General features: G+C 39.9%; 3 protein-coding genes across 3 annotated transcripts; 2 read left to right on the top strand and 1 right to left on the bottom strand.

The window, feature by feature from the left end:
* The first annotated feature begins 8,720 nt into the window (after positions 1 to 8,720).
* LOC148031816 (uncharacterized) lies at positions 8,721 to 25,133 on the top strand. Its single transcript, XM_087685490.1, has 3 exons — positions 8,721 to 8,932; positions 24,500 to 24,782; positions 24,901 to 25,133. Exons 1-3 carry the CDS (start codon positions 8,765 to 8,767, stop codon positions 24,930 to 24,932), a joined length of 483 nt encoding a protein of 160 aa, XP_087541616.1. The 5' UTR covers positions 8,721 to 8,764; the 3' UTR covers positions 24,933 to 25,133.
* On the top strand, positions 14,963 to 19,230 carry LOC148031817 (uncharacterized). The gene has a single exon (XM_087685488.1). It carries the CDS (start codon positions 17,453 to 17,455, stop codon positions 18,857 to 18,859), a length of 1,407 nt encoding a protein of 468 aa, XP_087541614.1. The 5' UTR covers positions 14,963 to 17,452; the 3' UTR covers positions 18,860 to 19,230.
* A 76-nt stretch (positions 25,134 to 25,209) lies between the features above and the next one.
* On the bottom strand, positions 25,210 to 45,707 carry LOC148031818 (pentatricopeptide repeat-containing protein At3g09040, mitochondrial-like). Its single transcript, XM_087685491.1, is given in 3 exon segments — positions 25,210 to 27,477; positions 27,479 to 30,344; positions 42,931 to 45,707. Coding segments are annotated over 3 exon segments (5,085 nt in total). The 5' UTR covers positions 45,072 to 45,707; the 3' UTR covers positions 25,210 to 27,399.
* Positions 45,708 to 72,089: the final 26,382 nt, after the last annotated feature.

Raw genomic sequence — 72,089 nt, forward strand, 5'->3', positions numbered from 1 at the left:
TACAATGTTTGGAAAAGGATACCATTGTTTTGTGGATTGATTAGATAATGTCCTAAATGCTTTTGCATTAAACTAATTGTGGGATGTGAATTAGATGATTATTCCAAGTGTTTGTGTTTGATGATAAAAGCATGGTAGGGGTCTGTAATGACAAGTTGCCATGAGAATAAAGGAATGTTCTTCTTGGAAGGTGATATTAGGCTGATTGCCTTGATCGTGCTTGGTTCTTAATTGGATTAATTAATGAAGGATATTTTGTGCGGGTGGATCATCTCCAAGGTCACGCCGCATTTCAACCCGAGAGGGCACTGCTCAATTCACAGGGGCCGAAGGTCGAGTGCTGAAAAGGCCAACCACGGAAAGTGTGTCTCGCTCCTAGGTCGCTTGGGGATAGTGGAGCTTTGGACACCCCTTGCCGAGTCCGGAACAGAGTTGGAGATTGTCGTGAGCGCAACATCTATGGTGTTGGAAGATCCTATTCTAGATAATGGATAGAAATTATGGTGCCATGTGATTTGGACCAGATACTTCTATTGGACAAAAGGGATACATAATTTCTCCTGTATGGGCAGAAGACAAAGATTAACTAGAAAATAAGCTAAGGAACTTGTTTTTCAAAAGGACTGCTTGTTTTGTTTGTATGTCGGTGTTGTAAATTACGCACACGAACCATGTTCCCTAAAAGGCCTAATTAAGGAAGTTGATTTTGAATGACATACATAAATGTTATAGGACCTAATTAGGAAACTAAAGCTATCAAGTGAAGGGGTGGACAGAATCCCAATGGGTCTATCCTACGGCAGGGTGGTCCCAGAGAACTAGGAGGCTTCTCACAAGGTTTTACCATCATTGACCTTTAGGTTTTATTAAGTCATGACCTGATTCATGTCGTTTTAGGGGACCGGGATGGGACTATGCCCTATGGGTAGAGAGGTTGAGCAACACATCCCTCATTTCCCATTCTCCTTGAACCAAGTGTGACATGGGTTTGCTTCGGATTGGATATCTCTGCGTAAAGTAGGATGTCCAAAACCCGATGCTAGAATGCTGTCAAGAGACTTGACCCCTAGGAACCCAAATCTCAGGTCGATCCTAGTGGGTTCGGCTACAAACATTCTGTTGCGAGGCGGACTCAGGAGACCCTAGGTGACAAACCCCAGAACATTCCATGGGAGTGACGGGCAGCGACGCTTAGACTCGCTTCTCGATGGACCACTAAGACATGCATGGATAGCCGATAGGTGGTCACCTTACATTTCTCTCCTTTTGGAAAAATCACTCTTCACTCTGGTGCATATAAGTATGGGTAGATGGTTTTACTACATTGACATGGGCAATGTCATCTATATTAGGATGACTAGCCTTGCATATTGGAATGTCTACATCTAAACCATGCTCTTTCTTCAACTATTGTACCATCCTTAGTCTTTTGAACTCAGTTACATATCACCTCATAAGCATGATATTATCATACCATTCTACCTTTCTAGGCACACGATCTCCTAGTATAGAGGCTCCTGAGATGAAAAGAATACAAAGGAAATCATAAATTTAACAATAATAATTATTTCATATCTAAAATGGAAAATTTTCAATTCAATATCAATTTACAAAATTATATCACATATATATGTAGCAGCCCCATCGCAACCCACATGAACATCATTAAATGCAGTGATATCAACATGGCCTCTTGTTGATGCTCACAAGGCTTCACCCTTAGTCTTGAAGGTAACTTCATTTGATCTTTATTTGGAGCATGTGCATGGCATCACTATGAGATATTCACTTAATATAACTACATCTTTACATAGACAAGTAACCACACAAACAATTTGTTATTTATAAATTCAAACATTTAAAACATGTGTTCATTGTATTGGCACCATATTAGACAAGTTTATGTCCAACAAACATGGCCATAAACTAGGTTTGTGTAATAATATAGCCTCATGTACCAAATCTAGGCTACGTAGTAAACTACACACATGCATTAAATTAGGTCCATGGATTAAAGCATCCCCTCATTTCACATTTAGGCTTTCTCAACTCCTTGCTTTGCTTTTTATCAATTGAATTACAACAGTGATTATTATTTGAATTAAAGAGATCAAAGATTAAATGTAATAGGACTACTTACTTTAGTACCATTTTTACAAGCAATTGGAGGAGTTGAGAGACACGGCCTTTAACAATTTGGATACATAAGCTCCCATCTTCTGCTACTACTAGCCAAAGAGGTTAGACAATAGAAGGGTACTTTCTATACAAATATTTATTCCTAAATTGTTATCTTCTCTTGCTAGGGAAAGAGATTAAGTAAGAAAAGACTAACATTTGTATAAAATATTGTGGCTACAAATGAGGTCAAGAGACATGATTGCCTTTACTAATTGGTTTCCAAATCAATGTTGCTCTTTGAGAAATAACTCTAGTAGCCATCTCTATACACAGCTTGCTTGTAGACATGCAATGCAAAGATTTTGAGGATTTTTCTCTTACGCACTCCCATGCACAACATTCACAAAGCTTCTTCTAACAACTCTTTTTCAAATAAACAATACTTACTTTTCAAACTTTAAATATTTAATTTTTCTTAAATTTATGATTCTAATTGTGTTGACCCTTATGTTACAATATTGTAGATATGGCATGATAGTTTATTCTTTAGCTACCCAAGTGCAAAGAAATTGAGCACTTGTTCCTAATTACTTCAACTCAAAAGGAGAGAAATACAATGGGTGTGAAAAGGCATGTAAAGTTGTATAGACTTGGCCTCAAATTTTAGCTACCCAAATTGAAAGAAGTTGAGGACTTGTTCTCAATTACCTATAGCATCTCCTATGATCATTGTGGCTTACTCTACTCACTTCGTGAGTTTACTCTTCTCATTATCATGAGACAATAATCCTTATGGTGATGGTATAACCTCTATGATTCCTATGATAATGATACAACCTCGACAATGATGAGTGTGTTCATCATGCAAGAGCAATCCCTATGGATATGGTTCAATCCAAGTGATCCCTAGGGAAATAGGAGAGGGAGAGAGACAGACACAAAGAGACAGAGAGACATGCAAGAGAGATCCTTGGGTATGGTTCCAAATGACAATGATGGTGTGAGAGAGAAAGAACTGTAGAGAATTTTGAATTATTTCACACTTGAGTCACACACAGAGAGAGAGAGAGAGAGAGAGAGAGAGAGAGAGAGAGAGAGAGAGAGAGAGAGAGAGAGAGAGAGAGAGAGAGAGAGAGAGAGAGAGAGAGAGAGAGAGAGAGAGAGAGAGAGAGAGAGAGAGAGAGAGAGAGAGAGAGTGTGTGTGTGTGTGTGTGTGTGTGAATGTGTTGGCTAATTGTGGTGCCCCCTTTTCTAACTAATTGGTAGTCTCCAAGCAGCCTAGTTTACCTATTTGACCGAGTTTACAAGTTTGGCATCATTTACTTATTTGGCAAGATGCAGTCACTTGTTTCCTCGTGTCTTCTTGACCCTCAATCCTCACTTTCAACATTGTTCGCGGCTCATGTAATACAATATTGAGGCAAACATAGATCATAAGCACACAATGCCTAGTATGTAGAATAGATTACAGAAAAAAAGATTATATGTTTGAGTTATTCTCTCGTTCCCTCCTTGTATAGTTTTAGAGGTGGGTCCATAGTCCTTAAATAAGGAACATATGTTGGCATTTGGTCCATCATCACCTCACCCTCTCTCTCGAGTCTTCCTCAATCCCCTAATTGCAATTACGTCAATTACAGACTTATATGGACGAGCCAAGGTTGCATGGGTGTCAATTTTATTTGTCATTTGCAAGAGAAAAGAAACAACTATCTACAAGACACATTTTCATCCAGCTTGGCCATCCCATCCATGATTTCAAAAAATGCATTAAATGTGCATTAGCAATGATTGAACTAGTGACCATCTGAATGTGAGACAATTGTGCTTTTAACTCAACAATCACTTTACAACATGTAATCTATACTTTCTCTTATTTTTGAATGTTCCAAACCACTTACCAACCTAACATAAATCTTAAATGGAACATATCCCAAGGATCCTCACTTTAAAAGGTGATTTAATTGAAAAATGAAATTATTTTAAGAATCTATATTTCTATAATCTCGCTTATTTTTTAATGTTCCAAGCCATTGAACATACCTAGCATAAATATTATGTTCTCGCTTATTTTTTAATGTTCCAAGCCATTGAACATACCTAGCATAAATATTTCTATAATCTCGCTTATTTTTTAATGTTCCAAGCCATTGAACATACCTAGCATAAATATTATGTGGCACATATCCCAAGGATCCTCACTTTAAACAACACTTTTAATTGAAAAAAATATTTTAAGAAAGAGAGGTTTGGCTTCTTTTCTCCATCCCTTGCTAAATTGGTCATCTAATTTCTCACCTAAGATACATTCATGGGCCATACATATAGTACATTCAATGTGTCTCTCTCTCTTCCCACCAAGTTGTGCTAACTAGAATGAAACCTTCTCTTTTTGTGTGTGTGTGTGTGTGTGTGTGTAGGAGGCCATTATGTTACTTTCTCTCCCCTTTCCACTAGCGAGATGCTATGGATGTAATACTTGTTTAAAGCCAAGGGTGGCTATGGTGGAAGGATGAGGAGATCATGACTTTCCCTTTCTCCTCACCTCTATTACTATTGTAGCCATAGAAATGGCTTCTCCTACTTTTCTAATTGCACCTCCTATCTTATTTGTCGAGAACTCCTCACTCTCCACTACTAGAGCTGACTCTAGGCTTCAACAACACCTATTGTCTCTCCTCTACCTATCCTCCCCCAAATCCCTCCTCTCCCTTCCTCCTAATCCCTCCCTAGTCCCAACCCAGTCACAACCCCTAGTCCTTGGCTTGGTGGCCTACACATGCCCCATGACTACTAGTTCAAGGGTGCTAGTGTTGCCCTCATCTAGGCTTGGGACAATTAACTCAACCAAGGCAACCTCAAGATATCATTGATGGGACCCTTCCCAATTGACCTTCCTCGAGTGCCAATATGATCTTTTGGGTACCTTGCCCAATCACTGCCTACACTATGTGGGGCCATGCCCAATCACAATCACAATCTTATTGGTACCCTGCCCAATCACAGCCTACACTACATGGGGCCATGCGCATCAATTACAACAAACAACAATCTCTCAAAGATCATTTTTATCGATTCAATCTTGATAGGGCTACCCTTAAATTGCCTTCATGAAGTGATAGGCAATGATCAATCATGATGATATTTTGAAACGCTCTCATAGTTGAAGACATTGTCTTGCAATAAAACATCAAATCTCACAAAGGTGCATACATAAATGCAAAACATATGAAACATAAAAGCTAGCTCATAAATGAAAGGAGCCAGATGAATCAATAGATGGTCCCTTGCAGAAAAATTGTAACTACTTAGTTATCTTAATAAGCTTTCTTAGCCTGGATCAATGTTGTGATGTTCTCACACTCTTAGCAATGGGCCCAAGCACTTGTAGCTCCTTGCACTCAGTATCTCCATCACTATTGACATATGTATATGGATCATGTAGACCATGAATATGTTAATTGAAATATGTAGACCATGAATCTGTTAATTGAAATATGTAGACCATGAATATGTTAATTGAAATTTGGTTTCCATGTTACATAATTGATCGCTGTATACTAATGATGATTTGTGTAATTGTAGCAATAGGTTCACGCATTATCGCAAAGGTCAATGTGGTGAACTTCATTCTCGAGTATAAGGTGGCATTCGGCAAAAGGGTTCATGATAGCAATCAACATGAGCAACCTCTGCAACTAAGATACCCACGAGCCCCCCTTGATGAGCATCATCTCCTTCTCAAGCATTGCTATGGTAATATACACTACCATTCTTTCATTATGAGCCATTCATTCTCCCTCTCTCTCTCTCTCTCTCTCTCTCTCTCTCTCTCTCTCAACACCATATTGGGGAATATGGGAATTTTCCACAAGTTTGGGACACATGGTCAAATCTTTGGATTTGTCATAACTTGAACACTATAACTTCAAATCAAGTGCTCCATAGCTCAATAGATTCCATTTTTCAAGGGCTTTCCAATGATAGTCACATCATATGGTTTTGAGAAACTTATGGGCATGTTATCCGGGTGCCACCTCTTTAGTATTCAAAAAATGGGAATTGGGAGATTCCCAAACTCACTAATATTGTGTTTCTCTATCTCTCTCTCTCTCTCTCTCTCTCTCACACACACACACACACACACACACCACTCTTATCATGGTTTAATGTTACAATGTCATTTATATGCAATAGTGCTATTTTTAAAAATGATAAGTAACCTAGAAATCTTAAATTATCTTAGAAAGAAAGACATACCTAGATATAAGTTGAGTATATAAAAAACTTGGATATAAGAAAAAGTGCTTACACTTGTTGAAAGCTCATCCCATATCGTTCAACCTACATTCATATATTCATAAGATATTGAGAAAGTTGATTAATGTTATAGAATATGCTCCAAAGAAACACATTAATAACATAAATTCATATGATAGTACCACCAAAAATATGTTTGCTTGTCTTTACACCTCATCTCCACATCTCAATTGCATCTAAGAAATCAAAATCTCACAGAGAAGGACCTTCTATTGATTCTCTCATTAGAGACTCAACGGTCCTTACATTCAAGTGATTCTGTAACTTGGATTTGATTAGATTTTGTTTGCCAATGCCTCTCTCACAAGAGGGTGTACTACATCATTGCAATAATGCAATATTAGTCAAAGTCAACAACATAAGATATTTTTCTCTCATTGTGGAGTTCCTAGCTATGGCAACCCAAGTGTCCTTTAAGTTCCATTCTTGCCACTCAAATGGAGCTTGAGGCTTGAAGTATTGATATTCACTTTTTGTTTCGTATTTTCTAACTAATGGGTCATATGTTCCACCACTAGAACTTATCTTTTCTTCACCATAAAAATCGACTAATCTCTCTATTTCTACATTTCCAAAGTCTCTAAAAGCTTCCTTTTTTTGGAAATGAGCATGGTGTAACTGGACTTGAGTCTTGTGGTCAATTGGACTTAAGAGTCTTGAACCAAATGGTCTATTGCATGGTGATCATTATAGGAGCATTAAAATCTCAAGAAAGATTGATGGATCAAATTTACATGCATGCATTAGAAAACCATTGTCCTTTCTTTTTTCAAGGAAGCTTCTAGAGACTTTGGAAATGCAAAAGTAAAGAAATTATTCGAATTTTATGGTGAGGAAAAGATTAGTTTTAGTGGTGAAACATATGATCCATTAGTTAGAAAATACAAAACAAAAAGACTTCAAGCTTCAAGCCCCATCTGAGTGGCATGAATGGAGCTTTAAAAACACTTGGGTCACCATAGCTAGGAACTCTACAATGAGAGAGAAATATCCTATGTTGTTGACATCGGCTCATATTGCATTATTGCAATGTTGCAGTGCAACCTCTTATTTGTGAGAGCAGCTTAAGCAAACAAAATCTAATCAAATCCAAGCTACGGAATCACTTGAATGTAAAGACCATTGAGTCTCTAATGAAAGTAACAATAGAAAAGTCCTTCTCTATACGAGATTTTGATTTATCCGATGCAATTGAGATGTGGAGACGAGGTGCAAGTACAAGCGGACATCTTTTTGGTGATACTATCAAGTGAATTTATGTTGTTAATGTGTTTCTTTGGAGTATGTTTTATGATCTTAATCAACTTTCTCAATATCTTATGAATGTATGAGTGTAGGTTGAATGATATGGGATGAGCTATTGACAAGTATAAGCACTTCTTCTTATATCCAAGTCTTTATATACTCAACTTATATCCGGGTATGTCCTTTTAAAATAATTTAATATTTTTAGATTACTTATTATCATTTTTAAAAAGACCACTATTGCATATGGCCAATGATGATACTATCTTGATCTTTGGTATATGGCCTATGCTAAAGCAAAGATGAAAATAGATAGACTCTACATATCTATATGGTATTGATTGTCCTCTCTTTATTCTTTCTTGCTTGTATAATAGATAAATATAGAGATGTATTGACTATTGTATATTTTTTCCTATTTTATGTGAGTGCTTTTGTATATAAATATATAAGTCTCTGCACATATTGGTTATCTTTTTATGTATGATTTTGCTACATATTGCGATTGCATGATTTTGTTATGCATTATCTTATGTATATCAATAGTATCATGCTTGTCTCTTATATATTACTTCATTTATGTACATATATGTATATAAGTAAACAAATCCTTGCACATGTGTGTGTAGACTTTTGTATGTATATTCGTATTGTATGTAGACTTTTCATGTTGTTTCACCTTGTGTAATCTATCATGTTGTACATTATATGTGCTCCTATGTATATTACTTTATGTTGTATAAAGTTATTATATTTTTCTCTTTTTAAAGGCAATAGAGTCCCAATTCATTCTTAGGCCAAATTCTTACATATTATGTGAGTTATACATACTTTCAAATTACGTATAATTTGTATAATTTTTTTATAATATGTGTATACAAATTACTTATAATTTGTATAGTTTTCTTATAATATGTGTAATTATGCAAGGTTAACTTTACAAGGTTATTGAAAAAAACTGCTATGGCTCTCGACATTGTCTTGTGAAAAAGGAACGATATAAACATTAGCCTTTTAAAACCGGCCATCTTCAAGAAAAGACGACGTGGAAGAAAGCAAGCAGGCACAGACCCAGCTCATGTGTCCATGGCATCTCTCCCAGCTGTTGGGCCATAAAGGCCTGCGGTGGAGGCAGTGGCGGGGTGAGTGCATGGCACTGCTGTGCGTAAGAGTAGTTGCCACAGAAACGATGTGGAGCTGGTGTGGGAAGCAGCAAGGTCTCTTGCACATTCCTTCTCTACATCAGGTAAACTTTGTCTTCTACCATCTCGCTCTTCTTCTCTAGCAGGTGCTTCGTCTTTTTAGTAGCTGGAGACAGTCAAAAAGGAAGGGAAGAAAGGGCTATTATTGGTGGAGGCAGAGGTGAGGGCCAAGACGCCACCATAGCCTGCTGTTGGATGTTGCTCCATTTGATTCATCCACTGCAGCCATGTGACAATTGGGGCTCGGATTTTTTTGGCCTAATCAAACCAGTTGCTACTAAGACTTAGGATATATACGTTCTTATGGCCATTGCTTATTGCACTAAATAGGTGGAGGCTTGGCCTCTCAAGGACCAGATAACCAATTCAATCATAGCCCACTTATTGAAGGATACCATAAAGCGATGTGGCTCTTGGGTGGAACTTCTTATTAATCAAGACACTCATTTTATCAATAAGGTGTTTCACTGGCTTAACATCCTTTTTTATTATCATTCACAATAGATCTCACATTTCTGTCTGCAAGCCTATGGATTCGCCAAATCAACCAGCAAAACTTCGTGTAAGATCCTCATCAAATTGGTGGAGTCTCGTCGAAAGCATTGGGATGTCAAGACTCTGGAGGTCCATTATGTGGCCTATCAAACATCTTTCAATGTGGTCATTGGCTCTTTTTATGTCGACTTTCAAATTGAAAGTCATAACTCCTCGAGAGTTCCTAGTTTCGAGCATGCATTGGGTGGTGCAGAAAAGATTGTTATCCTAAGAGTCCCTTCCATTCTAGATGGAGGAGTTGGATAAATTGAATGAAGAGCAGCTCTAGAGTTCTTACCTGTTAACTAAAGCTCAACATCGATAGAAGAAGAAAGCCAACTGACTAGCAACTCTTTGAACATTATGAGATCGTGCTCATTTTCAACACTTGGATGGAAGCTCGTTGGCGAACTAAAATTCTAATTGGAATGAGCTTCTTTAGATATTCCGGAAAGTTGGATCTAGCACTTTTTGTTTGATAGATCTGTAGGGTTGGTTGGTTGCTACATACTGCCAATGGGTTCCAAGCCAATCCTACACTATTTCGGATTGCAGTGTCCCTTTTCAATCTAGAATGAAGATATGAAGTCTAGTCAATGGTTCTGAAATCAACTTTGCTAGTTGATGCAGAACACAAGTTGGAGGTGATTTTGATGGCAATGCGGATCCTTGATCTCGATTCAATTTTTTCAGTTTTACATCACCGGAAGAAGTAACATCATTCCATGCTACTAAGTGTCTTCGACATCATTTCTTTTCCCTTTTGTCGAGGTACATCATGGGTAAAACCTAAGGGTGGCTTCTCATGTGGTGTGTACCCTAATGTTAGATTTATTAAGCATGGTGTGGACTGTTAAGCTAAGAAAGCATTACATGTTGATTAGCCACTCAAAATAGCCCCAAAATAGGCTTAGCTATTAAATTTACCAAAATTTTCATTTTAAAAAATGTTTCTAGAGAATGTCTATGTCCCGTAAGGCAAACCCTAATGTGGGAGAACCTAGCCATCAATAAATAGACTAGTTGTCCGCCACTCAGTCTCAATCTCATTTCTGCAGCTTGCAGGTGCCTTCTCACTACTATCCACACCCCGTATACGAAGGATATCTCAATCGGAGCTACTACCCACCATCACTATCTATTACCATCTGACATCTATCATCAAGCCGTCTTCTACTGTTTCAGAGCCTTCTACCAGTCAATAACTACTGTCCAGGAGGCTAGAACAGCCTGCATTTCCTGCTTCCACACTGTCTGCTGCTATCATACCACCTGTCCGTTTGTCGCCCTATCGCCATGTCAGCCCTTCATCTGTGTTTCATTGAATTTTTCATTCACTTGTTCTACTACATCAAAATCTACATTTTCTTAGCTTCTACATCCATACAGCTACCAAATCATCAGTGTATCTATGCTTTGTTGTTTTGCATCATTTGTTACCCATATGTCATTGGTTCAGCCATCACAAGCTATGTTTGCTACTGCCAAACACATTGAACTGTTTGCTATGTTTTGGATCCGTTACAGTAAACTCTTTCACTTATACTCTCTATCCTCGTCCTTAAGACAGGAGTTCGGGGATCAATTTTCACTTTGCATTATGTGTGTGATGTATTGAGTATTGTACATATTTATTCATTGTTCAAATTTTATTATTTTATCCGTTCATTATCTTTATGTTAACCCTAACCTTGACTATGTTTCTTTATCAGTCTGTACACATTTGTCATATGATTATATTTGTATTCCATAGACGAGTATTTCTTTACATAGTATTAGAGCTAGCTACGCTCTAAAGGAACCTAGGCTCTTGATTGAAAAGCTCAATCTTTAAAAATAGGAACTACAAAGGGAAGATGACATCGAACACTTTCACACCTACTCTGTTTTCGACGGAGCCTTTGTTGAGAACTAAGCAGAAGTGGCTTCCACAAGCAACTCTGCAATGTTTTGAAATGGTCGAAGATCCTTCTAACTATATTGGAGAGACACATCCTTATCCTATTATAGATGAAGAGCCACAAAATTGATCACACGTCACACAACCAAGAAGAGTACATAGCTTGACAGAAAGATAGCAATTCAATATCAGCTACTCAATGAAGGTATATATGACTCATTTCCTTTAGATATTATGCATAACTTTGATGATGTTGGAGGATCATTGAAACCTCCATGCACTACAAACCAATATGTTGGTACTAGGTAAAAAGCATATATTTCAAAATTGTAGTTGCCCAAGGTACAAGCAAGGTGCCGCCATGCAGGCACTATTCTCCCTCTCGATCTTGTTTTCTAACTCATTCGCACGATTATGGCTCCCAATTGTTGGTAGTGGATACATTTCATTCTATTGCTAGTTTCATTGCTACTCTAACAGTTTCATTCTATTGCTGCTTGACAATTTCGGTGTAATAGTGTCTTGAGGCTAGACTCTCATAGTCTACTTCCAAATTTTTTTAAATGTGAGATTTATATTGATTTCAATAAGATATTTACATCCCCCATAATGGGGTAAGCTGTGACTTCTGCTCTTTTAAAGAGTTTAAACACAGGTTTCAAAGCCTCATCCTTCTTAGCCATCTTTCTAACCAAAACGGCAACATCAACAAAGATGCTATTATAGAGACTAACAAGAGGGACATACATCTATTTAGCATGACCAAACAAGAAGATTCCATAGGTTAAGAAGTGTGGAGCCTCTTAGGGCATTCTGGACTTTTTCAGAAACCTCGTTGAGGTTGCCTCTATCACCAAGCAGCATTTGTTTCCATCCAACCAAAGGATGCAGCTTTAGCTCTTCCATCCTTTTCTTAACCTTCTTCCATAAAGCTTGAGTCTCCTAATAGTCCCAAAACATGTGCTTAGTTGTTTCTTATTTCCTTTTGTAAAAAACATGTATAGGGAAAGCGGGGCTAAACTTGGATAGTCGATCCTTAGTTTCCATCTTGTTAGTTGCAACTCTCAATAGTAAGATGTTAACCCTATGGGATAGAGTGGCCCTCCACACCTTCTTGGGGCCCTTCTTCTATGTCCTAAATCCCCCTCCTTTGGGTCATCCTTTCGCCAAGACTCCATGGTCCTCAGTAACCATCTTGCATTAGGCTCTCTCAATTTTGCCCTACCTTTGTACTTAGTGGCTTGCCATGTGCATTGCTCAAGTACTTTAGAAAGGTCTATTTGGTCATGTTAGGGGAGGTGGACTGTAACCAGCCTTTCTCCTTGGATAGGGTAGTAAATAACCTGATGAAAGACTATTTACAGAAATTAACAAATTCACAAAACTGAAATGCACACTTTACCATATAATCTTGGACATTGGACATCCTGTTGGTCCCAAAACTGACCCTCCTTTCAATATTTACTTAACTTAATTGAAGAAGAAGTTGATATACAATGGGATTTTCCTAATCCATTTCGGTATTCCAAGTTCCCTTGCTGTCCAAAACGACCAGCAAGTCTTCAATCTGATTTGCCCCTTGATTTGGTAATCGATTGGTCTTCACCTGCTTTAATGGAGATAGAAAATGCCCCAAATTCAATGATTTGCTAGTCTCTCCACTTCAATAGGCTTAAAACAACTTCATCCCTATTGAATCCAAGTCTTGGAGCTTCTAATTTTTGGCACGCTTCTTGAGGCTGCTGCTAAACCCTAATTTCTGCTCCCTGCAGATTAGGGTTTATAATAGAGAAATCTGAAATTTCTCATCCTTTGGTGATCTCAATGTTGTAATCTTCGGAGCAAGACTGCAGAAAGGTTGGGAGATGAGAGAGAATGTTGAGGAGAGAGAAAATTCAGACTTTCTTCGCGAAGAACTGAAGAAAATCTGTCATTTACTGCTGTTACCCTATCTCAACAGCTTGTAGATGTAAAGAATTGAAGAAAATAAGTTATTTACTGCTGTTGCCCTGTCTCAACAGCTTGTAGATGCTACCACATGCTGTTGATTGGTCTTCTACACCTAGTTGCCTTAAAAGGTTCTCCAATGACTGCAAATCAGACCAGCAACATCTCTTCCCTCTCTCTTGCAGGTTGGATACACTAAAAATGCCTCTCTCCGACCTCTAAAGACGTTTTTCAATCTTGCATGGGCATTTTTGACATGTGGTAGCCTTCCCAAATGGTTTTTTCAGCATTATTCATAATTAAATATTACTTTTCAGTATTTAAATACTAAAAATTAATCTAATAATTATTTCGGTATCTTGAAAAATAATATGACTAGCCAATAATTAAATTAGCTAGGCAACATCCATTCCCGACTATCCATGCGTCATCTTTGACTATCAGATTGGCATTAGGTACCATTAAATACCACTTTCCTAGTGTCACCAATTGATACTTATGGCCAAATGAATGACTTAGGCCAACAATTGGCACCAGATACCACAAGTACTTGTGTGGCATAACTTATAGCAACTTTTGCCTTTGACATCTCGTGATTTCCTTGGGTCCTGAGCTCGTAAATTTACTCTAACCCCAGTTACACCTCACATGTGCAACATTTACTTAAACAGGAGATTAAAAATTAATCTATATGTTAAGTGAGGTTTCAAAAATACATATCCTCATGACATCCCTCTCCCTTAAAATCCTTGCAATCATCTTCGATTGCACTGCCAAATGCATCAAAAGCAAAATAGTAGACTGGAATTTCCACAAGGCATCATAGTTAACACAACATTGCGCATTATTGGTCAACCATTCCATATGCCCATCACATCCTGAAATTACCAATCAATCATAACATAACATAAGACTCACAAAGAATCTCAAAAACATTGCCAGATTATCATATTACATATTTATTTCTCATGAGCTCAACTCATCTGGTAAAACCAAACCACAGCCTAGTATAACCAAGCATAAACCATGGCTAAAACATCAATGGCATCATAACATATGTTGTTGTCATGGAACCAAATGTAAACCATTGAAAATTGAGCATAATCTGATCATAAATTGATCACTTGTTGATCTGAGAACTGATCACAAATTGCTGCAAATGTGACTCCATTCTGATCACAAACTCATTGCAAAAACTGACCACTAATCAATACAAAGACTAATGCAAAACTGATCCCAAAAGTGATCATAAATGGTTCTCAAGCTGATAAAAAGTGAGCTGAAACTTATCAGAATTTATCTCAAAATTGAGGCAAAATTCATGCTAAATTGATCATAAGCTAATGTAAAAGTATAGTTCTAGTGTCCGGGTGAAACTCATACTCATCTGCATACATCTCACATTGCCTAGTACACTAAGTAGTGACCTCATGGCAAACATACTGTCAGCGCAGTACCTTGGATGCACATTCGAGATCCACTATATACGAGAGCTGTCCATAATGGAAGGAGTGCAAGTGCTACCTCCCCCTTGAGCATCAAGCAATACTCCAAACCCTTGCTCTACTGAACTTGACGGAGCCCAAACTAAAGTCGGCTCTAATTGAAAGGCATCTAGGTAAAGTTGCAATAACTGAGGATGATTTGCCAAGTCATCCTCTTCCATCCATTGGTGAATAATTTTGAAATTTCACCAAGTATCTCCTGGAAACTTTACCTTTGACTTTTTTTTTCCTTATGTGCCAAAATCAGCTCGGGTATCAAAATCTCATCCAGCTTCTCAACCTCAGGTTGAATTTCACCATGAAAAGGCCTCAACAAACTGACATGAAAGACATTGTGTATTCGCCAATGTGGAGGTAATTTCATTTGCTATGCCACATCGTTCTTCTTCTCCAACACCAAGAAGGGCCCATAGTATCTCATACTCAACTTCAGATACAATCTTTCTCTTTCTTTCATCTTTTCCAGCCTTGACTTTTTAAAACGTAGCAATACATAATCACTCTTTGCAAATTGCAAAGCATGTCTGTGGCGATCGGTTGCCCTTCTTTGCTTTTCTTGTGATCTTTGAAGTGCATATTTTATCTTTGCATAGGCTACATTCAAATTTTTCACATAACGATTAGCCTCAAAGATCTTATCCTTAGTTTATAGAATAGATGGTATCTTCTTGCCACCCTCAACCACTTCAAATGGAGCTTTGCTTTAGAACTATCCACTATGTTGTTGTAAGCAAACTCAACCAAGGGCAAATACTACTTCCACAGTGTCTTGTGGTTTGAAACATACCACCTCAAAAGATCTAACACTGTGGAATTTGCTTCCTCAGATTGACCATCTCTCTGCAGATGGAAGGATGATGAGAATTTCAGCGTGGTATCTATATTTTTAAACAACCCCTTCTAAAATAAACTGGTCATCCGAGGGTCTCGATCACTAATTATTGACTATAGCATACCATGATACTTAAAGATGTGCTGTAAAAACAATTGTGCCATATGATCAGCCTTTATTTTCTTCCTCATCAGAATGAAATGGGCTTGTTTGCTAAACCTGCAAATGATAGTCTATATCCCATCATTCCGTGTAGGTGTCTTAGGAAGCTCAAAAATAAAGTCCATTGCAATACTCTGCCAAGGCCTATCTAGAATAGACAAGGCATAGTGACAGGAAACGGCCGGAATGGCCCCCCGGCACGTGGAATTGCCGTCCCTGGCATGTATCCGACTCGGACCGTGTTTCCAAATGATGGAACGTTCCCTGTCCCGTTTCAGACAGGAGCTACATTCCCTGTCAGAAACGAGACGGGGAACGCCATGTGGCAAAAATTACCTACGGCCAGTCGCCCGCATTCTGTTTCCGCCTGCGCCCAGTTCTCCTGCGTCCTGCTCCCGCCTGCTTCCGCTTGCGTCCAGTTCTCCTGCGCCTGCTCCCGCCTGCATCCTGCTCTCGCCTGCATCCTGCCCCCAGGGCCCAGCCACCTTCTTTCTCTTCCTTCTTCTTCTTTCTTCTCTTCCTTCTCTTCCCTCTCTTCCTTCTTATTTTTTCTCTTCTTTCTCCTCCCACCTCCAACCTCTTCCTTCTCTTCCTTCTTCTTATTTCTCTTATTTCTCTTTCTTCTCTTTCTTCTCTTCTTCCTTCTACCTTCTCTTCTTCCTTCTACCTTCTCTTCACTTCTCCCTTCTCTTCTTCCTTCTTCCATGAACCTTCTTCTTCTTTTCCCTTCTCTCCCTTTCCCTTCTCTCTCGACTCTTGAGTGAGTCTTGACTCTTGAGCCTTCTCCCTTCTCTCGAGCCTTCAATAATCAATTTTCAGCCTTCAATTTTTCCTTCTCTCGACTCTTGAACCTTCAATTTTCAGTCTGAAATGATAAATGGCTTCATCTTCCCGCCCCGCTCGTCGGGTTGGTAGTCGAGGAAGGTCTGATGATTGGTCATGGTGGAGTAAATGCTGACCGCCCTTTGAGTGGTGGAGGATCTCGACCATGGACTTGCAAGCTTTGCCCATACAAGTGAACTAGTGGAGCAAATAAGGTAATCCATTGAGCTGAGCATTTGTATTTCAAATTTTTATTGATTTTAATTTTTCAAAGTTACTTAAATATTAGAATATGGACTACCAATTGCCACTTGTTCCATTTTAATATTTGTGCATAATCAGGTCCGAGCTCATCTCCTGCATGAGCCAAATTCAGAGGTGCAGTTTTGTCCAATTGTGACCTTGGAGAAGCAAAGGGAGCTTCGTGACCGTGTAGCAGGTCAACAAGCTTATCTTGCATCTAGATCATGACGTGTTGCAATTGACCCTGCAACTTTTGTGACACCATCCCCATCAAATGTATCTAGAGCAGGGTTAGTATCAGGAAGTGCTACCTCCACACCTACTGCAGGCATTGCATCGGCCATGGCATCAACAACGCCACATGTTGCGTGTAGACAAAGCACACTTGATGCTAGTTGGGATCCCAAGAAGAAGGAAGAGGTGGATACATCAGTGGCACGTTTTTTTATCATGACCACATTTAATTTCGTGCAGCCAGGTCAGAGTATTTTAAATTGATGTGTAAGAAGATTGGTGAGTATGGCCCTTCGTATGTACCTCCATCATCAGAGACCTTACGCACCACTTTGCTCATAAGAAAAAGCGCCTTGTTGAGCAAGCAGTAGTGACTAGAAAGAACATGTGGGCTAAAAATGGAGTTTCCTTGATTGCTGATGGTTGGAGTGATACATGCAAGCGATCCATTCATGGTATGGTTGCTTATTCTCATGGGGAAATGTATTTCATATCTTCACATGATGCATCGGGGACAGGAAAGTCAGCAGATGTACTTGCAGCAGAGTGGGTTACAGGTGTTGAGCTTATTGGCCCAGAGCATGTTGTGGGATTTGTTGCAGATGGAGAGCCTGCAAATAGGGCAGCGGGTGCTATTATTCAGGGATATTATCCGCATATCACAGTTTCATATTGTATGGTTCATTGCTTGAACAACCTACTAAAGGATATTGGTAACCTGTCATGGACTGCACCTGTCATAGAGCAAGGAGCTCAAATGGTTAGCTTTGTTTTGAATCACCAATTTCTTCGCCATCACTTCTCTTTACGATCGAATAAGACACTTTTAAAATTCTCTGATACTAGATTTGCCTTTAACTTCTTGATACTAGGCAAGTTAAGAGAATGCAGTGGTGCCTTGAGGCAGTTATTTCTTAGTAATGAGTTTACCTCATCAACATTGGCAAATACTCCTACAGGTATCTTATGCTTGGAGAAAGCAAATAACTCCACTTTTTGGGATGATGTAAAGCGGATAGATGCTATGGTATCACCCATTGTACATTTATTGAGGGTTATGGATGTTATGCAACCTTGCATTGGCAAGGTATATGAGGCTATGGATAGGCTGAATGAAAAGTTGCAGGAGTTGGCACCAAATGATGAGGCATATGAGGAAATACACCATTTAGTTGTGACGAGGTGGAACTCCTATAGCTCACCCATGCATGCAACTGCATTTGTTGTGGATCCTGAGTTCCAGGGCAAGGGTCAGGAGAATGACAGTGAGGTTATGGATGCTTGGAGACTTATATTGTCTCGTCTAGTGCCTGATCATGGCACTAGACGAAAGATCAGAGATCAGCTTTCATGTTATAGGACCTTTCGGGATTCTTTTGGTTGTGGGGATGCACAGGAGGATCGTTGTAAGATTGGGGCAGCTTTGTGGTGGGAGGACTATGGTTCGGATGGTCCTGAGTTGCAACAACTAGCCATCCGTATTTTGAGTCAGTCAGTTAGCTCCTCTTGTTTGGAGCAATTGTGGAGTATCTACGCTTATATTGCTTCAAAGAAAAGGAACTGTCTTGGTGTGGAGAGGGCAAACGATTTAGTATTCGTTAGTGCTAATTTGAGGATGTTATGTAACAGTATGACAACAAAGCCTGATCCATTCACAGAGTGGGAGATGCAACAAGAAGAGGAGACACATGTTGATGTTGAGGGAGATGCAGCAATTCATGGTACACATGATGATGAGGTTGACACTTCAGGAGTGGCTAGAGCAGCCTCAGTTCATGATCATGATCTTTGATTTAGTCCGCATATCACGAGTCTCATGATACATGACACATTTACATTATATATTATATTATGATCATTGATGACACACTGACACTTGGGTTGTTGACAGTTGTGCCATGCCGATATTATATTTGTACTTGAGTCTTGCAGTCTTGCAGTTGCCCTTTGGGCTATTTTGGCATGCCGCATTTTGCTTCAGTCTAGAGATTAGACTTTATATTTGTAGTCTTTTTTGGAGCAATGAGCATGTTCTTTCAAAGATTAGACTTCAATTTCATATTTGTAATCTTTTAAGTTTTTTGGCAATGGTACCATAGGTATGCTCTTTTAGCTTAGACTTTTAAGTTTAGTTCATTGTTCATTGTTTTATCATTTATTATTTTTGGCATATGTATTATGGATTTTATTATTTATAATTGAATAGCTTACCTCTTGAGCCTTGTAAATTGCAATTCAATTTCTAATGAGGAGTTTTAGAATAATGCATGATATCTTAAAGTTAAAACTTAAAATGATTTGTCCTTGTGGATTATATACCTTGGTTTTAAGTTTTAACACTCCAGAGTCCACATGGATTATGAGTGAAATATTAATTTTTTTTTTCATGAATTTATAGAATAGCATTGTTAGAAACACGATTGTTAATACAAGTGATATTCCAAAGGAGAATCTGTGGCCTCCTGCCGTTCCCGTTCCCACGTCCCCGTTCCCTAGGTTTGGCGTTCCTGTCCCCATCCCCGTTCCCCGTTTCATGTTTCTATGAGACAAGGACTACAACAAACCTAGCATCTTTTGCCTATCATGCTTTACCTTTTGGCATACGATGCATGTCTTAACAAACTGTTCTACATTATGCCTCAAAGCTGGCCAATAAAAGAAATGCTTCAGTGCATTGACCGTGGCATCAATACCTCTATGTCCTACATACGGAGGAGCATGACTTTCAGTGATAACTCTAGACCTTAACTGCTTTGTGACACACAATTGTCCATGCATCATCAGAAATCCATCTCTTAGCACAAAGTGTTCATGCCTTTGGCCATTGCAAAGCTAATCATAAACATTAGCAAAGTCCGAATCAGCAATATAATGCTCTTTCATGGCATCCAACTCTATGTGATAAACTATACTGACGACTGAAATTTGTGGCTTACATGACAGTGCATTAGCCACAATATTTTTTAAACCATCAAAACAACGCCAAACAGAGCATTTGCATGACTAGCATTCATTCCTTGAGTCCCATAAGCATTCGGGGGTGCAGATGTAGTACCAAACATACTATTTTGTGCCCCAGGCATCAAGCCAATGCTGCCATACATAGGGTTTTGCATATTTCCAACCATACCCGAACACATTGGGCCTTGCATATCATGCATTGGTTGTTGCATACCATAAGGATTTGTGCCATACATTCTCGTATGCGGTCCTTGTCCAACCATAGCATGAAAAATCTTGCTTCCACCAAAATATCCTGGCTGCTCCATCATAGCATACATGCCCGGCTGTCCAAAATCCATTGGATCAGCACTTCCGTGATGGCCTTACATTTGCATTTTTTGCCCTGTAGGTACCAACTATTTTATTTCATTAGTATCTTTGGGAGCTTCAAATGAAAGCTTTGGCATTATCTTTGGTGCATCTTGCTGTCCCGAAGGTGTAGAAGATTTCTTTTTCTTGCCTTTGTTGTCCTTCTTTGGAGCATTCAAAAATTGGGTAAATTGAGGATCCTTTGCCAATTTAGCAAAGAGATTTGCTGCTATCCTCATCCGATTTTTAAATTGGTCATCAAATTTCTCTTCACTTTGCTGTTCATCAGCCTCCTTATGCCCTAAAGGCCATGCATCTTGCCCAACAGTAATATTTTCAGCTTGTTGTCCATGGTCTGAGCCTTGTCCAAGGTTAGCAAGCATTGCATTTCCTTCATTTCCATGTGAATGTTCATACTGAGAGGCATCATCACTGCTCGAGTCCATCTCACTGTATGAAGACATTGTTGTAATTTCTCAGTTGGGAGTAAAAATCAGTACTAGCACAAAGCTTTGGCCTACAGTCAAGTGCCTCAGGCCCACCAAATCAAGGGATTGAGTGGTATCCCGGCAATGGAACCATATAACCAGCCTTTCTCCTCAGATAGGGTGGTAAATAACCTAATTAAAGACTATTTACAGCAATTAACAAATTCATAAAACTGAAATGCATACTTTACCATATAATCTTGGACATTGGACACTCTGCTGGCTCCAAAACTGGCGCCCCTTTCGGTATTTATTTAGCTTAATTGAAGAAGAAGTTGATGTATAATGGGATTCTCCCAATCCCTTTCGGTATTCCAACTCCCCTTGCTGTTCAAAATAACCAGCGAATCTTCAATTTGATTTGCCCCTTAATTCAGGCAATAAATTGGCTTTCACTTGCTTCGATGGAGATGGAAAATATCCCAAATTCAATGGTGTGCTGTTTCCTCCACTTGAATAGGCTAAAAACAGCTTTAACCTTGTTGAATCTAAGTCTTGGAGCTTCCAATTTTTGGCATGCTTCTCGAGGCTATTGCTAAATCCTAATTTTTGCTGCAGATTAGGGTTTACAATAGAGAAATCTGGAATTCCTTAGTCTTAGGTGATCTCAATGCTGTAATCTTCGAAGCAAGTTTGTAAAAAGGCTAGAAGATGAGAGAGAATGTTGAGAGAGAAAATTCAGACTTTCTTTGCGAAGAACTGAAGAAAATCTATCATTTACTACTGCTGCCTTGTCTCAACAGCTTGTATATGCAAAGAACTGAAGAAAATCAATCATTTACTGGTGCTACCCTATCTCAACAACCTGTAGATGCTATCACTTGCTGTTGATTGGTCTTCTCCTACCCTTGGCTGCCTCAGAAGTTCCTCCAATTGTTACAAATCAAATCAACAGCATCTCCTCCCTCTCTCTTGTAGGCTGGATCCACTAAAAATGTCTCTCTAGTCTCTAAAGACGTTTTTCATCTTGAATGGGCATTTTTGATAAGTGGCAGCCTTTCCAAATGGTTTTTCCAGCATTATCCATAATTAAATATTAATTTTCAATCTTTAAATACTGAAAATTAATCTAGTAATTGTTTCGGTGCCTTGAAAAATAATCTGACTAGCCAATAATTAAATTGGCTAGGGAACTTCCATTCCAGAGACTTCCATTCCGGAGTGTCTCTGTGCCATCTTTGACCATCAGATTGACATTAAGTACCATTAAACACCACTTACCTAGTGTCACGAATTGACACTTATGGCCAAATGAATGAACTAGGCCAATAACTGACATCAGATACCACCAAGTACCTATGCGGCATAACTTATAGCAACTTTTGCCTTTGACATCCCATGATTTCCTAGGTCCCGAGCTCGTAAATTTACTCTAACCCCAGTTACACCTCACATGCGCAATATTTACTTAACATGTGATTAAAAATTGATCCACATGTTGAGGTTTCAAAAATACATGTCCTCATAACATGGGCTACCCCTCTTTCTTCTTGGACAACACCTCCTACAGCCAGGCTACTTCTTTCTTGTTGAGGCCAAATTGGGCTGCTGCTTGTTCATGGGAGAGACGAGCCTAATCTAAAACTGTAGATGTCATACCAACAAGCAAGCCCCTTGCACTGAATTTTGTAACACATATTGGCATCCTATCTTGCTGGGATAAACCCATCATCAAAGGTGGCCGCCACCGACATCCAAATGCTTAGAGCTAGTGACACATCCTCTCTACCTCTATCTCGGCACCTTTCCAATCAAAATAAGAGCTCATCTCTTGCCATGCAGCAACTATCTGATTGCCAGTCTTGGATTGACCAATGGTAATGCACATGCCAACAAATAGTATATCAAACCAACTGACATTAGGCCACAATTTACCATATATTTTAGCCGATGCAATCCAACTGCATCAGACAGACCACGATTGTCGCCCATGAAGTCTCTGGAGGAGTGTGACCAGGAGTTTCTGAGCCCACTCCCTTAGGGGCTTCGGACCAAGTCCCCCCTCACTTGCAGGAGCAATAACTTGTTGCCACAGTAAGGCAGTCCAGTTTTTAGTCTCCCCAAAGGACCATAGCGCTTTCCTGAACATCCCTTCGATTTTATCCCAGTTAGTCTTAGCAAAGGGAAGGATTGATGCAACAAAGATCATCATGGGGGATAGAACATTCCTGAGAAGGACCAATCTCCCTACAACCCTAGCCATGAAGGGGATCCTAGAATTTGTTTTCTCTTGCACCCTATTGAAGAACCATTCAAAACATGACTTAAGGGTTGAACCAACCCCTATCTGCACACCTAGGTATCTTATGGCATGTCCATTTGGAATTTCTCGGAAACCAAGCTGCTTGACCCACATAGGTGTACCTTCCCAAGAGAGGAACAGCAGCTCACACTTCTGATTGCTTATCTTGGATTCTGACAAAAAGGACAATTCATCATAAATGTTCAGCAGGGTGCCAACAGCATGGACAATATTAGAATTGTCACCAGCAAACATTTTACGAGCATAGATAATTGCTATCAAATAAGACTAGAAGGCGTATTGTTTGTGCCTGTATAGCATGGTAAATACAGCAGAGAAGAGGGTGAGTAACCAAAGCAAAGAGCAAAGGGGCAATAGGGCATCGTTGTCTAATGCTTCGATGCAGTGCAAAATTACCTGACCTATATCCATTGATGGAAATAATAGCTAAAGCATTGGTGAATAGAGCGCATATCATGAGGCAGAACTGCTTCCCAAATCCTAACCTGTCCAGAACAGCCAAGACAAACTCCCAACATACTCTATCATAAGCCTTCTCAAAATCCATATGGAGAAGCAAGTAGTCATCCTTGGAAGCTAAGGCATGGTCATACATTTTCATCCACGGCAGACATATACAGGATGCAATGGGCAAGAATGTGGATAGAAGTTTTCTTACAAATTCTTGTTGACGTCATAATTGCTACATGTAATAATTAATGACGCACATAAGAATCAGGAGATTGACACTTTGAGAGTATGTAGAGGAGCAGTAAAACATATACAACAGCTGGGAGCCATATTTGCAACATAAGATTTAGTAACCTATATGCTTATGATATAAGATATAGAAAACGGGGAACACATATATATGCTTATGATGTTATGGTTCATTGCAAATTCTACTTGCAAACTAGAGAATCTTCCTACTGTCCACTGAAAGAAGGAAGATCCTCTGGTTTAGTGTCGAAGAGACGGTTTTTGCTCATTTGTCACAGCATCAAGCAGAAAGCTTCCTCAATCAAACTTCACTATTATACAACTAAAAGCCTCTTTTTCTAGGAAAGGACTCACTGAACCATCTAATGTTATGAGCCTTCCAGGTAAGATTAGTGTAGAATTGTGTGAGTCTTTTGGGTGGGTTAGTGTAGAATTGGCAACAATAATCATATTTGTTGAATTATGATAAGTCCATGAATATTGTTCGAAGATGAGAATTACTAGTTATTACATCTGCACGTAGCAGCTGATCAAACTGAATGACAACTGTTTAACATGTTTGTGTAGCTCACTGATTAATATGCCTGTATTAACCTCTGATCATTTAGATATTAAAGATGCGCACACAATTGATCTTGTTAATTGCATAATCCTCATGATCAAGTTACAGAATCTCACCACCACAACATCAGCCCAACACCTTGCCAACTACATCCACAGAACTTGCACCTTAGATGGTCAATCCTTATCAGCGAATATAACCAAACAGATATCCATCAACCGAGAGAAAAGTAACGATGAATCTTTCAAGGAAAGTACTCCACAAGCTCCTGAGGATAGCTACTATGAGGCCCTTCTGCAACACAAGCAACCTGGTTTAAGAGTACGCTCTGGACCAATAGAATTTCTTCTGGGACTTCAAATGCACCATGATCAAGACGAGCAACCTACAGGTGCTTATCGGGTAGGATAGAGAGATCCATAGGAATTGCAGTCTGCCAAATTGATTGATTCTAAAGCAGTCCCAAGGCAAGTGACAGCTCCTGGGTGACATCCTGGTGGCAAGTGCAGACAGCAACAGCTCAGATGGTGACATCAGCTGATGTACGGACATGCTGGGCTGAAAACACAGCCCCGATGGTATCACCAACTGCAGAGCGCTCCAAATAGGCTGAAGATAGGTCATGTGCAGCAAACACAGCTGGAGAAGATGGCTGATCAGAGCACCTGGCTGTAGGGCAGCACCATGAACTGAGATATCCATCCAGGAGGGGTGGGGACAGCAGTGGAAAACAGGGCACCAGCTGATGGAGTGTGTAGATCTACAAAACGAGAATAAAGAAGTGCCTGGGCAGCCTCTCTATTTAAAGATGTGGATCCTCCCAAAAGGTTGGTGTTTGCTTCCGGGACATAGAAACTTTGGTAATGTTGAGTTTTGGGACTTTTTAAATGAGCTAATAAAGGTCTAACTGGTAATTTACCTTGTTTAACTGCTAATACACCTTTTTAAGCTGGACACCCCTAGATTGCAGAAATGCTAAAAGGACAAAGGGAAGTGAGATGAGAAGAGAATATAATTTTGAGCAGAGAGGGCAAGTTGATCTTGGTAACACTTCAAGTAGCTTTTGAGAGAAGACTGCTGAGAAGAGCTGATGACAGAGTGCATTGTCTAATGTGTGGGTTCAACATACATAATTGATGTTCAAGCTTTGAGTTTAAATGCGGTGCAGCATTTGAATGTAGCATAATGTCGTAAAAGCTAAAGATGTTAGACCACCCTGATGGGGTTTGAACCCATACAACTGGTGTATACCAGTGTGCTTGCCTTTTACACCACAGGGCTTGAGCACTTGTTTCGGAAGAGAGAAGCAAAGTCCACAAGAACCAAAGTGCATAGACAATATAAACCCTGCAGAAATCAAGAGAAAAGTTCGAGAGAACGCTATACAAGGACCTAGACAGCTAGTTCTTGTTTGGATGCGAAATGCAGTGGCTCCTTTAACATCATGAAACTGTTTGGCCTTTCACAACAGGCATGCTTTGTGAAACTGTGGGCTTGTCAAGTGACTAGAGACAAAGAACCTACCAACTGGAGGCATAACAGCATAGACTGGTGGAAAAGCAGTATAGACTGGATGCCAGGCAATCAAGGTAGAAGTGAATGACCAGTGCCCTGAGATTCAGTAGTGATCTGGTGGTCAGCCCACTTGCTCACAGGCAAGGCGAGTGACTTATTTGCTATCCAGTTTTGTACAGATTCAGAAGCTCAGCTACACAATGCAGATCATCATGTCGACTCCTCAAGCTGCAATACACTTCTTTGGGCAGAACAATGATCTACAATAAATGCAGTCTATGCATCCAAATGTATCCATGCAAGTGCAGACTCACCAGCCACTAAAGGCATCAGCAGCCGCTTGTGGCAACACCAGTGAATTCAGTTCTTCCAGGCAGCACCTTGGCTGTGCCACCTAGATTTAGAGACTAATTTTTATTTGAAGCCGAGGAAGTGAAAAAAAAAAGTGGAAGCTTCTGTGGAGCTTCAGAGGGGCATTGTTGAAAAGAAAAAGGAAAGCATCACTAGAAATGTCAGAGGAGAAGAGACATCTTGGTGAGAGAGAAACAATGGCAGCCGGAGCAGTAGAGAAATGTATTGCAGGCCTACCACATCCCCATCCAGGCTGGATTGAAAGGTTGTCAGATTCTCAAAATTTTGTGAGACGAGTTGACCTGCAAAGTATAGCATGAGGAGATTCAATCGGAAAAGTGTCACCAGCTATAGTTGATTTATCAAATACCCCCCTCTTGTGCCTTAAACTTTGGCAGAAGAAGACAGGGAGGCAGAAAAACAAGCGAAGGCATGTTGCCCTTTTCTCCTGTGACCTTTAACCTCTTATGCAATAAGAATCCACACGCCAAATGTTTTGATGAGTGTGAATACATTTTCACGACTCTCTCTTCAGCTTGAAAGAGGACAGACACGAGATCTCTCTTCCAAAATGGGGCTCATAAAATCTTCACCACCAATGTTAGTACCGTTTGACTTTGCTTGGGACAGTCATCAGTAATATGGAAGCTTGTGGTGTCATGTCCCCAAGTTGACTTGTTTGAGCTAGAACGGGCTTTGAACCCTTGCCTTATGTAAACTCCACTGCTTGCTGCCATCATTCACTGCACGACTGGATTATTGGTCCTGAGATCCAGTCTGGTTCCACTGCCACTACAAGCTTCACAGGTTTCAAATTCAGATTCTATACTTAACTAGCTCGCAAAGGTCTGTTAAGGTATTATGGGTATTGTCCACCAGACTTAATGTAAAGTGTGTAGTCAAGAGTCATCTGATACATCACTTGGAGTTAATCTGGCACCTTCTCTCCTCATCAGTGCTGCCTTGACTGTGAGGGCACCTGTAAGGTACCTCCGCAGTTACAACCATACATGGCGTGTCCCAATGAAGATTGTTTTGACCATATCAAGATAAGTCTCTATCAAAGTGGAAGAAAATGATGCTGAAATTCCACATTATATTAGAGATCTCTCGTGCAGTGTTTCATCTTATCTTAACTGCTTTCACTTCTTCTTATGACCTAGCCACCAGCTTTGGAGTACAAGAAAGCTCTGCTCAGAAATACATTCCCCATCCTCAAAATGTGTGAACAGGATGTGCATATTTGACCTGAATTTTGTTCCTCTCAATCTTTGAGATAACCAATGTGGCAAAATAGCAGTCACTACAACATGCATCCTCTTGACATATTTAGGTGTTACCTTCAAGTATATCCCTGAGAGCATGTGCAATGACCACCTACTCACTATGCACAAGCAGCTTACATTCCTTTCCATCATCTGAGATGGATTGTGACATCCAATGCAAATGTGGAGAATACCCTTCCAACCGTAATTTTTTACCAATATCCTTTAGCTTTACGTACATACAATTGCTCTGGGGATGGCTCTTATCACCCACAGTGAATAAATGCACATTTCCACTTACATCAGTCCACCAACAATGACCTGGTATTTTCCATGCTCCAGCTCTTGTTCTCAAATCCTCAATCTTTTCTGCATCTCCTTGCATGCCTGCAGCTGCATATATGTTACCCATGCACACATATGCTGAAGCAGATTCATCATCCAACTGTAATGCATGCTCAAAGGCCCATCTCCCAAGCGCCACATTTACTGAAAACTGACAAGCATCTGACAGCACCAGTGCCAGATTAGAGTCCGATACCTTCTCTATCACACTTATTGCCTTGTCAAAATGACCTGCACGGCTGAAAAGATCAACCAAACAAGTGTGGTGTTCTAGATTTGGAATGATATGATAAACATTGCTCATGATATCGAAGTATGTTTGCCCCTCCTCCACTAAACCTGCATGACTGCAAGCACTAAGCAAAACACTGAAAGTCACACCATCTGGCTCTATAAAGTCTCCTCTCATTTTGCTAAATAACTTGAAAACCATTCCAGCCTTACCAAGCCGAGCGTATCCAGCCATAAGGACATTCCAAGTGACGACATTCCGAACTGGAAGTTCATCAAACATATCTTGCGCTTTGGTAAGGACGCCACACTTAGCATACATGTCCACCAATGCAGTTCCAAGCACAATATCATGATTTGCCAATAATCCCAGCCTGCGGACCTCAGCATGTACCTTTTCACCCTCCTCAATTGCTCCTACGCTGCCGCAGGCTTTTAAGATGCACACAAAGGTAACTGCATTAGGAAAAAATCCTTCATCTCGCATCTGCTTAAAGCAGTTCACAGCTTCCTCACCAAGTTCATGCTGGGCATATCCAGCAATCAGCGCAGTCCAAGTTACTACATTCCTTACTGGAAGCCCATCGAACACTTCTTGTGCTTTGGCAAGTTCCCCACACTTAGCATACATGTCCACTAGTGCAGTGCTGAGCATGATGTCATGATTATCCAATAACCCCAGATTACGGACCTCTGCATGAATCTCTACACCCTTCTCAGTTGATCCTATGGTACTGCAAGCTTTCAAAATGCATACAAACGTGACCGCTGTCGGAGAGAAGCCCTCATCTCGCATTCGTCTAAAGCAGTTGAGAGCTTCCTCAGCCAGCCTGTTCTGAGCATATCCAGCAATTAGCGCATTCCAGCAAACAACATTTCGTACTGGAAGCCCATCAAACACTTCTTGTGCTTTGGTAACTGCACCACATTTGGCATACATGTCCACCAAAGCAGTGCCTAGCACAATATCGTTAGTATCTAATAAACCCAGCCTGCGGACCTCAGTATGTATGTCTTCACCCTTCTTGGTTGCTCCTATGCTGCCGCACGCTTTCAAGATGCATACAAAGGTGGCTGCATCTGGGCAGAAGCCCTCATCTCGCATCCGCTCCAAGCAGCTCAGAGCTTCTGCACCAAGCCCATGCTGTGCATACCCAGCAATCAGCGCAGTCCAAGAGACTGCGTCCCGTATTGGAAGCCCATCGAACACTCCTTGTGCTTTGGCAAGTGCACCACACTTCACATACATGTCCACCAGTGCATTGCCAAGCACGATATCATGGCTTTCCAATAACCCTAGCCTATGGACCTCAGCATGTATCTCTTTGCCCTTCTCAGTCGCTCCTATGCTACCACAAGCTTTCAAAATGCACAAAAAGGTTATTGTGTTTGGGGAGAAGCCCGCATCTCGCATCTGCCCAAAGCAGTTCAAAGCTTTCTCACCAAAACCATTTTGGGCATATCCACAAATTAACACATTCCAAGATACTATGTCCCATACTATTAGCCCATCAAAAACTTGCTGTGCTTTAGTAAGCATACCACACTTGGCATACATGTCCACCAATGCATTGCCAAGCACAACATCATGATTTTCCAATAATCCCATCCTACGAACCTCGACGTGTATCTCTTCACCCTTTACGAATGCTCCTATGGTACCACAAGCTTTCAAAATGCATGCAAAGGTGATTGCGTCTGGAGAGCAGCCCTCATCTTGCATCCGCCCAAAGCACTTCAGAGCTTCCTCACAGAGTCCGTGCTGGGCATATCCAGCAATTAGCACAGTCCAAGAGAATGCATCCCGTACAGGAAGCCCATCAAACACTTTTTGAGCTTTTGCAAGTGCACCACACTTCACATACATGTTGACTAATGCTGTGCCAAGCACAATATCATGGCTATCCAATAACCCCAGCCTGCGGACCTCCTCATGTATTTCTTCACCCTTCCCAGTTGCTCCTATACTGCCACATGCTTTCAAAATGCATGCAAATGTGATTGCATCTGGGGAGAAGCCCTCAGCTCGCATCTGCTCAAGGCAACTTAGAGCCTCCTCACCAAGGCCATGCTGCGCATATCCAGTGATTAGTGTGTTCCAAGCGACTGCATTCCGTACTGGAAGTGCATCGAACACTTCTTGAGCTTTGGCAAGCACACCACACCTGGCATACATTCGGATGAGAGCAGTGCCGATATAAATGTCCCTTTGAAGCAATCCTGTTTTGACAATGTCAGCATGTATTCTGCTCCCTTTAGGCAGGTCCTTCTGTTTGCCACAAGCCTTGATTGAGTCCATGAGGTCCCGTACAGTACACGACTCTCCAGCTTTCACTCTCAAGTCCTCTTGGATGCAAGGTGGATTGTGCCCAGAGTCCATGTGTGGGGGCTGCCTGGTCTGTCTGCGCCTGAACACAGGGGCCCTCGGCTGATGCAACGTCCAAAAGTGCTCACTCTCTAACGAAAGAATGAATGAATGAATGCAATTGCAAGCTATTGTAACAGATCGTGGCGATTCATACCTTGTTGGTGCTGCTCCGATTGTGCCGGAATTGGGACTCCTTCCACAGATTGTCTAGGTCCCTGCATGCCATCCCGATGCTTCAGAAATCTGTTATGCACAAGAAAACGGAGAGCCGATTTGCGAATGAGCGGCCATATATCAGTACAATGGTGTGAATCAAAGTATATATCACCATGTCTTTTACGTGAATACACAGAGTAAGATTTTTGCACATTAACACTGACGAGCGCTCCACTCGAGGACCCGTGCAAACGCAGACCATTAGGTGACTATAACGCGATGGTGTTTAATCTCGCTCTCTCTCTCTCTCTCTCTCTCTCTCTCTCTCCATAAATGTACAAACATGCATCTCATAGAACTCATGGTGGTAGAGCATTAGAGTTAATCGATTAGACAAACAATTGTGTAAACGCTTGAATATTTATGCATACATCGTTATATGTTTCTTTTATATGCTTGTCACATTCATCGTCACACATTAACATACACAACATACTTGGTGATGATGATATGTACAATTCCTACTGGCGTATCTACGTGACTCATATGATATTGGTGCTTCTTCAAAGTAGATGTATTTACTTCAATCCATATAATTAGTTAATTCATGTCCTTGTCTATGGTAACATTGTGGCATGGTGCTTGACAGCCATATGCCACTTAGGTAGAATGCAGAATTGGGTGCTTGCTTAGCTTCTTGAGCTTCTTATACCCACTTCTTGACTTTGTCAATTATTTCTAGCTATCGCTTTCTTGTCACCTTGTTGTCTTTGACCAATGTGACAATGTCTCTTAGGTTATTAATGTGCAGTACCCCCAACCTTTGGAAGCATTTAAATGTTGGATGGAGGGTGAGGAAGAACATACATTTTAATTTAACTATGGTGGCTGATAGTTATAAAGTTTGAATACTAGGTGTGCTGAAGGATTGCCTTGACAAAAACCAACTTCACAGTGATCTTCATTGTGATGAAGGGGGTCCATTACAAGTTACCTTTAGACCGGCCTTAGATGCAAAGTACTTGACTCATTAAGGATTGGGGTAATGGACTAGTCTTCTTCAGGAATTAGTAGGACGTGTTGAGGGTTGAGATGGAAAGCTAGAAAGTCATGCCATTGATCTTAATACTATATCCGATGTGCTTTAGGGGGATGCAAATCATACTACACATCAAATTCCATTAGCAAATATATCCACTAATTCGGATGATGAACAAGATTGCATGCACATTCTATCCATGCTTGGCGTACCATTTACAGAAGAAGAGGAGTAAAGAAAAGCAAATGAAACACTCAACCAAACTAGTGAATGTAAGCTTACTACACACATGACCCAACCTAGCACCTTAGATTTGATAATAACTATCCTTATGAAGAATCCAGAACTTTTTGACCTAACATTATAGGATTCTAGACAAAGCCATACTTTTGCCTTTCTTGAAAGCAAGTTCCATTTTAGTGGCCATAAGGCAAGGCAAGATGGTACATGACCAGAACATAAGAGATGGCCTTGAAAAGGATGTTGTCATTGGTAGTGCACTTATCGATTATGTATACAAGATGCCAAAGCTAGGATTGTGCTCATGCCTTATTTCAGAAAGTTGAGAAAGATTCTCGCTTAGTGGCGATGGTGTCTAAAGAACCACCTTGAAACTAACCTACTGATATTCAAAGAGCTACTTCAATAGTATGAGTATAAATGGACAAGGTTGCACCAACCTATTGATATTCAAAGTGAAGATGATGAGGACGAAAAGTCTAGAGAATATGATTCCAATGGCAAAACCATAGAACAAATCATGGTGGATCCTAAATCGAAGAAGGTGGACAAACTCATTGTGGATGCTAGAGTCATCAGAGTTAAGTCTGGGCTAGCACAATTGGAATATTTGAAGTGCTCAATCACAAGCGATTAGGATTTCACCCTTAGACCTTGGCAAGCAAGGAGGCATACAACTTCCTCGATGGATTCTTAGATGCAAGTACACCCTGATGGACTGGCATAAAACCACATTTGCTATTGAATGGGGGATGTTCCCATACATTGTCACCCCCTTCGGTTTGGCAAATGCACCAATGATCTTCAAAAGCTTAATGTGTATGATTTTTAAGGACATGCTCCGCAAATACGTTGAAGTATTTATCAATGACCTTTGCGTTAATTCCTCATGGGATGAACACTTAAAGAAACTTCACTCTACCTTGAAAGGTGTAGGCAATATAATGTGTCCTTAAATCTACTCAAGTGTCAATTTTTGGATAAAACATGGTATCATTCTAGGATATGTTGTGTCTAGAAATGGAATAATGATTGACATCTCAAAGATTCTAGTCATTGTGGAACTGTCTCTACCAGAAAATACAAAGCAAGTTCAATGTTCTCTTGGACACACTTGTTACTATAGACACTTCATGCTCAACTATGCATCCATTGCAAGACCGTTGTACAGGCTCTTGGTAAACATGGAGTGGATTAATGGATACTAACAAGCTTATGAAGCTTTAAAGAAGGCTCTAATTTGTACACCTATTGTATGAGCCCCTAATTGGAAGCTAATATGCACATTGATGCAGCCAAAATTGCCATTACAGCTATGCTTTGCCAACCAAGTGAACACAACATGGATTTTCCAATGAGCATAGAGTAACCATGTAGAAATACTTGCAAGAGTTCCCTTCTTTATAAGGCTCATTAATATAGAGAAAATGTTTGAAGTCTGTCCTAGTCTAAGTTTACATGAGGGGACATGTGCTCCTTCAAAGGCATTGTTGACAAACATCGAGACCTCCTATGAATCTTCTCTATTTTCAGGAGCTAGTATGATCAACATCGACATCAAGTTCTCTCCAAGGCACCTTGTTGGTGGCATGTACACCCACTGCTTGGGTATCCATGGTCTTATCTAATGGTCATTTTTGTATGTACTATGATGACTCATAACCATTTATATTGTATTGCATACTCAAAGAATAATTTGCACCTCTTTTGTTTCTTCTTTGATTTACCCATAGGAGTTTAATAAAATGAAAAAATTTAAACTTCAAAAATGAAGATGAAACTTGAATGATCTTGTGCTAATCTTACTTGGGCTGTTTACAAAAGAAGCATGAAAAGGCATTGATTTCTCTTCCTTACTAGAACTAGTAGGAGTAACAAGCACTCCCATATGCATTTTGTTGAAAACTCATAGCGTGGTCGACCAAGTTGCATCACCATCCCTTGATGCAACTAGATAACGATGGCCTTGATCTTAGGGTGAATAGGTGTAGTGCTCCATGGCAGGTAAATGAAAGTTTCTCAAAATAGGGTTAACCCAACCACAAAAACTTCAAGGCACTCATGGAGCATAGGCAAAACTTTGTCGAACACAACCTTGTTGGCCACCATGTCTATAGAGAATAGCTTATATAGAGAAACAAGAAGACATGAAGAGCAAGAGGGTGACAAGAGAGAGAGTTGAATGCAACACTTGGTATATGAGTACAATGATGAAAGAAAATTTCATTTGTCAGTCATTATTATAACAAACATGCCAAAATTAATGGTTTTGCAATTTTGTGCTTGGCATGTGTCCAATAAAAGAGTTGAACCACACTAGGTAACCATGAACACATAAATTTCCCATGGTTTTTGGATTGTCTCGTGTCTCATTGCGATGTTGCTTCCACAGCATAAAGTGAGTACAATTGTAGTTACTTTTGCTCCTTGCATTGCTAATCTGCATGGCCTATAACGAAAAGTGCTCTAAAGACCATGATTTTCCTGTTCTTTTTGCTAAATTTTCCTTATTCAACAATAACCTTTTGCTTCAACATGAATCACAATTTTGTTTTAAAACACTTGGGAAAAAGTAGAGAGAGAGAGAGAGAGAGAGAGAGAGAGAGAGAGAGAGAGAGAGAGAGAGAGAGAGAGAGAGAGAGAGAGAGAGAGAGAGAGAGAGAGAGAGAGAGAGAGAGAGAGAGAGAGAGAGAGAGAGAGAGAGAGAGAGAGAGAGAGTGTGTGTGTGTGTGTGTGTGCAAGTGTTTTGGTAGTTATTGGTAAACAAAACAAAACAACTCACCATGAGTATTTTTACACACAAAATATCAGAGTACACTCTTGCAAAGCAATATATCATGGAGTGCCTTAATGTGTTTTGTGGTAGCAATTTCAACTCAGAATTATGCTTCATTGCAATAATTGGTTTATGATCAAGTCACTCAAGTCTTATTCCTTTACCCTATTATGGTACACAAGAAATATTCTTGCAATGAATATGCCATTAGGGAATATCCACCCTTGCCAACATCTTATAGAGCCTTAGAAATAATAGTAAATTTTCATAGTTTTGTACTAGTAACTTTACATGAAGTTCATGATTAGAACTCTATTGTATTTGAATATGAATTGTCTTTTGTATTTGGATACCAAGTATCTTTTGACATGATATTTACACATGCGTAAGAGAGGAAGGTTTAATTTTTTAGCAATCTAATTCTAAGTATTTACATATTTATTAATCAAAATCACAAAGGCTTGACAATGGATGATACTTATAAGGAGCTCCAAAGAAAAGAAATTCCTCTTGAAGAAAACTTGCCACCAAACTTTAATAGAGAATGATCCAAGACAAAACAAGATATGGAGGCTTAAATCACTATTGTGAATCAATCCATGTCTACACACCTTTGTCTCACCTATGAGGCCAAGCTACGATGCAAACAATGGTACTAAGGTCATGGGGTAACCGAAGCTTTCTATACTATGGAGCAAATCAAGCTGTGAAAGGATGATACTCCTTTGAATCCATTTTGCAAATAAATCAAGCTATGAAAGGGTTACCATCATCCCTTGAATCCATCATGATGAATGAATTTTATAGTGTTCATGAGCCAAAATTTACCTTGAAAGGTACCTAAATGGAATAAAGCCCAAATCCTATGTGCTAAAGGGAATGTTATCTTTCAAGAACTAGAAGGGAACAATGTATAGAGTTAAGGGAAACTAGGGAGCATAAGAGTCCAACTAGCCAAGGTAAGTGAACTTTATAAGGGGCTAAGAAAGGGACAACTAATTTATATGATTAGACTGAACAAGGTTGAAAAGTCCAAGCAATGAATGTTACCTCTATATCAAAGACTTTAATTATAACCTCCTAGAAGATTTCACATAGTTACCTCTAAACAAAGGAGTTGCCCATGAGATAGAATTGATCCATAGAGCAGAGCATGTATCCAAAAGACCATACAAGATGTACACCTTTGAAGCTATCAAGCCTAAGAAGCAACTAAGGTAGCTAATTGAACAAGACTTCACCTGCCTAAGTAATAGTCTCACTTAGGGTAGCACTTGCTCTTTTCTAAAAGAGAAGCATAGATCCCTTTGTATTGACTTTGAAGGACTAAACCATTTACCCAAAATTGACAAACTCCTAGGCCAAATATATGGGGCTAAGGATTTCTCCAACAAAAAAAATCTTAAGGTTAGGATGCTCTAAAATGTGAATCAAGAAGTAGGATATCCCAAAGATTGTCTTCAGCACTAGATATGAATTTGAGTTCTTGGTCCGCATCATGCCATTTGGATTGACCAATGCCCCAACAATCTTTGGTCAATCGATGCAAGATACTTTTGGCCATACCTATATGAGTTTGTGCTAGTATTCTTTGACGGTATGCAGGTATATTCCAAACCTCCAAAGGATCATGAGATTCATCTTAATAGTGTGATCCAAGCCCTTTGCAAAGGCAAGCTCTATGCCAAGAAAAACAAGCATATAATTTTCATGAATAAGATTAAATACTTGGGGTTATGTTATCTCTATCAAAGAAATCTCAATAGATCCTGTGAATGTGAAGAACATCCTAGATTGGCCAATTCCCTAAATGGTCAAATAAAATTGAGGATTATTTGGATTGATGGCGTGATATTTAATCTTTCTGAAGTATTATTGTCTTATAGAGTCGAACCTCGAACCAATCTCTTGAAGAAACACACTCCAATTATATAGTAGTCCAACACCAAGAAAGCTTTACTAAACTCAAGAAATGTTGAACCATAGCCCCTATTGCTAAGACTTGTTGACTTTAACTAAGAATTTGAAGTGATACCTAATGCAAGAAAACTTGAGATTGGAGGGGTGTTGGTACAAGAAGGCATGTGGCTTATACCTCTCAGAAGTGGAAACCTTACAAATCCAACTATGTCACACATGACCTAGAGCTATTTGTAGTTATTCATGCCTTGGAACAATGGAGACACTATCTATTGGGGAGGAAGTTCATATAAACTACTCATTGTCAAAATGCTCCAGGGTGAAAGCTCAAACAAGGAACGAGCCAAGATAAAGGACTATTGTACAAGCAACATGTGTCTCTATTTCTAAGATTGCCTTTTTATTCTAGAGAATTAAGTTGTTAAAGTTAAGATCTTGTGAAAAACTCATGATGGACCAATATTTGTACATCTAGGCTATATTGAGTCCATTAACATTGTTCAAAGGAGCTACCATTGGCTAGAAATGAAAGGGGATATATACTCATATGTGACCTAGTGCCTAACTTGCCAAAGGGTTAAGGCATAAAGAAACAAGTTGCTAGGAAAACTTCAACCCTTTGACATTCTACATAAGAAGTGGGAGTCTATAATCATGGATTTTGTAGTCAAATTACTTACTACTAGTGGGGATGAATATTATGACCTTTTGTTACATTATTCTTGCATGTCTGTATGAATATGGACAACTCATGATCTCTCATGTGGTAATACAATTACTGCATCTAGCTCACTATATATTATGTATTACAAGCTCAACAATTATGGAAAATGTGTGAAAGATATAGCATGCGTAGTTATAGATTCTAAGCTTGTTTTGAATGTAAAACTCTAGCATGGATATTTTGGTTATCTGAATTTTTTTAGGTTACTCATTTGTAAATGTATGATGTGGTGTCTTCATTTTCTACTCTAGAATCAATTATAACATACATTCATGAGGGTTTTATGTTGTATAAAATGCAATGTTCTCCCTTTCCAAATGATGGTTCAACGAGAGCTATTCACAAATTGTAACTTGTATATAGTGATACTTGTGGTTTGATGGATTAAAACACAATCTTTTGACAATTACATATATTCATAACTTTCATTGATGATTACTCGAGACACACATGGGTGTATCCTTTGAAAATAATTCTAAAGTGTTCTTGTTCAAGCATATTGTGTGTATCATTGAGAATTTGTTAGGATTAAAGTGGACACTCTTTGTTTTGATCGAGGAGGAAAGTATATGTCTTAAGAATTTAACATATTTTTTGTTAAAGTATAATATACTAATGTACAATACCATAGCTATAATCTACCGCACCAAAATGGTATAGTTGAGAGAAAGAATAGATCTCACATGTATATGGTACATACAGTGTTGTATACACTGCAACAATAGAAGAGAGAGAAAAGATCTCGCATGGAGATGACATGATGTATGATCAAAAGTCAATGTTTGTCACATGGTTTTTGACTCAATATTGTTATCTACATATCTTATATATTGTTATCCACATATCATTATATACTAAATAGGTGTACTTTATCACTCTAAATAAGGCTTGATATAGAAAAATTCAATTTGTTGCTCACTTGTGTGTTTTTTGTTTTCCAAATTTTACATTATTATTTAATGTTGCAAAAGTTTGGATGATAAGATTATGAAGTTTCTCGCCACAAACTAAGAATATTTTTTAGTCCTAATGTCATCTTTATAGAAGATGTTGTGCAACATTTACTTTCATGTACCATTTCGTCTACCAAGGAGATAGATATAAACTCATAGGACATATATGACACTTTGTTGCCTCTTTCTAGTGATAAATAGTGAATGTAGCACCAAATGAGGTAGTTCTTCAGCCTATATAGGTCTCTAAGAAATTCATAAATCAATCTATTCTTTATGCAAATTTGGATAATATACTTAAAGAGAGAGCAAAGATTGAGAAGTCCAAGACTATTTCAAAATGGTTGGTGCAAATATTACAATATAGTAAATTGGATGCATCTTCATCTAATCATTACTCATTTTAGCATAATGTATCTAATAAATCAAATTCTAATGCACTGGCTCTTTTTGCTATGAGTGATAAGGATCGACATATTTCTTTTAGAGAGATAGGAAATTCAAAAAGACTGAAGGGCAACTATGCAGCCTAACTATAATGTTATGGTTAACAATGACACTTGGTTCTTGTGTGACGTGTTTCCTATCCAAAAGGCTATTGGTAGTAAAAAGTGGGCTTACAAGTTGAAAAGTAAGCTAGATGGTAGTATTGATCTCTATAAGGCTAGACTTATGACAAAGGGCTATGCTCAATAGAAGGGTATTGACTTTGATGACACCTTTGCTCCCACTTATTATATGAAGACATTTCGTAAGATTTGTGCATTAGCAACTATGTATGGTTGGGATATACATCAATTGCATATTAAACTACATTTTTTTAGTGGTGATTTACATAAGGAAATATATGCATTTCAATCTCAAGATTTTATTCAGAAAGGGCAAGAAAGAAAAATGTGCAAATTGGCATGAGAATAAGTATATATAATCAACTACATGTGATTTTCAAAGTAGTCCAACTGAGAGTACCTTCTATGTTAGATATGAAAGTGATGCGCCTCTAATCATTAAGGTTTGTATCAATTACTTGCAATTCATTGGTCCTAATGAGAAACATATTGCTAGTGGAGTCTCTTTATGCCAATTAAAGTATGTTGAGACATTGTTGCATAGATTTGGTCTTGAGGATTGTGAGCCTATTACTATTCCTATAGAGACAAGTTTGAAGTTGAGCCTTCATGATACTAGATTGCTTTCATATATTTCTCTTTCAATGGCCCATTCGGTGCTTTATGTATGCATTACAATGATTGAGATTCAATTTGTAGTGTGACAAACAAGGAAGTTTGCACATAGCCCAACCATTAGGCATTGGCAAGTAGTTAAGTATATTATTCAATATTTGAGTGGTACTCAATACCTTGGGTTGTTTATCCCAAGGGAGGATCATTCGTGTTAGGTTTACGTGTATTTTGGATTCTAATTGGGTTGGTTATTATGATATGTGTATTCAAAAGTGGTTTTTCATTTATGCTTGGAACTTGTGAATATCGTGGTTTTGAGCAAGAAGCAAGTCCATGGTGGCCACTTCTAGTTGTGAAGCAAAGTACAAGGAAACTTTCATAAATACACTTGAGTGTGCTAGGCTCACATGACTTTGGTTTGATTTGGGTGTTGGATGATCATCTTTCGTCACTAACTTAACTAACAATTAGAGCACATTAATAGTGCATGAAACCCAATGTTCCAAGCTTAGACTAAGCACATTGAGGCACATGATTATTATGTAAGGGAGAGACTCTCTATCGGAGAAATATGATAAATTTCATATCTTTTTACAAAAGCTTTGCATTGTGAGAAGTTCGAAGCTTTTGGTAAACATTTGGGCTTACTCCCCTTTGTGGATGGATCATAGTCCAAAGGGTTTGGTATTTCCCTATATTTAGTACCAGCTCTTGTTCACCACATCACTCTCAAGGGGGATTGTCACCATCTTTCAATTATGAAATATTCGAACACACTTAGGACCATCCGGGTACCTTTTTACCTCGCTATGAGGTTTCTTTCCCCTTGGCTTTGTACATATGCCCATTCACTTTAGGGACGAATTAGTCTTGTATGATATTTTGCATTGATACTTCTCGACACACTTTGTATTGTGTGCTTCCAACTTTTTCTCCAGGTTATATGAATGAAATCTTGCAACTCTTAATCCAACTAGATGATGAGCAAATTGTAATCTGAGCTCAAGAAGTTCTTGAAATGTAGCATGAAAGAATTCTTGATATTTGACAGAAGCCTCGCGAGCCTCGCATGCTATGAAAATATCTTGTACAATGAAAAAATTATCTAGAATACCACATAGGTAGAGCGAGCCACTAGTTCCTCTCCAGATGAGGATATCTCAAATTTTCTCAAAGGAAAATGATGTAATGCACTCATCATGTAATTCAAGTACTCAAATGGATTGTCACCCTAAATCTTAAATTATACTCTATGAGTTGCAAGCAATTAGTTTAAACTTTAAACTAAGGAAATTTAATAGCTTAAATCTTATTTAAATGTTAAGCATGTTAGATAGTGAGTATATCATGAGGACATTAGCAAGTCCTAAATAGAATGGAAAACACAAGAACAATCAACAAAGTGTTAGATCAGATACTCATGAGAATTAGATTGTAGATGCTCTGCATTCAACTTTTTAGGACTCATTAGGCTTTTGTTGACCCTCTAATAAGTTCCACATCATCTTTTGCTTTTGAAAAATGGAGCTTTACATATTTAGCATCTACTTCAAACTTCAATATTGAACTCTAGATATATATCATCTACTTCTTAAGAGCTTTCCATTGATATATGATATGATAAGATTTGGATGTAAGGAGTGTGAGACGTAGAAAAAGGGACTCAGAAAGTTCCATAATGAAAAGTTTTTAAGTTAAAATTAGAATGTCAAACATAACTTGAGCATATATCAAATAGAAATTTATCAAACGTTCAAAACTTAATTGTATTCCTTGAGAGATATCCAATTATATATCATATGAGAGGGTTTTGATATAAGATTAATAAGGCTCACTAAGACCATAGAATATGTCAAGGAATAGATTGCCATGCTATACAATAAGAGTGCTTTAACAAATCAAGCCATTACTAATATTGTAGGATTTTACTTTTCAATCTAGTTTTTATTTTGACCTTATGTATAGGACATAATTCCATCAATGTCAATGTTGGTCTATGGCATGCTTTGGTTAAGAGTCCAGTTTGTGCGAGCTCTTTCCATCTACAATTAGGTATCTTTTGTTAGACTAATACCTTACTCTATGAATTTCTTTACATAAGGGGATTATCACAATACTTATGATATGTCAGCAATACTATCAATAACCAAAATGGTCAAGTAGTCAACTTGAGTAATCAAGGAAATCGAATTCAAGTGTTCCATTCTTATAAATACTCTAAAATTTCATACTGCATACACTCCTAACATGTGATGGAACTTTTCAAAACCCAACAATTTAAATTGGTCATTTAGGCCCTAATGTTGAGAACAAATACATGCTTCCATGCTCATGGTTTGCATGTCCATCCTTGTGTATCACAACTTCACAACAAGCTAGTTTCTAATTCTCATCAACCATCAAGGTTCCCCCAAAAAGCAACTAAATTTATAGCTTGCAGAATGCTTGCAGAATGCTCTCAATCTTGTCTTCATGTAGTGTGCATATAATGTCAACAATTGTAATCTTCCCTTATCTTTCAAGACCTATCAAAACTATTCCAAATATTAAGTTCTTTAGCAGTCTAGGTTGTTTCCTTTTCATTAATTTTGCAATTGTCCACTTTGCTAACTTGTTTACAGTTTTTATCATTTATTCCATTGCCATGTGGTAGAATGGTTCATCCTTTTGGATAACCATTAGTGGAATTTTCATATTGACAAAATGTCATTGAGGCTTGGTCTCTACCATAACATAGTTGACTTTGAGATCTCTTGCATCCTATAATATACAAAACATGACTAATGTATATCCATAACCCTTTCCATAGAGGCTTCACTAGCATGGGTAATCCAGGAGTCCTACCTTGGAACCCTCACATTAAATGAGCTGCTGTACTTGTTCTTGTAAACTAGCAATTGCATGTACAGTGGGAAACTTTTCACAACGCCCACAAACCATATATTCCTTTCCATCATCTGGCATTGCTTGTAATACCCAATGCAAATGTGGGGAATACCCTTCTAGCCGTAAATTTTTATGTATGTCTTTAAGCTTTGCATACAAACGATTGCTCTGAGGATGACCTTTATCCCCTACCATAAATGAATGTACAGCTCCACCTACATCAGTCCACCAACAACGTCCTGGCATCTTCCATTTTCCATTTTTTGTTCTCAAAGCCTCAACCTTATCCGCTTCTTCTTGCATGCCAGCAGCTGCATATATATTACTCATGCAGACATAATAATATGCTGCAGCACACTTATCACCCAGCTGCAATGCTTGTTCAAAGGCCCATTTTCCAAGCTCCACATTTCCGCAATTTTGACAGGAATCTGAAAGAACCAACCACAAGTCAGAATCTGGTACCCTTTTTATCACGCTTATTGCCTTGTCAAAGTGGCCGGCACGGCTGAAAAGTTCAACCAGGGACGCATGATGTTCTAAAGTCGGGATGATGCTATAGACACTGCTCATAATATCAAAATACTTTTGCCCTTCCTCCACTAGACCTGCATGACTGCAAGCAGTAAGCAAAACACTGAAAGTGGCACCATCTGGCTCTATACATTCTCCTCTCATTTTGCTGAACAAGTCAAAAACCTTTTGAGCCCTACCAAGCCGAGCATATCCAGACATGAGTGCAGTCCAAGAGACTGCATCCCGTACTGGAAGCTCATCAAACACTTCTTGCGCTTTGACGAGTACACCGCACTTGACATACATGTCCAACAACGCAGTGCCCAGCATAATATTATGATCTTCCAGTAAACCCAGCCTGCGAATCTCAGCATGTATCTGTTCACCCTCCTCGGTTGCTCCTATGCTGCCACAAGCTTTCAAAATGCCCACAAAGGTGCTTGTGTTCGGGGAGAAGCCCTCATCTCGCATCCTCTCAAAGCAGTTCAGAGCCTCTTCACCATATCCGTGCTGGACATATCCAGCAATTAGTGCATTCCAACAGACGGCATTCTTTACTGGAAGCCCATCAAACACTCGTTGGGCTTTGGCAAGTGCCCCACACTTGCCATACATGTCCACCAATGCAGTGCCTAGCATTAAATCATCACTTTCCAATAAACCCAAACTACGGAGTTCAGCGTGTATTGCTTCACCCTTCTTGGTTGCTTCTATGCTTGCACAAGCTTTCAAAATGCAGATAAAAGCGGCTGCATCTGGAAAGAAACCTTCATCTCGCATCTGTTCAAAGCGTTTCAAAGCTTCCTCACCAAGCCCATGCTGAGCATACCCAGTGATTAGTACAGTCCAGGAGACTGCATCCCGTACTGGAAGCGCATCAAACACTTCTTGCGCTTTGGCAAGCACACCACACTTGGCATACATGTCCACCAATGCAGTGCCTAAAACAAGATGGTGATTTTCCAATAATCCCATCCTGCATGCCTGGGCATGTATTGCTTCACCCCTTTTAGCTGCTCCTATGCTGCCGCAAGCTTTCAAAATGCATACAAATGTCGCTGCATCTGGGAGGGTGCCCTCATCCCTCATCCGTTCAAAGCAATTCAGAGCTTCTTCACCAAGCCCATGTTGCACATATCCAGCAATTAGCACAGTCCAAGTGACTGCATTCCGTACAAGAAGCCCATCAAACACTTGTTGTGCTTTGGCAAGAGCACCGCATTTGGCATACATGTCCACCAATGCTGTTCCCAGGACAATATCATGATTCTCCAATAAGCCCCGCCGCTGGACCTCTGCATGTATCTCTTCACCTTTCTCAGTTGCTCCTACTGTGCCGCAAGCCTTCAAAATGCATATAAAGGTTGTTGCATCTGGGGAGAAGCCCTCATCTTGCATCCAGCCAAAGCAATTCAGAGCCTCCTTGCCAAGCCCATGCTGGGCATACCCAGCAATTAGCACAGTCCAAGAGACTGCATCCCGTATTAGAAGCCCATCAAACACTTGTTGCGCTTTCACAAGCGCACCACACTTGATGTACATGTCCACCAAGGCAGTGCTGAGTAAAATATTGTGATTTTCCAATAATCCCAGCCTGCGCACCTCTGCATGTATCTCTTCACCTTTCTGGAGTGCACCTATACTGCTGCAAGCCTTCAAAATGCATACAAAAGTAACTGCATCTGGGGAGAAGCCCTCATCTCGCATCCGTCCAAGGCAGTTGAGAGCCTCCTCAGCGAGCCCATGCTGTGCGTATCCAGCGATTAGTGCATTCCAAGATGCTGCATCCCGAACTGGAAGCCCATTGAACACTTCTTGAGATTGTGCAAGTGCACCGCACCGGGCAAACATTCGGACTAGAGCAGTGCCAATATAGATGTCCCTCTTAAGCAGTCCTGTTTTGAGGATATCAGCATGGATCCTGCTGCCTCTGTCGAGGTCCTTCTGTTTGCCACAATCCTTGATGGAGTCCATAAGGGCCCGAATGGCATCGAATTCTGCAGCTCTCACTCTCATCTCCTTCTGCGGATTGTGCCGACCGGGCAGCTTTGTCTGTCTGTGCCTGAAGTCGGGGGACCTTGTGCTTTCTTCGCAATGAATGGATGCAGATGTATAGAATTGGAACAGAGTGTGCTGTCCTACCTTCTTGCTGTGTCGATTGTGCCAGAATTGGGATTCCCTCAATAGCAAGTATGGATCCCTGCACGCCATTCCGGTGCGTTGCAGGCGAAAGAAACTCAAGAAAACCCAGAGATTTCAGAGGGGAAGCCATGAGCCAAACAGGCCAACGAGACTGCAGTCAAACCAGCAGCATCTGTTGATACTTGCGCAATCGGATACTAAGGCAACCCCATCTACTCACCATGATCTACAAGTTTCTCCACTAGGAGAGAAACATTTCTGTTGCACGAGTGCTCGGCATGGGCTAGTTTCTCAAGGCTGTCGGTTTGCATGGACGGAGAGATTGGCTGAAGCGCTGGGGAGAGTCCTTTACGCTCCTTCTACCACGGCCTTGGTCAGCGTCATCAAACAAGAGGAGTGCTTGCATTCTCTAAGACAGGAACAGGCCCCAACTGAAGATACTCAAAGCCTTTGATGCACACGGCACCCAACTACTAACTGATGCAAAGTTTTCGGCGTACCCGAGCAGTTGCTTCATCTATAAGGAGAGGGGACCCTTCGCAATGGCGTGTCCTAGAAGAGATATGGAGCGGGGGAAAGCTCATGAGGGTAGGAACGCTGCCAAGAAGCCAAAGAAGGATGAAGGAACTTCTAAAAGCCCAGCTAGAAGATCTCATACAATGAGAGGCCCAAAGTCCCAATTGTGAAGGAGGAGGTTAAGGCACAATGCATAAGGGACAAAGAGAACCAAGTTCTAAAGCCAAAGCAACCATTAGGGGAAAAAAAAAGCCTAAAGGTAAGCAAAAGATCTCCCTTAAGAAGTTGGCCCACAAACCCTTCGTGGATGGTATGCAGCCTTGGATGGAGAAGAGGAGATGTTCGAGGATGGAGATGATCTTCACTAGCAACATGACAAGCACCCTCAAATTCACAATGATATCATGGAATGTAAGGGGTCTGGGAGCTAGGCTACAAAAAGAGGCAAGTTTTTAGAAAAAGAAATCTACCTTTGTCTCATTCCAAGATGTCAAGCTTCGTAGAGAAGAAGCAAAGAACATGGTCTTCAACATGTACAAGATGATCATAGGCTTTTGCAATCAGAGTAGGAGAGGTATGATTCTCTTAATCAGTGAAAAGTATGAGTTTGAGGGGTGGTTTATGAATGGTGATGCCAGTTATGTGGCTATGAGCATGCAATTGGGAGGTGAAAAGAATGACATCCTAATGGTGTATGCCCCAAACATCTTATCAAATAGACATAAGCTTTGGCGGGGAGATAGAGGGAAGGTTGAGGCACAATTGCACAATCCTTATGGGGATTGGAACATGACTTTGATAGAAACTAACAAATCACACAGTTAAGATAGCATGCTTGGGAAAGAGAGGGACAAATGGAACATGTTGGCAAGGATGCATAACCTAGGAGACTTGGCCTCGATCTATCCCAGAAGTCTCTTCTTTGGACCACATTCTGACTTTATGCACCATTAGAATCTCTCAAGAGGATGACACAAGCAATGACCCTCCTTTGCTTTTCTCTAAGGCATCCTTTCTACAAGATGACATGTTTGTAAAAAGGGCTAAGGAAGCTTGTCTTGAGACATGGTTGGAGGAAGAGAAACTGATGGCCAATTGGGCAAGATGTGTCGGAGAGCTTACTAAAATCACTAAATGGTAAGCTTAGAGCTAGAGAGCATAGGAAGATAGAGGCTATAAATACTTGGTGTAAGGAATGCCTACCACTATGCCTTAACACAAATCCTGATGATGTTTATCTTCCTCAACTACTTAAATAGGTTGAATCTTTCATGGGAGAATAGGTCAAGCACAAAGTGGAGACTACAAAGATTTAACTGAAAGGCAATTGAGCTATGATGGGGGTTGCCCCAAATAGTTTCTTTCTAAACACACTAAAAGTGAAGAGACAAAAGGAGCTCAATACCATGGCCAAAGCTAACGTTGTAGCTATGTAAGACTATGTGGACATCATGTGGGCCCTTACGACACACCTATCTACTATCATTATTGGGACAAAACAAGTCAAAGAAAATGGGTGCATAAAAGTTGCAAGCATTCTTGAGGGTGGAAATATAACTTCTATCCAAATAACTACTTCTTTTTGCTAAAGAGACCTTTTACCATAAAGGAGCTCCATTTTCTGGTGAGCAAGATCAGTGAGATTGCTAAGCTCAAATGGGTTGCATGTGGAGATCTTCCTAGCCCTATGGGAGGTTTGCTCAAAAGATATGTGCAAGATGTGAAATCAAATCAAGATCCAAGGGACCTTCCCCATGGTATTGAATAGGGGAGTCTTCAAGTCCATCCCTAAAAGAATCGAAAGAAGAAAACTCAAAAGCCAGTGATTATGTTGAATGTGGTTTACAAGACAAACGAAGTTGTTAACATATTAAAATTCTTATTAGCAAGGACTACACATCCAATGCTATGAAGTGCATGGCTATCTCTCACCTAGCCCACTCACAAGCTTAATGATCAATAACTAAATATGATTAGAGAACGTGTTTACCTATACTTATCATGTTGTAGTTGTTGTATTGATGAGCGAGGTCCTCAATTCACATGCATGCTCCTTTACCCTCAATCTTGCTTTTGTTGTTGCCATGAATGAAAGGATATGCCAACAATAAGCGCAAGGAGATGAAAAGAGGAAGAAAGCTTCACAAACCAAGTCCCTCACTCTCTCACTCTCTCAACTCACATGCTTTTGCTCTCATTTGCACTCACCAAGAGATGGGATGGAGAAGAAGTGGGAAGGATGTGTGGAGCTTCTCGTTGCCATGTCCCTCACTCCACACACACATACTCTCACACTCCTTTTCTTTCACGCTCACCCTCAAGAAAATAGGATAGCAAGAAAGTGAGAAGGTGTAGTTTGCACACACATGAATAGAATGTCCATTAGTTTTAATATCTTTTATACATAAGTTCTAGGTTTAGGGTTTCCCTATCCCCCTTGGGCATCCAACCCCTTGTTGTGACCTTATGACAAAAAATACCTCCTATTTCATGCACCCAAACCTTAGTTTTCATTTAAAAATTGGCTAATACAAGTTCTTACCTCGCAGTGCCACTTAATCAATACAATTTGCATAGGAGGGAGCCCGCTCTCGATGAAACATCCAATGATTTTTTCAACAATTTTTTTTTCAAAAATTTATGGATCTCTTTTCTCCTTATTGTTAACATTATGCCCCCTCCTAGACGAATGTCAATCTCATGGCACTCACACCAAGGGTAACTCGCTGTTATATGTGAGAGGTGCTAGAACAACTTATGAGGAGTCCTAGTGGAGGAGGTATAGTGTGTGTTAAACCAAACAGCTTGGGAATTAGGCAATATTGAAGAATTTCATGATTTGACAAGTTGCTTCAAAGAGGGGTGGAGTGATGGATGTGGTTGATGCTCGAGGGATCATGATTGTTATGGGCCATTGATATTGATGGGTCTTGTGAGAGGTTAAGTATACCTAGTATGTTACTTGTGCTCTCGCTATGGGGTATGTCTACCTTACTTGTACAATGGTTAACATGCATACATGTGCAATTGGGAGTTGTGTCGAATTCCAAGTAAACTTGAATTTTTGTCCCACACTTGATTGGTGTGAAGTTATGATATTGTGTTGATCCTAGGGTGACAAGATGTGCAAGCATGCTTGGGATATCCTGCCCTTAATGTTCCTTGAGATTGTAATGGGGGGGAGTGCGCTCAGAGAGTTGTCCTAGGTGCCACGTGAATGTGCAACATGCTTTTCTATTTTATTTTTAGTTTTATTTCTTTTACATTTTCTTTTTTATAATAAATGAACTAAATACAAGTGACTGTGCGAGAGAATATACTCTCACTCAAGAAGTGGCCTGAGTGTATATTGAAGGCATCCTTTTGTTGGAAAGGAACTCATTGATTGATCCTTGTAGTTTTCATGAGAACTACAAATAGAAGGGATGTGTGTATATGCTAAACATGCTGTCCACTATGTCTTCTAGCAATTGTGTATAGGATGTGGATGGTAGTGGAGCTCGAAGCCAAGCCATCCACTTGATCAACACCTACATTTAAGTTGAAGAATAATGACAAGAGCCCATCTTCATAGGGTGTCACTAGTTGTTGTAGTATCTCCATAAGGAGCCTAGTTGGTGAGCTCTTTCAAAAAGTGGTTGAAAGAGGGCACTAAGTCTGTAGGCTAGAACATGTAGGCTTTATTAGTGTGGGTGGCTCTTATGTTGGGAATCTTTGGAAAATCATATCTACCATGTTCATTATCTTGGTACTCCTTGACATGCCATCTTGGGTAAGGGTAATAGAGTGGGTCCACTTATTCTTCTTCTCACGAATAATAAAAGCCTTTCCATGCCCTTTTGTGATTCTCCAAGATAGGATATCACGATTTTGGTAGACTTCTAGGCTTCAGTTTTAGGTATCTATCCTTGCTTCCTTGTGCTCAACAATATTTTTAATAAACTATTATATCTAGGGTGTCTAGCCACTTATTGATATATTTTTTATTATACATATGCATACTCATATTATGCTTAAGGGAAGCAGTCTTCTAAACCTACTTTCTTCATTTGCTTTAAAATGACTAATTACTAAGGTGCTAGATTCGTGCTTTTCCTAACACCTCTACATAGTTTCCACTGAGTTCTTGTCCTCTTCCTGCAATAGGAGTTGAAGGGGGATAAGATGATATGTTACCTTTTGTGACTAAGCTCCCAAGGTTTGCATCGTGATAATGTGTGCCTCCTTCTATTTTGGGTCTTCCTTTCCTTCCATTGATTGCTCTTTCATTCCCCTACATCAAATTTTGGTATCTCTAGCATACCAATAGGGGGTATCATGAGTGCATGTGGGATTAGTCAGCTCTTCATTCATTAGGTTGATCTCTTTGATTTGCTTCATGCTTTCCAAGGTACTTGGGATCAATCCTAGCTAGGAAGAAGAGAGAGTAGAAAGTAAAAAGTAGAAAGTAGGCATGGGCTTAAAGCATTTTTTAGTAAAGAGGAGACTGGTTTAAGCATTCATTTATATGATTTTTAAAATGATGCAATTGATTTGTTACTTGCAATTGTAGATACACTTGCAACACTTGTATTTATTATTTGATGTATAGGGTTATAAGTGCAAGATTGTGAAAATATGTTTAGATGATTGGGTTAACAATATAGCTCATATCTAAGGTGTGGAAGTAAGTAAAGGAAGTATGTTTAGATGATTGGGTTATTGTTATAGGCATTAGATACAACTTAAGACCATCAATGAACATCATCACACAAGTTATTAATCAATACATTACAACACAAGTCCCCAATAATCTATTCATTAGATAGAGCCATGATAATAAAATCTTGAACCAAACAAAATAAAAGAGATTCTTAAATTTTTAGTACTCAAACACTTTCTAATTTTCAATTACTCAAGTTTTGGGCATAGCCCATCAAATTTTACAATAGAAATGCCCAAACAGGGCATTATGGAAAAGCAAGATAATGGATCCTCTATGTTAATCATTTTAAGTTTTTAGAGGATCCATATCTAGACATTTTTCAATAAAAAACCTACGTTTCTTTACAAATTTAGGATTTATATTAAGGATAGAAGGTAAATGATCGAAAAGGTGATTGATTACATAGGCTACATGATATATTTACTAGTAATTATTGTAAGGGGGAATTGACGAAGATACACTTTGGAGCTGCATATCAATACTTTGCAATTCACTTTGTCCCAATAGCCCAGGGATCTTTGAAAAAAAATCTCTTGTTGAAAACATTATTATCACAATATAACCAAATGTTTATTGGATGCAAGTCATTATGCATAAAATTCTCATAAAATTATTGATGTACATAAACTAGACTATTCTTAGCAAACCACTGATGTATCCTAGATGCTTTGCTTATATTAGCTTTGGGAGTTACTTGCTCTAATTAAAAAATCTTTGCCCTTTGTCTAGTTATGTCCCCTTTGAGTAAGCTAAGACACTAAAGTAGATGACCCTCGTTCCAATATTTGAATACAAGTACTACCCTTTCAACATTGTGAACTAGACTAAGGGGGGGACTCCATACATTGTAAGGCCATCCTGCAAGTCTCATCCAGAAATTCCAAATGTAAGAGACATCGGTGCAAGGACTCATCATCTCCCAAACGCTCTTTGATAGCCACGTGGAGAGAGGGCAATTCTAGTTGAACAGGGAAGACAACCTTTGTGCCATACACTAGTTGAAAAGGGGTTTGTCTTATAGCAGCCTTATGGGAGGTTCTGTATGCCTAGAGGGCCTTTGTAAGTCAATCGTCCCAATCATGGCGATGTGCAGCAATCGTCCTTGTCAAGGTCAAACCGAGTATGTGATTGGTGACTTCGACTTGGCCATTGGCTTTGGGGTAGTAAGGCATGGACTTGCGATGGCGGATCTTGTACAGTTCTGTCAATTCTTCCATAATTTTGTTGAGGAAGTGAATACCTCTATTACTTACTAGCTCTAAGGGACTACCAAAGTAGGTTATGATATTCTCGTATAGGAATAGGGCCACAATGTTGCCATCATCCTGCTTGAGAGCTTTGGCTTCACACCACTTTGTAACATAGCTAGTGCATACCAAGATGTATTTGTTCTCCTTCTTTCTAGATCGATTGGCCCCATGAAGTCAATTCCCCATTTCTTGAACGGCGTTAGGAGAAGGATGGATTGTGGTGGCATAGCACTAGATTTGATAAGCTTTCCCATATATTGACAAGGATCACAGCATTTGTAGTAATCATAGGCATCCTTGTGAAGGGTTGACCACTAATACCCTACGAGCAAGGCCTTTCTAATAATTGCTTCTCTTGCAAAATGTTCTCCATAGGGCTTATCGTGACATGCTTTTAGCACTATCCCAATCTCATCTCTTGCCACACATCTTCATAATACTTCATCTTTGCCTTTCTTGTATGGAGCGCCACCTAACACGGTGTAGGGGGCTAATTCCAACAAAAGCTTCTTCTCTCACACCTGGAGATACCAAGAGGATATTGTTGAGTTGCCAAGAGGTTGGCTATGCCTGCATACCATGGGGTTACAATTATGACTAGAAAAAGGGAAGCATCAACAAGAAGGTCTAGGTCATCCTGCTCCTCTTTGTCGCTCTGAGGGATCTATGACAAATGATCACAACCAGAACATGGAAGTGACCAGGCTTAGTAACCACTTCAAAATCAAACTCTTGGAACAAAAGGAACCATTTCATCATTCTTTCCTTTACATCTGCTTTGTTCATCTAGAAGGATAAGGCCTCATGATCCACATAGAATTTGAAATACATCGATAGTAGATAGTGTCGGAATTTCTCCAAGGCAAACACCATTGCCAAGCACTCGAGCTCTATCACTATGTAGTTCCATTATCTGTTGGTTACTTTTTAGCTTGCATAATAGATAGGTTTATCTAACTTTGAGGAGCCCTTTTGGCATAAGATTGTGCCTAGGCCTTCGACTGATGCATCAGTGTGCACATGCAATTCCTTCATCCAATCAGGAGGTTGTAGGATGAGTGCTTTAATCAAACACTCCCTCAAGGTGTTAAACACTTCATCACAATTAGTGGTCCACATAAACTGTACATCTGTCCTCAAGAGCTTATGCAAGGGCATTGCCTTTGTTGCAAAGTGTGTTATGAATCTTTTATAATAGCCCACATGGCCAAGGAATCCCTTTAACTGTTTGAGGTTGGTTGACGGTATTAAAGCTGTAATCTTCTCAATTTTGTTGCTATCCCTTGTGCGGAGACAATGTGACCTAGCAAAACTCCTAAAGAGACTCCAAATATGCATTTATCGCAGTTGAGAAAGATTCCATACTCTCTACATTTGTCAAAGCACTACATTAGATATCCCTAATACTTTCACAGATTAGGCTATAGATAGAGAAGTCATCTAGGTACACCTCGATGAAATCATGCAGATGATTTTGGAATGGGGCCATCATCACTTGTTGGAAAGTAGTAGGAGAGTTACAAAGCCCAAACAACATCACTCTGTAAGCATAAGTTTCCCATTATGTTGTAAAGGTTGTTTTGGGTTGATCTTCTTTTGCAAACTTGGTTGTATCCACTAAATCCATCCAAGAGGGAATAAAGCTCATGGCCGGCCACTGTGTCTAACAATTGGTCTATGAAAGGGATAGGGAAATTATCATTCTTAGTCTTGGAGTTCAGCTTTCAAAAGTCCACACATATTCACAAATTTTCATTCTTCTTAGGTACTACCATGATGGGCGAAACCCATTCACTATTGGCCACTGGATAGATAAACTTAGCTTCAAGGAGCTTTGGCAATTCGACTTTCACAAGGGCAAAGTAATTTAGATTCATGCATCTCTATCTTTGCCTCACTAGCTTAGCATCAGGCTCTTGGTTGATATGATGTTGGCATATTGTGGGATCAACCCCCTTTAGATCTTTGTAGGACTATGCAAACATGTCCATGTTCTCTTTCATTAGAAGGTCATGTAGGACTGATAGCTCCTCTTCTGGAAGGCTGATACCTACTTTTAGGTGACGTTCAGTACCATTAGCATCCACGAATGTTCATTTCTTTTCACCTTTTAGTTTGTAGATGAATGTCCCATAGACTACTTCTAGGTATAGATTCGACTCCTTTAAGGGAGTAGTCTCCTAGTATAATGCTCCACTTGAACCGATTTCCTCTTTCAATGAGGACCCTGCTTGCTTCTAGGGATACTGAAAGGGTACCATTGCTGTTTCGGATCTGATGAGAGGGTTATTTATCTCTTGACTCGAGGACTCGTCTTCCGAGGATGCATCTAGGAATGTTACATAACAAGGACCTTCAGAGTTCTACTTGGGCTATAGGACAGGGGGTTGTTGGCAAGGCATCATTATCATCCTCCCTTAAGAAGGGTAACTTTTGGCAACAAGAGCCATTGCTGAAGGAAGAATTATTCTACTTAATCCATTTCTCGTGGTTATTTTGCATATGATGTGACTCATTAGCCAATCCAAAGGGTACCATAGTCATTCTATTTAATAGCATGGGATCTTCGACTTCTGTAGCCTTTGGAACTTCTTCCTCATTTATGCCTTTTTCGAGTAGGATAGATTATTTCAGCTCACTTTTATACTCTTCTTCTACACTCTCATCTTTGTCCTCTTCAAACTTTGTTTCCATCTTTGTAGGGGATCTATAAGAGAAGAAAAAACTCTCTATGGTATCCTTTGTCTCTGCTTTTGCATCTATCTCTGTCTCTACCTGTACTACTGTCTCTGGCTCTATCTTTGTTACAACCATGTAACAAGGAGAAATGTACATCCATGTCTCTATCTCACTGTCCAAGGCAACTTTAGAAGTCATTTCGGGTTCAAGCAGGAGGTATTCACCCATTGACAAGGACTTTGCTTCTTTCAAGAGTTGGCTTCTTACTGTTCAAGCAAGAGGTATTCACCCATTGCCAAGGACTTTGCTTCTTTCGAGAGTTGGCTTACAGTGCTCACTATCAGGGACTGTGCCTCTATTTTCTCAAGAAAGATATATTTGACAACTTCTTCATCTCTTGATGTGCCATTTGTTACTTCATTGGAAGTCTATTAAGACTTCAATGGAAGTGGATCCATTACCTTTTTGCGATCCATAGAACTTCAACACCACTTTGTTGGGTCCTTTGCCTAGGGTTAGGGTTTCTTTGAACCAATCGATTCGTGCTTTTGCTTCAAAAAGCCATGGTCTTCCTAGCAGGTTGAGGAGGATATAAAGTCTTGTAGGAATTTGGTTTTACCACCAGATAAGTCAGCTAATAGTCTCTTTCTTTGAGGGTTGTCTTCACATATAGGAGAATACCCAAAGGCTTAATTCTACTTTGGTCAGTCAGTCTGATGAGCCGTTGCATAGGCTACATACCTTGCAAGCCTAGATCCTTCATTGTTACATCCATCATTATATTTACTGATGAACCTCTATCAATCAATGCATTCACTATAAAGCATCCTTCAATCCACATGCCAATCTCTAAACTTCTTTCACAAGCTCTAGGGCTTTCTTTGACTTAAGAATAGTGGTAGGAGCAATCCTTAGGCCTCTTCTTCTTATCAATATGCTTTTGAATTTCTTTCAATAGCTAGGGGATAGCATCAGTAAACTGTCAGAATGTTAGGTTTGGTTTAAAGGTATCTAGGTCTTTGACCAAGTCATATTCTTTAATAGGACCCACAAGCTTCTCCAACCGGCTAGGAAATGGGACAACGCCCACTTTCATCTTCCCTCTTTCTTCTAAAAGTTGCAGCATCCGCACTTCTCCTACTAGAGGTACTTGTGTATCCTCTATCTCTTGGACCTCTAATCTTGTCTCTGTAACAGTCTTTGTGTTCTTTTGTATGCTGGACGGCTTTGTATTGTACTGTTATGTCCTGTATTGTTTTGTTTCTCCTTAGGAAGATTAAACTTTACCATTTTGGTAGAGGGAATGTTCTCTTTTCGAACAGTGGGTTCTCTTTTCTTGGCACGCATTATTGCTGCAACTTTTAATTCCACCAAGTTGGAGGCAGGTTCTTGGGTCTTTTGTTTTGTATCAATAGTAGCCGTTATAGGAGCTGGACTGGGATAGTCTTTGCAGTGTGGCCTTCTCCTTTGCATCAACTGCATAAGGGTTTGTAGTCCATAGACCTTCTAGGGTTTGGGAAATTTGGTGAGCTATGTCCCTTTTCTCCACATTTGTAATACACCACTTTTGATATCTGGCCACCACAAGATTTTCGTCCTCTATAACTTTGAGAAGGAAACCTCATTGGACTAGGCTTTGATCCAATATCTTGGGTGGTCATCTTGGATTCCAACAAGTTGAATCTTGCTCCATCATCTTTCTTCCTCCTTTCATGTATCTCTTTCAAAGAGCAAATATCCTTTGTATGAATCTTCCTTCACCAGTATAAATAGAAGGTTCCAGGGATAGTTGATTTTCGGGTACATTCAATACTTTCTGCACCCCGTATTAGATCGCATCACATCTCTTCCACCTCTTGTAGGACTGGATATGTTAGCGGTATTCACCTTCAATGTCTGCAACTATTTTGTAATCACATCCATCAACTCTTTCTTGATGCTTATGACTAAATTGGATAAGTAGTCCTTCAAATTTCCATCTCCTATAGTACTTGCAATAGGGTTTTGGGAAGCTTCAGTAATCATTGCATAAACTAGTTGGATTGATCCTCCAGAGAGTCCTCTGCTCTGCTTTTGATTTAGAGCTCATGTTGAGACTGGTGGTTGTTGGTTTTAGTTGGTAGGGCTTCATTGTTATTGTTGAGTTGCCATTGTGGGAACTATTTGAGGCCACTATTGTTGAGGTTGAACCATCATTTGAGGTACTGTCATCTTTGTGGCCACTATGGATGTGGTGCACTATACTGCGGCACTACTTGCATCTGAGGGTGGGGTAGGGAACTTGCCCCTCTCGGACTACATTTGATGGATATACCATTCTTAACATGGGAGGAGGTAGGAATCCTATTCTTGAGGTCATTGACAGCCTTGCTTCAACTTCATCATATAGTCTTGTACCTTTCAATGTAGCTTGCAGGTTGAGTAGTCTTCTTAATTCCACATACTTACAAACTTCTAGTTGTAGACCTCTAAGAAAAACTCTCTTCTGGATGCCTTCATCCAAGTGATGGTTGGTCCATCTCTTCAACATGGATTTCATTCTAGAGACATAGGCTTCCACCCATTCACCAAAGGATTGACTTAGGTTCATGAACTTCTCTCGCATCCATTCTTCAAAACCTTCATGCTTGAATTTAGTGAGAAAGGCCGTCCCATGTGCCAAAAGTTTGTGCTGCTTGTCTCTCATACCACTAAAACACCATGCCTTTGAAAGTGGTGGAAAATATTACCAACCAATGCTTGGGTGTTCTAGCATTGTTGGCTACAAATGCTATCATGAACTTAGCTACATGAAGATCAGGGTCTTCATTGTAATCTCCCTTAAAGATGGGCAACGAGACTACATTTGCTGGCCGGTCATCAATATTTCCAGGATGGATCTAACTAGAAAGGGGACCTTGAGTTGCCATGGGAAATTTAGTAAAAAGTGTAAGGGCATCAAAGGAGGCTTTTGCTGCTAGCTCATTCTCAGCTTTGATGTTTTCCTTCTCTCTTCTCACATATCTCTGGACTCATTCTAGTGCTTGCCTCTTGATTGTGCCATTCATCAAGGAGTTAGCTCCATCCAATTTGTATGTACTCAACAAAATAGAAGCACAAGGGATTTAGTCTTTGGAGGAATTTCTTGCCAACATTTCTTCTACTTTCTTCTTTTCAATGTCTCTGAATTCAGCTTTCAGTCCACTACAGAGGGGAAGATATTCAGTTCTGAAGGTATCAAAGCTCATTATTCTGAGAACCATTGTGGTGCCATCATCATAGTAATGCTAGCTTCTGATGGCTTCAACAATGTATATTGTGAAGAACACAATGTCTACCAACTTCCAGTGGGTCACCAATTAGACAAGCAGTCAGTGCACCAAGCATCCCACACATCTTACGATTGAGCATCCATGAACAGACTCCAACTCTTTTCCTTCTTGTTCTTGTGAACTTCAATTGACCACAACTCCTGAAGCTTCTGCATAATCTCCCATTTGATGATGTCTGAAAACTCTTCACTGAAAGCCAAATCTCCCATGGATGGTCATTCTTTCTATTTGTGCTCTTTAGTTTGCTCTCAAACAATTTGCCACCAAGATGCAAATCTATGCTACTTTAGCAAGGAGAGAAAATAGTCCACCACATAGAGCCTGCATCAAGATGGTAATATGTTTCCATCATTGTGGGATGAATTTCTTGTAGAAAGTAGCTTTGGCAATAAGAATTTTTAATTCTTCAGTGGTAGAAGGAACTTTGCAAGCATCCATTGAATTCTTCTCCTCTTAGCAATGCCATTTCCTTCATTTTCAGCTTCTGATGCTTGTTGATGGCAATATTCCTTGACTGTGCACCAAAAACATGGAGCCCCAAGAGGCACACCAAGAAAAACGGGGAATCTAATTCAAGAAAATCTATCTTGTATCATCAACAAGCACGCTCTTCATATTTTAATCAACCAGAATAAGAAGAACAATACCAATCTTCTCAAATCTTCATAACAATTCTCCCACTGATTTATCACAACAAAACTTCAACACATTCTTCATATTCTTCATTAAAAGAACAAGAGAACAAAAAGGAATGCTTCACTTTGAATGGAAATCATCACATAGCATTGATCTTCAATAGTTTCATAGTCTTCATAGTCTCTCTCATGTAGATACAATGTTTCTCATAGAAAAATCAGCTATCACTCACTCACTCACACACACACTCTCTCTCAAAAGTACATTGGAATAATCAAGAAGAATCATCCATAACCCCTCTTTGGTCATGGATACTGTATGTCTCATATGAAAGGTCCCCAGAGCCACTACAATGACTCTTCGTAGCTCAACAATATCATTGTCATCTTAGTCTTTACTTAAGTCTTCAGCAGCTACTTCTTCCACTTCTTTGAGCTATTTTGAACTTGTGTTCATCTCTTACTAAGGTTAGAAAACTTTTTTCAAGCTATAAATTCATCTTGTATAACACTTATTACAGAGGCATACATAACAGAAACACAACAGAGACAAAGGCTCTATAGAGGGTCAACAAGGGGTCTACAATACCATACAGAAGGTCATCATAAAGCATTTAGGTCAACTAAAACCATTCCAAGCCATCAAGAATCATTCAATAATCTTCCAAACACTCTCAAACTCCATCAATCATCATTCCAACATCTCATACAGAAAGAAAACAGAACAAAACATAAGCTTAACAGACTCAAGCAGAACCAATCAAATGCTATCAGAACATCAACAAAACATGTTAGAACATCATATCTCCTCTAAAAACTATCATGAGGTTCTAAAAATTAATCAGCCTTAGCTAAAATAATCCTAAATACTTCCAAATAAACTAATCATCATATAAAATCAATCAAAAATCAAACATTCAGCCCTCAAACACAATAAAAATCAGCCAAAAAATCTACTCAAACATTCAGCCCTCAAACACAATAAAAATCATTTTAGTAGTCAATAGCTTCAGCTAACTCTTTGGTGAGAGCTGTTGTCCTTGCCTTTTCCTCCTCTAGCTAGACCATAAGATCTAAAACTTGAGCATAGGTAGTCTCTTCCCTTTTCCTCATGATCTCAACTTCTTGGAAGTGTCCTCTCAACCCCTCCATCTCTTTGTTGTGCTATGCAATCTAGGTCTGTAGGTCATGGAGTTGTTGGTCTAAGTGCCTCAAAAACTCCCGATGAGCTGTTATCTCTTCCTCACACCTTTTTTTCATTTCTAAATTTTCCTAAATTTTTAGTTATTTATCCTAAATTGCTTGCTCTTTGTCATGTTTTAGCTTCTCACATAAGAGCTCTAGTGGACCAAGTCCACCCAAATCTATTGATACCCCTATGCATTCTTTTGAATTAAGTCCCAACAAGTTGTTGCTTTTCTATGCCAAAAGTTGCTATATCTTCATGCTATTTATCCCTTTCCAATGCATTGATATTGGCCTCCATGGTTTGTAAGGTGGTCTTGAACATTTGAAGATCCCCTAGATCAAGCATTGTCTGCTCTACTATAGGCTTTCACTTTTCTTTGTGAGAATCTCTTGCTTCCTTAACAATTTCTTCCTCAACTCTCTATGAGTCAGAAACTTCCTTCCTCCTCATGTTCTTTTCAGATGATTTCTGCATTGTTGTGGCCAAGTCCTCCTTTCCCTTTTTAGGAGAGTTGCCTTCAAAGACTCCTAGATGGCCATGTGGTGGTACTTTTGGAATTATCATTTCTTACTCCCTAGCTTGCTCATTTTCTTGAGGGGCTTCTTAGTACTTGACTGTTGTTCTTCTCTTAGTCTTTTGTCTTTCTTTGGACCCACATCTGCCACTATGGGAGCCACTTGTGAAGGTTCTAAGAATCCCAAGTTTGTAGTGATGACCTAACTAAGTGCACCACCATAGTTGATCATGCACATCTTGGCCTCAATAGTGGTGAGCTTCCTATCAGGAGTTTTGGGAAGGGTCTCATGTACCTTGGTGAGAGACTCACAAACTTGATCCAACCAAAACTTATTCAAATCTTCATTAAGTATTTGATCGAATAAGATATATTTCATGAAGCCCATGGGTATTCTCCCTACATGCATGCTAGTTTTATGTTTTAGTGGGTTTACCACACTTTCTTAACCCTCGATAGAGACCTAAGGCTTGTTCTATTAGCTTGGAAGTGAGTGCTATCTCCCTTATTCTCTGCTTTTTTTCTACCCAATAACTCATCCTATTTGTTTAGTCTTAGGATCGTAGTTTTAAACAAAGCTATAGCAATTTGCAAAGTGATTAGGCCCATTGGTTTCTCTAATATAATCCATCAACCCACATTTAGCCACCAACTCCCCAATTTTAGGATACCTCTTGACAATGTTCTCCAAGTTTGTAAGTTGATGAAACCTCAAGGCTCCAAAACTCCATGTGGTGGTCTCTAGACCAAACTCCTTACATTTCTCCATAGTGAATGCTCCCCTATCCTCATAATGATAATCATTGATAGCCATCGATGTAGACACTTCAAACTGTGAACCTACCATCTGCTTTGTCAAAGAAATAAGATCACATCTTGAGAAATTTTCAATCAACCAACCAAAGAAAAATAAGAAACCATATGCTCCCCTATTTATAAAAAGATAATGTTGAAAATGATTGGCCCAATTTCCCCCCTGCAAACAAAAAGGACTAGCAAGCTTCCTAGCTTGCAATTACAACAAGCAAGGCAAGTCTGTTGCCATACCATGGAGAGAGCAACAAATGAGCAAAGATTTTAGACAAAAATGTGGATTAGCAGCAATTGAATTAATTTGAAGATGATCTTGTATCAATTCCTCGAGTTCATGTTGGATTTTATCTTGGGATGCCTAATCCAACTAGTGGATTGGTTGAGAGAGTGTGGAAGAGGAAGACGCCTTAGATGAGTTTGAGGGCTCAAGGATGGGTATGGGAATCCAGAGCAAAAGATGGAGATGGTGAGTCAAAAGGAGGAAGTGTAAGTGACTCCTTAGGAAGTGGTTGTGCAAGTGGGACTGAAGGGGATGTAGAATCAAACTCGTAACGAGATGGCACAAGTGGGGGTGGTGGAATGAATGAGAAGCTCACGGAGATGTTTGATGCTTGGATTTTCCTAGTAGCAACTGTGGATGAAGCCTGAGGAAAAGTGATATATAAAAATTAAGATCATTTGGGAATCCAAATGTAGGTGTTACCCTTGTAATAGCCCTAAGCCTATAAGAGAGTGCATGCCATCCAACACAAGGAAATTATTGGCTTCAGAGGAGATTTGTGATGTTGAATTGGCTTCCTATGCAATGGATTTGAGGGTTGTGAAGGTGGAGATGGGATTGGTAAAATGGGAGGTGAGGTCGCCAGTGGATGCTAGTAGACTTCTCAGGTGCGAGTTTTGAAGCTCGACCAACAAGAGTAATGTGGTGATGTTGGGCTTGGAACAATTGATAAAATAAGGAGCTACTAGATTGAGAAGGGGCGGGATGAGGCGTTGGCATTTTCCCTATAGGAAGATCCCCTTTATTGAAAGTAGAAACAACGTGGGCACTTGGAAATTACAATGTAGTGCATTGATCAACATAGTTGGTGGTGTAGGAAACTTAATACTTAAAAGGTCAGCCCAAGAGAAGCTCCTTTCCCACATCCTCTCCATTTGGAAGAATGTAAAAAAAAAAGAGGAATGCTCTCAGTTGCAACATCAAGCAAAAGCTTACATTTACCCAATAATGAGGGCTGGCCACCATAGGGGTTAAGCTAGTATGAGTGGATGTCAAAGTGGGTTGACCCAAATCCATCCAAAAATTATATGGAAAGATGTTGGAGTCAAAAGCTTCATCAATGAGTGCATCTGTAGTAACTTGCTTGGAAGAAGTCAACTGGATTTGAAGAAAGGCTAGAGGAATGGTAGTGTTATCCTTGGGGTCAAGGAAAGAGATGGAAACAACTTGTACATTGAAAAATGGAGAGGAGTTATGAGCATCAGCCTTCTACTCAAGTGTCTCATACCATGTTTGTTTAGCCACCATGACTATGCTAATAGATACATTAGGAGGATGCATGGGGCATTCATGTAAGTAATGGCCTAGGGGTAGTACTTCTTAATACAACTACCATTAAAGTATGGGTAAAGTATCCAATGCCTTCCCCCTCCAAGGTTGCAAGCTCAACATTGCCCATCTTGCTAATTTGATGAATAAAATACGATCCTAGGCCTCGAAGTTTCAATATTTTCTTATGGACTTTAAGAGAATAGAAGAGTGTTGGGGATAAAGGCACCTTCGCCTAGTCGCCCGTGTATTACTACACTGACAGTCACCGCCACTGCACACTGCAGGTGGCGGGCGCCCGTCACCGTCACTTTATTCTTTATTCTTTTAGTGATAGCTTGAATAAAGGAAGGCCCGGTCACACATTGTGACTGTTGGAGTTCCCATTTCTTGTCTCTCTCTTTCTTGCTCTTGCTCTCCCGCCATAGCTCTCGAGTGTAAGCTTTGATCCTTCTCACCTTTCAACTGGTATCAAAGCATGGCTTCCCGAATCTTGAGCTTGGCTCCTGGCATTCTCAGCTTTCCATTGGCTCCCCACTTGCATCGGGTCTCCTTCTCGATAGCCATAGCTCATTCTCTTGAGCTCCCGTCACTCCCCGGTTTCACGAGCTTCTTCCCGGCCTGTTGAGGCACCATTAGGGCATTGACATTGAGGTATTGCTTCATTATTTTAGGGTTTTACTTTAGTCCACAGGTCTAGGTAAACAGGGTTTTCATAGGTTGTGGGCAGCCATAGCTCACACCTCTTGGAGCTTCCTTCACCTGGATCTTGCTTCCAGCTTATCAAGGCTTGGTGTAGGCCTTCTTTGGCCCCCATTTGTGCCCTCTTTAGGCCCCATTGTTGACACATGGGACAGCAAACCCTCCAACCAGCTCACGTTTTTTTTGCGTTTGTTTCAAAATCTGGCCCAAAAATCACTCTTTTTGTCATATCTCAGGCATTCGAAACCCGATTCAGGCAAGGTAAGAGTCTAAGTTGGGGCTTTGGCATGCTCCGGACGTGATGGTGATGTTAGATTTGCCAAATTTTGATGACAAAATATTTTGCAACAGATTTTAGGTCTGAGACAATATGTATTTGTATGCCTATGGCTTATGTGATGCTTCTACTGATGTCTATTGATATCGGATCACTTGTGGATGTTATGCCTCTTATGTGAGACACATTTGGAGCTGATTTAGCTCAGCCATTGACTGTTTTGAACAATCCCAGATCTGTCCAAAACAGGGCAGCCACCTGTTACTTCAATTTTATGCTTACAGGTCTTGGCATTTGATGCCCGATTATGCCCGATTGGTGCTATATATACGGGAATGTGTGCCTATGGTTTGCCTATGGATTTGAGCTTGGATTGAGCATTGATTTGCTTAGTTTACAGAGGTTATATGTTACTGGAAACTTCAGGGTTGAAGCTATTTATGCTATAGTTGGGTTATGCCTATTGGTCATGGGGTGCTCCCGGCTACTCGGTATGATGTCATGATGTATTTGGGCTATGTCACATGTCTTGTTTATGCTCCGAAATGCTTTTGAGATTGAGATTAGAGCTCGATTTGGGTTTGATTGTCACTTCTTTGCAGCTGGCATTTCATCTATGACATGGTTTATGCCTAGGCTACCCAATACGGGTTATGATGCCTTGGTGAATGCTTTATGCTTTGGCTGTGGATGGCAGTTGTTTGAGCTCATCTCGACATTCATTTGAGTATTCCCTTGAGCAGTTGGACATTGACTTGGATTTTTCCGTTACGACTTGGCTTTTTTCATTACGACCTTGGATGCTATTGAGGCATTGTCTTGGTTACTTGTCTTTGGTACTTTGACTTGGTTTGCTTGAGCTGTTGAGCTCGTTTATCCACCTTTTGAGCCAATGGGAGCATCTTGTATGCTTGACCGACATTGAATAGGAGGTTTATGCTATTTTGAGCATTTTGCAGATACTTGAGACTTTGGGATCTCTTACACTTAAATGTTGCATGGTTCATGCACTGATATCTTGGAATTGCTTTTGACCTGAGCTTGGGCTTTACACTCTTGTGAGCATACACCTATTGATGTCAGGTCTTGCTAGTGTTATGTATACTTTGCCCTGTTGTCCAGGGGGTATGCTTACTCAATGACGGATGCTTTGGTGACATGTTTGGGTGTTTGCTCAAGGTCTTGATGACTGTTTTGGTGCTGATTTATGCCCGTTTATGGCTGGTCACGTCTTGGTTGTCATTTATTGACTTGGTGCAGTGATTTGGTTAGCAATTGTCTCTCACAGTACCCTGCTGTCATTTATTATAGCAAGCATATAACTCTCGACTGACATGGATTTTTCATGATGAAATATTCTAAAATGATGTACTTTCACTAGTACTTGGTGGGCAGCAGCTTTGGTTACACTTTTCTCGCCATTTTCTCTCGATTTTGGTGATTTTTGGGTCATTTTCTGTAGTAAACAGCAAGCAGTTTTGGACTGTCTGCAGTCTTCCAACCTGCATTATGGCGCACTGGTCATGCTATTTTCAACATCATTAAGCTTGATGGTATGAATTACTCTTATTGGAAGAGCCAAATTTGGCAGGTATTGGTACAGAAATTCAGATCAAACCATTGACGTTCAGCGGGGCAGCCGCCTGCAACTATGCCAGATGAGGAATGGCTTGAGCTTGATGAGTTATGCAAGTCCACTATTGTATTATCTCTCACAGAATAGGTTCATTACAATGTATTTGAGGAAGAATAGAGTGTATTCCAATTGTGGGATAAAATCAAGAATCTATATGATAAGAAAAGTCCAGCGAGTCAGATGTATTGGCCGAAGCAGCTTATGGATCTGCACATGAAGGAGAATGTGACTATGTCTGCTCACTTGAGCCAGTTCCATGCTATACTCAAGAACTTGACTTCGTAGGACATCACTTTTGTAGAGGATATCACTCCTCTTTTCTTGCTTGGTACTCTTAATGAGTCATGGGATGTATTCTGCACTGCATTATGTGCCTCTACTGCTACCTTGAAATTATCTGATGTTGAGAGTGCTCTTCTGCAGTAAGAGGTTAATCGTAAGATTTTGAATGCCTCTCGTGTGTCGCATGCTATGATAGTTAGAGGCAGGAATGATGGGCATGGAAAGTATGGCAGTGGCAGTGGCCGTGGACGGGATTCTCAAAAATCTCAGTCCAAGTCTCGTGGGAAATCATGTAGCAAATCCCATGGCAAGAATGCAGATGTTACTTGTTACCATTGTGGGAAAAAGGGCCATATTAGGCCACAATGCCATGAACTGCGCAATGAAAGGCGCAAAGATAAGGGGAAAGACAAAGTGCAAGATAAGTCTTCTGATTGCAGCATAGTGCCTGCAAAGTCCAGTGTTAAAATTGAAGAGATCAATGTTATGTAGCCTGAGGATGTTGATAATGATTATATCCTTGCAGCTTCTTCTAGTGCTTCGTAGATGACAGAGATACACTCTATGTATGCACAATGTTGGCTCTTGGACTCAGGTGTGTCCTTTCATGTGACACCTTACCGAGAGTGGTTTCATTCATACCGTATTGTTTCCGATTCTGTATACTTGGGTAATGACAACTCTCTTGATATTGTGGGCATTGGTGATATTAGGCTGTAGTTTTCTTCTGGCAGCAGTTTTGTTATGCAGGATGTACGTCATGTACCTGCTTTGACACGCAGTCTCATGTCAGCTAGACAGCTTGATGACGCAGGTTATCATGTATCTTTTGGAGACTCTGCATGGAAGATCACTCATGGCAGACTTGTGATTGTGAGAGGTGCCAAGGCTGGCAGCCTCTATCCCTTGATTGTATCAGCTTCTTCCCTTGATCATGTTTTGTCTGTGGGTTCTATCCCACATGTATCTCTTTGGCATGCCCGTTTGGGCCATATGTCTTTGAAGGGAATGAAAATGCTTTTTGGTTTGCAGTACTTACCGCCCCTTGATTATGCATGTTTTGATTCATGTGAGCATTGTCTTTATGGCAGGCAGACTAGGTCTACGCATAAGAAGTCTGGTAGGCCACGCATGAGTGAGCCCTTGGGATTGGTACATTCGGATGTCTATGGGCCCATGCCTTGTCAGTCTATGGGTGGTGCAAAGTATTTTGTTACGTTCATAGATGATTTTTCACAGAAAATTTGGGCTTATTCCATTAAGCTGAAATTCGATGTCTTGGTTGTGTTTCAAAGATGGCTTGCATTGGTTGAGAACCAGTCTGGGTATAGGTTAAAATGCCTAAGGACAAATAATGGGAGTGAGTATGTCTCACGTACTTTTGAGCAGCTATGTGATGGGAGAGGTATTAAGCGTCAATTGACCACCCCCTACACCCCCCCAGATCGGTTTAGCTGAGCGGATGAATCGAACCATCTAGGAGCATGTATGCAGTATGCTTAGCCATGTAGGCCTACCACAGAGCTTTTGGGTTGAGGCAGTTAGTACAGCTGTGCATATCATAAACAAATCACCTTCTAGTGGTTTGGATTTCCAAGTTGCCGAGGAGGTATGGACTGGAATCACAGCAGCAAAACACTATTGTTTCCTTGCAAGTTATTGGTCCTAATCTACTCTAAATGCAACAGAAATTCAAAACAGAAAACTGAAATGCTCCCTCCTACTTGCCTCATCATCAAAAACACAAAATACTTACTTGTTTTGAAGGTTAAACTCCCAATCTCCTAGTTATAAAGAGCACCAGTTGAGAATCCTAATTTGATGCTCAATTTGAAGCGTGCAAGTGCTCAAGCTTGAATCTGTTGGTCCCAGCAACGGAACCAAAATATAATGGGAGCTCATGCTCAACTGCGAAGATCCATGAATTGCTTATTCCTTCAAGCGTTTCAAGTAAGCACTAATGGCTACCCCTCACATAGCCAACTCGCTATCCCTCTCTACGGGTGTAGTGAGCTTAACTTGATGCCTGATTCAGTTGCTTGGTGGAGGGCTTTACCTCCAAGATCCCTTACCCTCACACACACATATACTCCCTCACTCACTGACACTCCCTCACTTAAGCACTCACAAGCAAGCAAGAGAAGAGAAAGAGAGAAGAAGAAGAGTCCACTTTGCCACACACCAAAGAATGAGCTTCTCCTTCACTTTTTGAGTTTATGTATAGAGCTCTTATCCCTTTGGCCACCCATCCCCTGTTTTACATGACTGGCCATTATGGCAAGGTCATCTTTTCCCATTTCATTCTAGTTGCCCCTTCTCTTTACCTATGCCCTTCTATCCTTTACAATTTGCACAAGAGTGCTCTTTTACGAAAGTTTTATGGGCACCTTGCATTTAAAAATGTGATTTTGCCTTTGGCTTGCCTTTTGAGGCTGCCCTTGTGCTTTTGGCCATTTCCCTTCATGCTCCTTCCTTTGTATCTGCATTTGGAGTTTTCTTGGACTTCTTTTTCTCCATCTTGAGCTAGGGTTAACATGCGTGTAGCACATGGCTTTTTCATAAGATAAAGGAGAGCTTGATGATCAACAAAAAAAGTGAAGGGAGTGGCAAGCAAATAATGTCAAAGCTTCTTTACTGCATAAACCATTGCTAAACCTTTCCATTCAATAGCAAAATAATTCATCTCAGTCTTATGAGTCGCCTACTAGCAAAGATAATTGGAAAGTTCCTATTATGTTCACCAGGTTGGCAGAAAACAGCTCCTATGGTAATTTTGGATGCATCAATATGAACATAAAATGTGATTGGCCAATCTGGGGCTCATAGAATGGGTGTAGAGATAAGAGCCTTCTTTAGGGTCTCATAGGTATCATGCCATTTAGCAGTCCATTCCCACACAACCAAAATCTTATAAATTGGCTTAGCAATAGCAACATAGTTTAGAACAAAGTGACAATAATAGCTAGTATGCCCAAGAAAGCATTGAATACCCTTTAGATTGGTGGGAGGTGGAAGATCCATAATAACCTTGATCTTAGTTTTATGAGTGGCAATGCCATTCTTGGTCACATCATGTCCTAGAATAATGCCATGCTTTACCCAAAATTGATATTTCAGTGGATTTAGGGAAAGTTTATACTACTGACATCTTTCAAAGACAAGGAAAATCTTTGCTAAGTGTACTTTCTAACAACTGGTATGGACACAGAGGCCATCAATAAAGACTTCAAGCCACTTACGCAAAATGTCTTTAAAGATGATGCACATCAATTGTTGAAAGGTGGCAGGTGCATTGGTCAACCCAAATGTCAGGATAATGTAAGTAAAGATGCCCCACTTTGTGGCAAAAGTAGTCTTATGCCGGTCTTTTGGGTGAACCTAAACCTAATTGTATCTAGAGAATCCATCAAGAAAGCTATAAGCCTTCTTTTTTGGCCACTCTCTCAATCATGTAATCTGTATAGGCTACCAGATAATGATAGTGTTTGGTCACTGCATTGACTTTCTTATAGATGACACATACTCAAAATTTTCCATTCTTTTTAAGTACCACAACAATGGGTGATACCCAGTTAGTATGCTCAATTTCATAAATGAATCTTGCTTTTTACGATTTTTCAGATTCCTTCTTCACATGCTGAGCATAGCAATGATTCATGGGATAGGGTATCTGCTTGAGAAGTTTAGCATCTGGCTGCATGGGAATAGTGTGAGTAAGTACTTGAGATAGCACTCCTTTGAGATCTATGTAATTCTAGGAAAACACATCATGGAACTTCTTGAGTGGGATAGGGTATCTGCTTGACAAGTTTAGTGTCTAGCTACATGGGAATAGTGTAAGTAAGTACTTGAGATAGCACTCCTTTGAGATCTATGTAATTCTAGGAAAACACATCATGGAACTCCTTGAGTAACTTGTTGAGTGCCTCCTCATCTTCCTTACTTAAATCCTTTGCAATAAAGGCTAGTTCAAGTGTTTCCCCCCTCCTTGGCAAGGTCAACTTCCTTTACTTTAGCTAGGCCTTCATTAGATTTGATAGTCGTTCCCTGGTATTTGGCACCAAGCAAAATGTCAATTTGATCCCCTTTCTTGAATCTAATAAAGTGTTTAGGGAGATCCTTGGGCTTACATTGAGAGCTTGCATTAGAGTCAGGGTTCTTCTGAGCTTTCTTAAGATGCTTCCCTCTCAAGTTAATCAGTGTGAGAGAGTGGGATTTTACGACCTAAGAAGTGCTAGGAATGTGCAAGATTCAGTCAATTTGAGATGGAACTTGAAGCTCGTTAGAAGCGGCGGATATGGATTTGACAAATTTTAGTGATCATGGAAGACAAGATTTAAAATCACTTCAAAAGACAAGTCTCATAGCGGTCTTAGATTTTTCATAATTTTTCCAAGTGCCAAAATGAAGTGGAGCAAGTTTCAACCAATGTGGGACTTCAAGACTCTTGAGCAAAAAATTTTAGCACAAGAAACGGCCCACCGAAAGGTAGAGTTTTAAGAGATCAGGCATGAAGGACGAAAGAGGAGTGTAAAGTGACCTATGGGCGAAAAGGATATGACCCTTAGCCCCAACCCCCCCAAAATACTGATGCTCTCTTCTCCTAGTCTTTCTCTCTCCTTTGCTCTCTTCTGCAGTCTTCTTCCTTCTCTCTTGTCTCCTAGGTCTCCTTCATTACAACAATACTAGGATCAGGATCAACCATCTCTGACAGTAAATGATCAGGGCTTTGCTGTAATCGACTTTTGTGGGCTGACTGTGTAGGACTGTTGCCTGTCCCACAATACCTCTGAGCACAAAATTGAGTGTATCTCCCAAACCGTAGGGCAGAATGGGGAGATTTTTAGCTCAGATTGAAGGGGACGATGCCCTCTTCGAATAGAGCTATGGGGTCCTCACTCAATCACACAAGAAGGCTTTGCTGTAATTGACTTTTGCAGGCTGACTGTGTGGGACTGGCTGTCTGCAACACCCTACAAGAACTCATTCAATGAGCATACATTATCCCCCCCTCCCCCTCCCCCTCCCCCTCCGGCCCCCCCCCCCCCCCGCCCCCCCCGGGATGGGTTGTGTACCCCTTCAGGGTCTTTGATGGCAAGGGAGGGTCAAGCAACCGGTATGATATGCATTTACAAATTGAGGATTGGGCCTTTCATGATATGCATGATCAATAAGGAAATGGGATGGGAAAAGGGTTACCTCTGCAAATCAGTGACTCATTGATTGCATCACTTACCCCTTAAAAAAAAAACACTTTTTGGCTTAATGATCAAGAATCAAAACCAAGCATGATTATGGGTTAGGAGTTAAATTCTTAGTCAATAGGAAAGAAATTTGAAGTGTGCTCAGTCATGCATGCATTTCAAGAAGTGCATAATGGAAGAAGGCAATCAATAGGTGATCCATAGCTTCAGCCTTAATAAGAATTCATGTAATTCTTTAATCTCTCCAAGCAAGAGGTTGGGCTCAGCAAGTGGTTGGAGAAGAGAGACCAAGACCCATGAGACATACCTTGCTCAAGCTTGGGACAATGGCACGGCTTCAACTTTGCTACGGCTGAATCCAGATGGTTGATCCCTCTACCTGCTGCTGACTCAGAATGAAAAGATTGTTTTCTTTAAACTATGATCCACCAACATCATCGTAACTTGAAGCAAGACCTGTGGAGGCAGCCCGATTCACAACAGTAAAACCAGCTGGAGACGTACCAAATCCCCCATAACCTGCAACTACTGCAGCAGCATGTGGGGCACTCCCCATGGCTGCTGCACCTAATCTAGGCTTGTACTGGGGTAAAGAATACTTGATAGCAGTAGCACTTGCAGGAGAGTATGCACCAGTTGTTGCAGTAGGACTATAGTTACACAAGGAACTTTGAACACCTTTCCATATAGTAAAAAAAGAGAGATTTTCTAGATACTTATCAAAGTATCTAGAAAAAGTCTCAACTAGTAAAAGTGGAACACTTTACAAGTTAGTGATCTAGTAAAATATTTCTATATAGAAAATTTTCAAATTCCTAGTTGATGATCTAGTAAAATATTCCTAGATAAGAAAACTAGTTGAAACCATAGATATAGTAAAATTTTCCTATACAAGAAAACTAGTTGGAACCATTAATACCGGCCATTACCACACTAATATATCATGTTAAGCAAACTAATCACGATTTGTTCACAATGTTCTATTGTTAGCAATAGAATTGTGATTGAATCCACTAAAAAAGTTGTCTTGAACACTACATTCTCTCTGCTTCACCATGTTCTACAGCACCTAAGGTAGGTCTACAGTTGTCATCCTCTTCGGATTTGCTCCAATATTTAAAAAATTAAGTCTTATTGGCTCTTCCTAAGCCTCCCTTCCTTTTTTCTGAAATGCAAATCCTTGCTGCTTCACAAAGAATGTTGTCCCTAGATCCATTTCGTGCTTACAATCAACAAGGATATCAAAAGGCTCAAACCTGTGCATTGCGAAAAAAGCTCAAAGAAACAAGAGAAGACCTACCATTTTTAGCAAACTACCTTCCCTTTGATCCTTAAAGCACTGCAGTCTCCCATAGCTCCAAAACGTAGATCTACTCTACTGGTTGTATGCTTCAAACCATATGGTCCTATCCACAACAAGACAAATAATGAAATGATATTTAAATGATTTGCTCATAGAACCATATTGTGTCATTCTTACTAATGGGGATAAATGTAATGCCCATCCAAATCAATGCATACATACTCTTGTGGGAATATGCAATGCTATCTAGACTCTCAAACACTAAGATTTACCAAACACATATGCTAGTATTGAGTTTGCCCACAAGATAGGAATCCAATAGATTGAAGTATCATACCAAGTTAAATTGATTTAGCTTACCACTACATCCTAATAGGATATCAAAACCCTCAACTTACATTCTTCATTTTCAATATTTTAGCAAGTTGTTTAGATAGGTGGATGAAACATACAAATCCATCAAGCTCAAAAAACCAATCTAACCTTTTATTGGGCTTGCTACAACCAAAGTAGAAAGAGGTG

This window comes from Lygodium microphyllum, chromosome 9 (assembly GCF_053477565.2).
Source record: "Lygodium microphyllum isolate KBCC chromosome 9, Lygodium_microphyllum_v1.1.10, whole genome shotgun sequence".
Taxonomy (NCBI): Eukaryota; Viridiplantae; Streptophyta; class Polypodiopsida; order Schizaeales; family Lygodiaceae; genus Lygodium; species Lygodium microphyllum.

What these genes read in the sequence shown, in the direction of transcription:
- LOC148031817 (XM_087685488.1), top strand. Translation starts at nt 17,453, where the DNA reads ATGTGGGCTAAAAATGGAGTTTCCTTGATTGCTGATGGTTGGAGTGAT.
- LOC148031816 (XM_087685490.1), top strand. Translation starts at nt 8,765, where the DNA reads ATGTGTCCATGGCATCTCTCCCAGCTGTTGGGCCATAAAGGCCTGCGG. An exon ending in ACATTCCTTCTCTACATCAG is followed by an intron (nt 8,933 to 24,499) that starts GTAAACTTTGTC and finishes ATCAAGTTACAG; the next exon opens with AATCTCACCACCACAACATC. An exon ending in TCAAGACGAGCAACCTACAG is followed by an intron (nt 24,783 to 24,900) that starts GTGCTTATCGGG and finishes TGGCAAGTGCAG; the next exon opens with ACAGCAACAGCTCAGATGGT.